We start from the raw sequence: 71,529 nt of genomic DNA, 5'->3' as shown, positions 1-71,529 counted from the left end.
AAGTGCTCAGGACTCCGCAGATGGGTTTCCTGCGGGTCGGGCTGCATCTATTCGAGGGGCGCCCGGCGTCCCTTCTATTCTCCTCGGGCTCAGGAGTGGAAAGGATGGTGTCTGTGTGGAGGCGCTGTGTTTCCCAGGTATGAGACGCGGATACATCTATGTGAGGATCACAAAGCCAACAGATTGGTGGCTACTGTGGCGAGGTCGACCAGATGGCCCGACACGTTGTTGGGGATATTTGTTAATATATGTGGTGTAATGTAGGTATTTAATGAGAAATCTTGAAATTAACTATAATGAAAATCATCATTATCATTGTTACTCAACAATAATGTAGTTATTACCTTTGTTTGCAGTTAACTTAAGAAACACTGTTTCAAGTTTATCCACAGAGTATCCAATTGAAGACAACCAGAGAAGGATGTTGAAATGAACTTTCTTAACACACTGGGAAGTTGGGGAACCTCTCCTTCAGGCCGCGAGGTCCTGCCCTGCAGCAGCCGACCTGGAAAACCAGACCCCAGCCCCTGCAGCAATGGGCTCCAGGATTCGGTGCGTGGTCAGTGACTGCCACCTTCCTTATTTTCCTTCCTTTCAATTTAGTACCAAATGGGGGAAACCAAATCTGTCATCTAAGCAGTCACCTGGGACGGCCCTCTTCCTGCCAGCCTGCCTCCGGCTTCCCCACATTACACGCTCTGAGCAGGACACGCTTTCCCTCTTTCCCACCAGAGCGCGTCCCCACTCCTCTGTGTGCCCAGAGTCTCAGCCTAGCGAGTGGTGGTGGCTGACTCCTTGCTCTGGAGACAAATTCTGAAGAAACAGTGAAGGATCGGGAAAATATCCTGGAGTAGGAAATGGCCACCCACTCCAGTATTCTTGCCTGGAAAATTCCATGAACAGAGGAGCATGGCTATCTGCAGGCCGTGGGGTCACAAAGAGTCAAACACGACTGAGCATGCACACACAGACACAGGCATCTTCGTTTATGTCTACAGAGCTTAGAGTGAGAACCACATAAAGCACTGAGGATAATATGTGGGTTTTGTTGTTTTTGAAAAAAAATTCAAATTAATCATTTTAAGTTGAGATATATATCATATACCAAAAAATTCTCCTTTGAGCACTATATTTTAGTGATTGGCTATTTGTATAGTTGTGTAGCCATCATCACTATCTGATCCAGAATATTTTATATTTTATCTCCCTACAAAGACACCTAGTGCTCCTTAGTCAGTTTTAATTCCACATTCCTCACTCTTTCATCCTTATGGAATTGCCTATTCTGTGTATTTCAAGCACATGGGTTTGTACAGCTGTGACCACTTAGATCCTTTTTCTTACACAGTGTCATGTTTTTGAAGCTTATTCATATTTTATTATGTGACCCAATTTTTTGTTTGGCTTCAGAATTTTCCAAATCTTTAACACATGCACACACAGACATGCTACAGTTTTTTTTTTTTTAATGTGGAAAATACACAGAGGTCCAATGTAGCCATTAGAACCATTTTATGCAGACAGTTCCATGCCATAAAGTACTGCCTTCCTGTAGGCACTCAACCTGCCCACCAACGCAGAGCGGCCAGCAAGCACAGAGGACGGCAGCCCAACTGTGCTGCCCATTGTCAGAACCCCCACAGCACCCACCCAGGCCAAGACTCAACAATATTTACAGCTCCCCATGGCCAAAGGAGAGCCCATCTGTGCCAGGGAAGGGGGCGGTGGCCAAGGGTGAGAGACAGGAAAGGAGAGACAAGCGGGAAAGTCCACAGCACCTGGTCTTTCCAGGTGGTCTTGCAACCAAGTACTAGCCAGGCTCAACCTTGCTTTAGCTTCTGAGCTCAGAAATTACCAGGGGCCTTCATGGTGGAATGGCCCTAGCTGATGGCAGCCCCAACCAGGCACCCCAATACCCTGTGCTGTGGGGCCCTGCGATGCCAGCCTCACCAGCCCCTGTCAGAGCCCTGGGGTGCCCAGCATCTGTGGGCAAACCAGCTCCTGACACATCCTTCAGCCCTCTGGAGGCCCAGCCATCAGGCTGTGACTTGGAGTTCCCAGGAGATGGTTATCACTCAGGGTATGTGGCCAGTGGCAATAGGGCCTGACCCTCTGGAAGTGAGTGGAGAAAAGCCCAGTGCTCTAATTCAGTGCTGTCCTGGCACCAACTGAGTGTCTCTCACTGACATCTTCACTGCTTCATCCAGATATTCCACGTACCACTCGTGTTCCGGCTGGGGTTCTAGGGGCAGCCTTCACAGGGCTGCAGCCTTTCCCAGTGACCAATCCCAAGTGCCGATGCCTCTGCCTCTGGGCCCTCACATAGGGAGTACCGCTGTCAATGCTCAGGGATAAAACAGCAGATCTAAGACGCTGAAGGCTTGTCCTAGGTCTGGCAAACAGCTCAGAACTGAGGTCTGGTGGCCTTAATGCTGTGACCTAAGACCACACCATCTGCCAGCAGACATGTCAATCTCCAGATAATCAGGATCGGATTGATTAAGTACAAAGAGGGACAAGTGTGTCATGTTGGGAGGAGGGAGGTGGAAACAGCACCCCTCTGCCTTTGTCTCCCTCCTTCCAGCTGCCCAGGGGCCCAGCCACCTCCTCAATATCCTGTGTTCACATATTGTTCTGTTTTGACTCAGACAACATGGAGGGTCCCTGCCCCTCAAGTAGTAATTTTCTCAATTTTGTGGGTACAGTCATGAAATATCTTCCAGTGTAAAAATAAAGAAAAGATAAATATCTCCCAGACCACTGGAGTTCCATATGAGGTGAGGGTGATATAAGGTCCCTTGAACTTCTGTTCTGGAAAGAGGGAGGGAGGAGGAAGAAAAAGCTAATCTTCAGTGAATGTAACCTTCACATGGACTCTGTGTAGTCATTTTATCTGTACAGCTATTCAGTCATCATGACATTTACTCAAGGTCTTTTCTCTTTCTCGCCTGATGTTCTCATGGAGCTCACAGGCTGAAGAGGTGCTCAAAGTGAGAGAGTCAGTTCCTAGGCAGGTTGATAAGAAGTCTGGGGAAGCCGAGGAGAGAGGGTCTGGAGTTCTCAAGGAGGAGGAAAGGACAAACATCTTTTTTTTCTCTACATTCCTTAGTCTTAGTCACTTAAAACATTTTTCTTTCTTTCTTTAGGCCCAGAACTAATGATTACACAACTCAGTTTAAACTCTGTGAAAGAAAGTGAAGTTGCTCGGTCATGCCTGACTCTTGCAACCCCATGGACTGTAGCCTACCAGGCTCCCTTGTCCATGGGATTTTCCAGGCAAGAGTACTGGAGAGCGTTGCCAGTTTCCTTCTCCAGGGGATCTTCCCAAGCCAGGGATCCAGCCCAGGTCTCCCACATTGTAGGAGATGCTTTCCCATCTGAGCCACTTAAACTCTGTACTAGGGATCATATAACAACAATGTATCCTGCTTGAGGACAGTTTCTCCTTCCTGAGAACCTTCCGATTAATCCTGATATCTTAGAATGTATATTATGAGAATGGGTCTGGTAGGATCTTTCTGTTAAATTCTAATCCTGTTATCCTAAAATGCTAATTGTGGGAGTGGGTCTGGTAAAACTTTCACAAACCTGAGACATTCTTTTGATTTACTGTAGTAACTAATTTAAAAAGTATACACCTCCCTTGCTAACACTAGCAAGGGGGGGCACTCCCCACCCCCTTCTGCTGTCCATGTCACAAGCTTTCTCTGACCTTTTCCCACTGTCATAAAACTCTGCTACACAAACAGCTCTTGAGTGATCAATCCTGGTCCCTGGTCCTGAAGCTAAATCTTCTTTGGAGATCCTGAATCCGACATCGTTCATAGTAAGCTCAATTGAATCTATAACAATCTCTTAAAAGCCAAATATAATCTTAAAATAAGCTATGCTGCTGCTAAGTCACTTCAGTCGTGTCCGACTCTGTGCGACCCCATAGACGGCAGCCCACCAGGCTCCCCTGTCCCTGGGATTCTCCAGACAAGAACACTGGAGTGGGTTGCCGTTTGAAAAATGAAAGTGAAGTCTCTCAGTCGTGTCCTACTCTTAGCGACCCCATGGACCACAGCCTACCAGACTCCTCCATCCATGGGATTTTCCAGGCAAGAGTACTGGAGTTGGGTGTCATTGCCTTCTCCAAATTAAGCTATACGCCCTATTAAAATAAAATAAAATTTTAAAATCTTAGTGCCTTTATTTAAAGATTTATGAATCAGGCAGCATCCAACTTAGCAGTTAGAAACTCTGAGGAGTCGCACAAAATAAAAGACTTTTATAGGCATAAGGGGTCGGGAACAAGGAAGTTGTACTGGGCAAAGAACCCCAGTGGTTACTGCGAGGTTACTTTCCAATAGAGGCTGGAAAGCTTTCTCAGGCAGATGACTTAACTAGTGATAATCAGAAGATTCCTGGCTGACTGGTTCAAGATTTCATTTCTGGAAGAGCCAAAACTGCATTTAAGTCTCTTTTGCTAGTATGGCTCCTAACTAAGCAACTCCTTTGGGGGCTGTTGTCTTGTTTTAAACAGTCCCCTGGGGGGCAGCAACAAGGCTTCCCACTGCTGGTTCCTTGCTAAGCGTTTAACTCAGATGACCATTACAGTCTACTCCTGTGGCAGGATCCCTAGAAGAAATGGAGTAGCCATCATAGTCAACAAAAGAGTCTGAAATGCAGTATTTGGATGCAATCTCAAAAATGACAGAATGATCTCTGTTCATTTCCAAGGCAAACCTCTCAATATCACAGTAATCCAGGTCTATGCCCCAACCAGTATTGCTGAAGAAGCTGAAGTTGAATGCTTCTATGAAGACCTATAAAACCTTCTAGAACTAACACCCAAAAAAAGATGTCCTTTTCATTATAGGGGACTGGAATGCAAAAGTAGAAGTCAAGAAACACCTGGAGTAGCAAGCAAATTTGGCCTTGGAATACGGAATGAAGCAGGGCAAAGGCTAATAGAGCTTTGCCAAGAGAATGCACTGGTCATAGCAAACACCCTCTTCCAACAACACAAGAGAAGACTCTACACTTGGACATCACCAGATGGTCAACACCAAAATCAGATTGATTATATTCTTTGCAGCCAAAGATGGAGAAGCTCTATACAGTCAGCAAAAACAAGACCAGGAGCTGACTGTGGCTCAGAATATGAACTCCTTATTGCCAAATTCAGACTTAAATTGAAGAAAATAGGGAAAATCACTAGACCATTCAGGTATGACCTAAATCAAATCCCTTGTGATTATACAATGGAAATGAAAAATAGATTTAAGGTACTAGATCTGATAGACAGGTGCCTGATGAACTATGGATGGAGATTCGTGACATTGTACAGGAGACAGGGATCAAGACTATCCCCATCGAAAAGAAATGCAAAAAACAAAATGGCTGTCTGGGAGGCCTTACAAATAGCTGTGAAAAGAAGAGAAGAGAAAAGCAAAGGAGGAAAGGAAAGATATAAGCATCTGAATGCAAAGTTCCAAAGAATAGCAAGGAGAGATAAGAAAGCCTTCCTCAGTGATCAATGCAAAGAAATATAGGAAAACAACAGAATGGGAAAGACTAGAGACCTCTTCAAGAAAATTAGAGATACCAAGGGGACATTTCATGCAAAGATGGGCTCGATAAAGGACAGAAATGGTATAGACCTAACAGAAGCAGAAGATATTAAGAGGTGGCAAGAATACACAGAAGAATTGCACAAAAAAGATCTTCATGACCAAGATAATCACAATGGTGTGATCACTCACCTGGAGCCAGACATCCTGGAATGTGAAGTCAAGTGGGCCTTAGAAAGCATCACTACGAACAAAGCGAGTGGAGGTGATGGAATTCCAGTTGAGCTATTCCAAATCCTGAAAGATGATGCTGTGAAAGTGCTGCACTCAATATGCCAGCAAATCTGAAAAACTCAGCAGTGGCCACAGGACTGGAAAAGGTCAGTTTTCATTCCAACCCAAAGAAAGGCAATGCCAAAGAATGCTCAAACTACCACACAATTGCACTCATCTCACACGCTAGTAAAGTAATGCTCAAAATTCCCCCAAGCCAAGCTTCAGCAATACGTGAACCATCAACTTCCAGATGTTCAAGCTGGTTTTAGAAAAGGCAGAGGAACCAGAGATCAAATTGCCAACATCCGCTGGATCATCAAAAAGCAAGAAAGTTCCAGAAAAACATCTATTTCTGCCTTGTTGACTATGCCAAAGCCTTTGACTGCATGGATCACAATAAACTGTGGAAAATTCTGAAAGAGATGGGAAAACAGACCACCTGACTGGCCCTTTGAGAAACCTATGTGCAGGTCAGGAAGCAACAGTTCGAACTGGACATGGAACAATGGACTGGTTCCAAGTAGGAAAAGGAGTACATCAAGGCTGTATATTGTCATCCTGCTTATTCAACTTCTATGCAGAGTACATCATGAGAAACACTGGGCTGGAAGAAGCACAAGCTGGAATCAAGATTGCTGTGAGAAATATCAGTAACCTCAGATATTCAGATGACACTGCCCTTATGGCAGAAAGTGAAGAGGAACTAAAGAGCCTCTTGATGAAAGTGAAAGAAGAGAGTGAAAAAGTTGGCTTAAAGCTCAACATTCAGAAAACTAAGATCATGGCATCCTGCCCCACTCAATGAATAGGTCTCCAGTAATCATTCTTTCCTCAAAAGTTGTTCCTGCCCAGCCTTGTTGAATTTCACCTGTGTGTGATCAGATGACAAAGACTCAACGGGCTCATTAGGCACTTGTAATCATTCTTTCTGTCTGAGTAGCTCTCTCTTTTAGATGCCCTGCCCCGCACTTATCACCTTCTGTGCCTCCCTGGCTCACCTGTGTTCTCAGATCAGGGCTTTGCTGGGCTGCATCTGTGTTCCCCTCCCTGTACCTGCAACATGGAAATTGCCTGAAGGCAGACAGCCGGGAGTCTTCAGATGGATTTGTGCATCCATCTTCACTCTAGGAACTTAGTCCTGCATGGCCTGCTGACCAGGATCTGAAAACAGTTGTTTCCAGTATTTTGTTCAGCTTTCTAATTACCAGTGCCAGGTGAGCAAGTTCAGATACTGTTCCACTTAAAGCTGGAAGAGGAGGTCACATTTTATTTTTACAGACACTCTTTGAATCAGTAATTCTAAATCAGGTAACCATATATGTTTGAAAGTAAATTTTGCTCTGTTTTCTCTGTTTTGCTCTTGCAAATGTAAAAACAAAACCAAATATCAAGAAACACACTAAAACAGGTTTTGTTTTCTGTTTTTCCTGGTTGAACTTTATGCCAACAAATCCCAGGTAAGGTCTTAGGAAGCTGCAGTAAGTCAAGGCACCAGCAAGATCACAGGATCTGCAATCAACAGGGATCTTAATGGTACCAGAGACCCTTTTTTTGCCATGCCTTAGGAGGTGGATGCAGTAGTTGAGGGGCTAGAGAGATCCTAGGACCTTAATGACATCAGTGAGCCAACTAAAATACAGGAGGCTGAGGCCAGGTACAGCACGTTTGGCCAATGTGAGCTGAAACATATTTAATTCTGAATTTCCAGAACCATCAGTCAGTCAGTCAGTCAGTTCAGTCCCTCAGTCGTGTCCAACTCTTTTCCACCCCATGAATCACAGCACACCAGGCCTCCCTGTCCATCACCAACTCCCGGAGTTCACTCAGACTCATGTCCATCGAGTCAGTGATGCCATCCAGCCATCTCATCCTCTGTCGTCCCCTTCTCCTCCTGCCCCCAATCCCTCCCAGCATCAGAGTCTTTTCCAATGAGTCAACTCTTCGCATGAGGTGGCCAAAGTACTGGAGTTTCAGCTTTAGCATCATTCCTTCCAAAGAAATCCCAGGGCTGATCTCCTTCAAAATGGACTGGTTGGATCTCCATGCAGTCCAAGGGACTCTCAAGAGTCTTCCAACACCACAGTTCAAAAGCATCAATTCTTCAGTGCTCAGCCTTCTTCACAGTCCAACTCTCACATCCATACATGACCACAGGAAAAACCATAGCCTTGACTAGAGAGTCCAGAACCATAACCTCAAACAAAATGTTCACCTTCTTCTGATATTCACATGGAAAGATTGCACAGAATCTTTTGCCCAGAAATTCTACTTCCATGGAAGAAAGTACCAGAAAGATTGCTTGGAGAAATTAAGAGATGTGTGGGTTTTAGGTGGAGAAAGAGGAAGTGAGTAAATGGCAAGTGTGGTTCAGAAACGGAAAGGGGTCTGTGCAAACCCAGCAGGCTCTCTTTGGTGGAAGGCAGGCCGTGCGCTCACTGCTCCTTCCCCCTTTTGCTGAGGTCACTTTTATCATGTTTTAGGTAGCTCCAATGAAAACTTCGAGTACAGGGGCTTCCCTGGTGGTCCAGTGGTTAAGAATCTACCTTGCAGGGCAGGGAACACCGGTTCAATCTCTGGTCCCCAGAAGATCCCACATGCCACAGAGAAATTAAGTCTGTACACCGCAAAGACTGAGCCCAGGCCTTCTAGAGCCCAGCGCTCCACAGCAAGAGGAGCCACCAAAGTGGGAAGCCCAGCCACCCAACTAGAGAACAGGCCCTGCTCGCTACAAGTAGAGAGAGCCTGCATGCAACAAAGAAGACCCAGTGCAGCCAAAAAGAAATAAAATTATATTTAAACAAAAACCCCTTCAAGTACAGTGACTCTCAATGGCTCCAGTAAATCCTGCTCGATGTTCTCAGCACACCAGCGTGTGGGGTCTACAGGACCCCCCTCCACCTGTGAAGGCCCAGCGTCTCCATCGACCACGTGTCTCCACCACTGTGCTGTGCCGTCTCCCCGCTCTCCTCTGCACAAAACTGCTTCTGATGGTGTCACTCTTTAGGCAGGGGAGTCATTCTTGTGAATCATCTAAGAATTAATATCTCACCTGCAATTTTATTTCTGTATTCCTTAAAAGGAGTTCCTTAAAATCCCAACTGTATTCCTTAAAAGAGTGTTTTAACACAATCTTGATTTGAACACCTATGTTTTTATTTATCAACTTTCATGTCTCCTTCATTGTGTCCTGTGCTCTGGGTCAGCCTCTCTTGGCCTCTGCTCTTGGCCTCTCAGGAAACAGCGTACAGGATATGTTAGTTGCACCCGCCCTCCCTCTCACTGGCTCTTTTCCGTCCTCCCTCATCTCCGTGACATCTGTAACTGTGTGCACATCACTATCACCCTGACACCCTCCCTCCCTTGGGAAGCCTGTTATCACCTTCCTGCTCCTTTCTCTGCTGCCCCGTGTGTGTCCCTGCCTGACACTCACAGCAGCCTCACAGCAGGCACTCTGCCTCACTCTTCTCTCCAGAGCTCCTGCTGGAATTTCTGGACACAACCTCCCAAGTATTAACCTCTGACTCGGACTTCTCCTTCCCTGGTGGGCCCTGTAGCATCTTCCCCTGAATGAAGACCACAGATAAAACCTAAATTCTCCTTCTTCCCCAGCTACCTTAGACTCCCCTGTGGATGTCTCCTTCTCATCCAGGCTCAGTGATTCAATATCATCCATGAACCATTTTTCTATACTCAACCATCTATCTGGCCGTATTGATACCATCTCCAGGGGAGTGGGTGGAGCAATGATGGGCAATGTTGAGATGGCAGGTAGAGTCCAGGCCAGGCAATTAGGGCGTGTGAATGAAGGACAGTGCTAAGAAGAGCAGATTATAGAGAAGTCACAAGGGCAGAAGAGGTTGGAGAATGTTTTTAAAAACAGATCAGGGAGAAATCTGGGAGAGAAGAGGTTGAGTCTTAAGGAAAGAGAAATGATCATTGCATAGCTCCTCGGGGGCGGGGAATCCAGCAACGTGCTACTTTACCAGCAACATCCTATCACATGCTGTATTTCAGTTAGAAGTACTTTAGGCTACAAATCCATTAGATTTGTGAAATTCCTATTGCATTAGAAATTGATACATTTTCCTGCAATGGAATAAATTAGGCTAAGGTTATGCATTACATTGTTTTTTGTGATGCCAAGATGTCATTTTATATTAGTGTTTTTCCAACGTGGACCAGTAAAGCGTATTATAGTACATCATCTATTCACTGGACTGATTTGTGGAAAATAGTGTCCCAAGAGAGAATATTCCCAAGATATTGTCAGCTGAATATAAGCAAGATACCATAGAACACTGTGCACAGTGTGCGACCATGTATGGTTTTAAATGTGGTTGTGCTCAGTCACTCAGTCACGTCCGACATTTTCTGACATTATGGACTGTAGCCCACCGGGCTCCTCTGCCCATGGCAATACTCCAGGCAGGGATACTAGAGTGGGTTGCCATTTCCTGCTCCAGAGGATCTTCCAGACCCAGGGATTGAATCTGAGTCCCTTATGTCTCCTGCATAGGGAGGTGGGTTCTTTACCATTAGCACCACATGTGGAGTGAAGAAGAAATAGATAGTCATAGTTGCTTGTGTATCCATAAAATGACATTCTGGGCCATCTCTCCTGATCCAGGGGCTAAGACTCTGCACTCTCATTGTAGGGGCTTGAGTTCAATCCCTTGTCAGGAAAGTAGAACCCACATGCCACAGCTAAGAGTTCCCATGGAAAAGGTCCTGCAGGCACAGCCAAATAAATACTTAGAAAAAAAAAAAAACAACAACAAAGAAACAAAAAAAAAACGTCTGGAAACTATTCCTGAGAAACAAAGCACGTGGCTGACTGTGGAAGCAGCAGGGCCTTGACAAGAAGGGAGGGGGTAGGAAGAACAATGGAATATGAAGTATTTTATATTTTTAGGTTCTTGAACCTTGTACATGTATTATAAGTTTCTCAGAAATGCCAAAACATTACAAAAAAATTTAAACCTCTAAAGAATAAAACTCACAGCATTATTTCTACAAACTGAATGAAAGTCAAGTTTGTTTTATCAGAAAGATTATCTGGCTTCTCTAAAACATCTTCTCAGGCTTTTCCCACGCTACCCACACAGTGGTCCATAGGGCACTGTCAGATTCTTGTTATAATGTGAAATGAATCTTTTACACTATTCTGGGTCCTTGATGTCCGGCAAATGAAGGATGACGTCATCACGTTCCTTACAGCAGGGGCCCTCTTAGGTGGCACCAACCTTTACTTCCCAATGGAGCAGTACATCTACAGAAGGAAAAGTGATGGCATCTACACTAGGAATCTGAAGAGAACCTGGGAGAAGCTTCTGTAGGCAGCTCATGCCATCGTTGCCACTGAAAACCCAGCTGCTGTCCCTGCTGCATCCTCCAGGAACCTTCGCCAGCGAGCTGAGCTGCAGTTCGCTGCCGCTTCGCTCCTGGAGCCTCCACTAACCAGACCCAGGCAGCTTCCAGGAGCCAAGACTCCTGGTAGTTACGAGGCCAGGGCTGACCGCCAGCCTCTCACACAGGCATGTATGTGAACTTCTTACCATCGGTCTGTGTGACACGGACTCTCCTCTGCACTCTGGAGACCACCCATTCCCGGCAACCAGGGAGCTCAGTCGGTGGGTCTGACTTGGCGGATGCTCACCCAGGAAGTTCTGCCCAGCGCACCGTTTCCTGTGAACACTTTTGAGAGGTCGTGCCTGATCTCTACGTCTGCAGATTCTGAAGAGATTAAAAGGGAAGAGCAGGTGGCAGCTGAGCAAGCTGTGACCAAGGAGGACTTCACCGTGAATAGGTCACTTCAGCAGCTGAGTGCAACGCTACTGGATCTGAGGTGCTGGCCTAGTCCACAGGTGGGCAGGTGAGCTCACTGCCTACTCCGCAGATCCCCCTGAAGGCTGGCCTGCAGCGCCCACTGCTCAGGCCACTGGACTGGTAGGCACAGCACTGGGTGCGCTTCAGCTGTTCTTTCACAGGCTCTTCTCTTCGGTGGGGGCTGTGCTGGGTCCTTGCTGCTGCACAGGTTTGCTCTGGTTGCGGTGAGTGGGGCGAAGTCTCTGGTTGTGGTGCCTGGCCTTCTCGTTGAAGCGGCTTCTCTTGCTATGGAGCATGGGCCCTAAGCCCCCAGGCTTCAGAGGTGGCAGAGCGTGGGCTCAGGAGCTGTGGCCCCCAGGCTGTGGAGCACAGGCTCTGTGGTTGTGGTGCACGGGCTTAGTTCCTCTGAAGGCACATGGGATCTTCCTGGACCAGGGATTTAACTCATGTCTCCTGCATTGGCAGGATTCTTTACCATGAGCCATTATGGAAACCCCACAAACTCTTAAAATGGAAATTGGTTGACAGAAAATAAGCAGTTTCTAAATAAATAAATTTGTCTGCTCATGAGGATGTTCTGTGACTTTTGCTGTTTTCCTTTCACATAAGACAAAAATTTCCTAATTCATAATTCATTATGTTCTTCCCTCAAACAACATTTGCAACTGCTAATTTTATTAGCTACACTTGATCCAATTTTTAAAACACTTTCTCCCACTTTCCCCTATGCCCTGTACATTCATTATCAATTGAGATAATATTTTATCATTGTTCAGTCACTCAGTCATGTCCAACTCTTTGTGATCCCATGGACTGCAGCACACCAGGCTTCCCTGTCCTTCACGATCTTCCAGAGATTATATTTATACTTCATATGGATAGGAGGATAATCAGTTGGCTTCATCCTTGAATTATTTCTCTGAATCTGACATATTAATATGCTAGTAAGATATACGACACTTGACTGACTTCAGCATAGTAAAAAATAATAGAATCAGGTGACCATATCTGAAGACTGATTATAAAAGCAGCAGCCATGTTGATGAGGAGCAGTGACATGGGGTTGTGGGGGGTACATTTTATGTGGTGAGAGAGAGGGGCGCTGACCTCAGGGATTGAAAGGGCTGCTTGAAAACAGAGTGGAACTCGGCTCAGTGGATGGACCTCCTGGGAGTCACTTCCCAGGGACACACAGGACAGAGTCCTGAGCATCCTGAGTGCCCACAAGGTGGTCTGAAGCGGTGGCCAGGGCACCCCTCTGCGTATCAGTGGAGATGGTAGCTGTATTGTGTGTCTGTACGAGTCTGTATAGGGTGACCCTGCATGCAGAAAAGAAAATTTGACTAAATGGCAGAAGGCCTCAGCTCTAATAGTAAGATCTTTTCTTATATCAATTTCTTTCTCCTCTCAGCTTCTCCGTCTGAAAGGAGTTACTCTTCATGAGACCCATTCTCTTTTAATTCCTTTCTTCAAAGCCTCAAATTTTGTAGCTTTTTTTCCAGTAAGTATATTTCCATGTTTATTCCTCAGACAAGACAAGCAAGAGTAAAATTGTCTTATTGGACTTTAAAGATAAACAAGTACTTTTAAAATCAGACTTTACAAACGTTCTAAATTCATTCATGTTCTCACTTTAGTATCTTCAATCCTAAGCCTGTAATGAGCGTTTTTACCTGATTCAGACACAGCTCTGGGGGGTGAATTTGTGGCGGGACTCCACAGACCCCTGGAATTTTGAACTCTCGACAGTTAGATCTCCCTTTACAGAAGTGTTAGCAGCCAATGGAGCAAGGCGCATATAGTGCCAGATTACAGGGCTGACAGCAGGGAAAAGACAGCTTATTGATGGTAGAAAAGATCTGCCTTCTGACAAGCAGCCGCCGCTCACAGTGAGGCAAACCGGAAGTGCCTGCAGGCCCAGAGACCCCTGCGGAGGGAGCGGGAAGCTTCAGCCACACCTGTTATCAGCGCAGCCCTCACAAAGGGGTCCTTCCTTGACCTGACTCGTGTTTCCTGTTTCTTTAACTCCCTGTGCTTCGGGGCTGCTCTGCTGAGTTGGACTCCCCTTTGCTTTTCCTAGATCTCCTTGGGGCCTTCTCACAGCGCCCGGCAGCAGGCAGGAAGCAGCGGCGCCATTGGGCAGGTCTGCTCCTGTAACTCCTCTGGCAGCCGTGCGGCTGGGACAGAGCGCTGAGCGTCCACTGTCCCTCTCATGGGACCAGAGGTCGGAATGGGGAAGAGGGAAGGGCTGCCTTTGCTTTCTTTCACTCCCGAGCCAGGAACTCTTAACCTGAGGGATTTGGAGAGCCCAGGGAGCCTGTGGCCTCCCAGAAGTGATGCATAAAATGCGTCTGTGCACCAGCTTTTGTTCAGATAAGAGTAAATGCCCTGGATTCACCCCTTTAGAATATTTTATCTTTGTTCCTAGTCTGTACAGATCCTGTGCTTTGAAGCACAACACCGCTGCAGTGATTTCATCACACTTCCACTGCTGCCGGTCCCTAGTAAACCCAGCTTTCAGAATCAAGAGAAGCTGGTGGCTAACAAGGCTTAAAAACATCCTTTGAAGTACCTAGAATCAAGAGCACTTGACTGTACTCTACTGGAACATTTTAAGGTCTAGTACTTTGCTTTTCGCTTGTGAGCAGCTAGGTCAAATTGTTTCCACACAAGAAAACCGAACTGAAGTCTATGTGTCTGACCAGGGTTACAGGACACAAACTACTTTAGGGCGGGTCCCAGGTCAGCCTGAGATTATGTCATTACCAGGAATCAAGGTAGCAAAGAGCATTTGTGACACAAACCCTAAAGTGTTTTATAACTGGATAATTTGGGTTGGGACGGTTCCCTGGAGAAGAGAATGGCAACTCACTCCAGTATTCTTGCCTGGAGAATTCCATGGGCAGAGGAGCCTGGCGGGCTACAGTCTAAGGGATCACAAAGAGTTGGACACCACTGAGTGACTTTCACTTTCTGTTTTCAGTTTGGATCTACAGAGAGGTAAAGTTTTTTCTGTGGATATTTGTAAATGCTTCCTGCAGATCCAGTTATATGGCTTTGTGTTCTTCTGGAATTGCTCCCATGACATTGATCTGGACTTCATACACTTACGTACCAAATTACTCTGTTTTCTGTGCAATGGTGGTAAAACAGTTAAAAAGCAAGTAAACAAGCCAAAGCCCGTGAACTGTTTCAAACAGGCTGAAAGCGCCACCTACTGTCCAATCTGCAGAGGTGCCCGAGGAATGTAGTCTGAGCCTTATGGACTGAGAGCCACAGAAACTAGGATATTAAGGTAAGTTAGACTCACATCTAACTATACTTTCTACTTATATGCTATTTATAACGATTTATGTAGTTATATTTATGCTCTCTCCTGAGCATTCTCAATCTTTGGTTACATAAGGTAAGATATTGAAAATCACTGAGCTGTGGCAGATGTAAGAACCAGTATCAGGCTTTCATATGCTTTCCACGGGTCCGGATCATCCCACACCAAAATGCCTTGAGAGTTCTGGAGCAAAAATGCTCTTTGCCACTTTTATTCCTAGGAACGACTGAGGCCCAGAGCTCCCTGAGTGGCCCCTCCTGAGGGGACTTGACTGTATTTATTTTACATGTTTAAGAGATGACAGCAAAAGAGAAAGCTCTAAAATGGCAAAAGCTTTCAGGTACACCAAAAGGGTGGTTTTTAATGTTGGTTTGAGTGTTTTGTTTTCAGTGGAACAATCCATAATAGAACGGGCCAAAGTGAGTTTAGAGAATACAGTGTACATTTTCTACCTCTGAGAGCTGCTAATTAAAACTTGTCTTTACTATGGGCCTGGCATCAATTCAGACGTGCCTTGGACAGGTGACTGACTTCCAGGCTGCCTTAAACCCAGCAAGCGTTCAGGGAATGACCCAGTGACTGGAGGGGACAGCAGCGTGCAGCCCGCGTTTCACTGTTTGTGCTGCTCGTGTGCTCTTTCTGTCTCTAGCCCTTCAGCAGATATTCACTCTCTATGCAGCTTATCATTTGTTTGACTCGGAAATACATTGATTCAGTTTTTATGATAAGCTGGTTCTGTACAATCATATGTAAACTGTTTATTTAAATGCAAACAATATACACTCTCGTTCAAATTCCTCCTGAGTTAAAAGTACACCCAAAAAGAAACTGGATAATTTAGAGTAAAAGTAGAATTTCTCTTTCATCCTTATCAAAGTATCTGTGGTTCACTTGTATATATTCCTCCAGCTTTTTAGAAAACATTTTCAAATATATATTTATTTACACACAGATAATATAGTTCATTTTTAGTTCAGTCAGACAAATAATGTGTGTTGTTTACAACTTGCTTTTGTCATGTAAAGGTATGACTTTGAGATGTCACCATTTCCTGTTTGGGGGGTTTCCAGTGGTTTTCAATAGGAATATAAAAATCTTTCTTTAAAACAACACGATTCTGCTATAAGCAAACTAGGTTCATCTAGCATGCACATTCAGGGAAATTCAGAAATGGCTTTAGTTGCCCTGCGCATCCCGCCATCAGGAAGGGAGGAAACCGCTAGCAAGGAAAGTCTCAGTAATGAACACCAGGCACCCCGTTAACCCAGCGCCAAAGGAGGAGGGCGGGGCGAGGACAGCTCACGGGCTGCAGGGAAGGTCTTGTGCTGCCTGTGTCTCCAGCCTGGCCGGTAGCAGCCCAGAGACTCCAGGAAAGGGAGATGGTAGGAGAACAGTGGAGGGCAGGAAACGGGCCTCCTGGCGGCAAAGCACACAGGTCGCAGCAAAGCCTGGGGAGGACTAGCGGGTCCGCGGGAGGAGCTGGTGGAGAGACACCAGGAGGAGTCTCCCTCCCGCTCACCCCGCCCCAGAAGGTGCCCAGGGGCCGGGTGCGGGGTCGCATCCGCTCCCCTCACTAAGACTGTGCTTCAGGCTGGTCTCGGGAACACACTTCTTGTTTCACTTGACTGATTCAATTATGCCTCCCTGTAATTTCAGGTTGGGTCTTCTCTGCCTGCCTTCCCCTCACTTTTCACTCTGGCCTCAGTCTTCATTTTTTTCTGGCAAACAAAATATGGTCAGCAGGCAGAGTTGACTGCATAAAAGGCAAAGGTCTGCCTCTGAGGAGTAATATATACTCATATTGCTATGCTAGTTTATTTATATTTATTAATTTAATTTACTATAACATCAGTCAGTTCAGTTTAGTTGCTCAGTCGTGTCCGACTCTTTGCGACCCCATGAATCGCAGCACACCAGGCCTCCCTGTCCATCACAAACTCCCGAAGTTCACTCAGACTCACGTCCATTGAGTCAGTGATGCCATCCAGCCATCTCATCCTCTGTCATCCCCTTCTCCTCCTGCCCCCAATCCCTCCCAGCATCAGAGTCTTTTCCAATGAGTCAACTCTTTGCATGAGGTGGCCAAAGTACTGGAGTTTCAGCTTTAGCATCATTCCCTCCCAAGAAATCCCAGGGCTGATCTCCTTCAGAATGGACTGGTTGGATCTCCTTGCAGTCCAAGGGACTCTCAAGAGTCTTCTCTAACACCACAGTTCAAAAGCATCAATTCTTCGGTGCTCAGCCTTCTTCACAGTCCAACTCTCACATCCATACATGACCACAGGAAAACCCATGGCCTTGACTAGACGGACCTTTGTTGGCAAAGTAATGTCTCTGCTTTTGAATATGCTATCTGGGTTGGTCATAACTTTCCTTCCAAGGAGTAAGCATCTTTTAATTTCATGGCTGCAGTCACCATCTGCAGTAATTTTGGAGCCCAAAAAAATAAAGTCTGACACTGTTTCCCCATCTATTTCCCATTAAGTGATGGGACCAGATGCCATGATCTTCCTTTTCTGAATGTTGAGCTTTAAGCCAACTTTTTCATTCTCCTCTTTAACCTTCATCAAGAGGCTTTTTAGTTCCTCTTCACTTTCTGCCATAAGGGTGGTGTCATCTGCATATCTGAGGTTATTGATATTTCTCCCGGCAATCTTGATTCCAGTTTGTGCTTCTTCCAGTTCAGCGTTTCTCATGATGTACTCTGCATATAAGTTAAATAAACAGGGTGACAATATACAGCCTTGATGAACTCCTTTTCCTATTTGGAACCAGTCTGTTGTCCCAAGTTCAGTTCTAACTGTTGCTTCCTGACCTGCATACAAATTTCTCAAGAGGCAGATCAGGTGGTCTGGTATTCCCATCTCTTTCAGAATTTTCCACAGTTTATTATGGTTCACACAGTCAAAGGCTTTGGCATAGTCAATAAAACAGAAATAGATGTTTTTATGGAACTCTCTTGCTTTTTCCATGATCCAGCGGATGTTGGCAATTTGATCTCTGGTTCCTCTGCCTTTTCTAAAACCAGCTTAAACATCAGGAAGTTCATGGTTCACACATTGCTGAAGCCTGGCTTGGAGAATTTTGAGCATGACTTTACTATTGTGTGAGATGAGTGCAATTGTGCGGTAGTTTGAGCATTCTTTGGCATTGCCTTTCTTTGGGATCGGAATGAAAAGTGACCTTTTCCAGTCCTGTGGCCACTGCTGAGTTTTTCAAATTTACTGGCATATTGAGTGCAGCACTTTCACAGCATCATGATAAATCTATGCATATATAATGTAAATAAATATAAAATGATATGTACTATTATTATTTTAATATAATATTTATATATCAATGATATATGTTAATATTAGTATATAAGCTGATTTAGTTCACAACACCCCTGGTGAGAAGACTAATGAAGACTAAAGAAGTCAGAAAAAAACAGAAATTTGAAGATCTTTGCACAAACTCTATGCTCACAATGTAAATGACGAGACGTGCATGAAGGTTCTTGGCCAGGGCTCCTCACAGGCTTCTCCAGGCCCCTGTTACGGTCAGCAGTGAGAGAGGGAGTGAGGGTCAGGGCAAAGCCCCCAGGCCAAGGCCTGGCTGACCCCCCTGCCAGTCTCCTTCCTTCTGTCACCATGCGTCACCTCCTCACTTACACTAGTGTAAATGAGTGTTATCACTTCTCCCACAGAATGAAGGGTGTGTGTTGCAGGAGAGCTGGAGCGAGCTCACTGGTGACACAAATCTTAAAACTATAGAGAGAGGGAGTTGGAGGGAGGGAGACAGATAAATAGACTTACGTGCCCTGGCTTTAGACTGTAGTGTGAAATTTATGACATTGAAACTGGTTAGCCTTTAGCTTGTATTTTTATCAGTGCCTGTATTAAACAATTGATCAGTCACCTAAATGTCATAGACTCTAAATCATAAACTAGGATTTTAAAATACTGTAGTTTTCTGTGTTACCAAAATGCACTTTTGAAGCCAACGTTCAAGTCATCCAGTGTCTTCTCTTTGTGTTTGGTCACACGTTCTCTTTTTTAACTTTATTTTGTATTTGGGGTGTAGCCCGTTTACAAACAGTGTTGTGACAGTTTCAAGTGACACCAAGGGGAACAGTTCACCCAAACACACACTTGCGTCCTTTCTCCCCCAAACTCCCCTCCCATCGAGGCTGCTACATAGCATTGACATCCATGTGCCACACAGGGAGTCCTTGTTGATTCCTAACCAAAGCGGACATTTGTTGCATCATCAGAGACTCTGTCAGAATGTTTCCCAGAGGTTAGTGAGGAGTTTGCTGGAAAACACTCAGCCCACCCCCTGTTGCCAGAGGAAGGGTGTTTATATACGGGTGTTAGTTTCAGGAGAATTTGGTGAACTGGACCAGCTCATACAGAGATGGAAACAACTTGTCACCATAACACTGTCACCATTCCCCAGTAGGTTCAGCCTCCCCTGAATGTGCCCCGAGTCCTGACCGCTGAGCAGGCCAAGCCCACTCTCAGCCCCCAGCACCTCCTCCCACAGGGCCCAGCCCACAGGAGTCGGAGGGACTGACCGCTCATCCCCTCCTCCCCCTACCCAATCCTCCCCCTACCCAAGGGCCTGCCCAAACCAGCTCCCTGCTCTGGTTGAAGGAGGAAGAAGGCCCAGCAGCAGCCCCAGAAGAAGTGCACAGGGGCCCCTCCATTCCCAGGAGTGCAGGCTCATTGTGCAGGGCCTAGGGGACACGGGGGTGGGAGGAGCCTCAGCGCTGGACACTGTGGGAGCTTGTCAGCTGAACAGACTCAGGGACTGTCTGTTGGCCATGGGATCTGAGGAACAGGAGAGATTTTCATGGACTGGGGCTAGCTGGGAGGGTTTGCCATGGTCTAAAGCACAGGCTGTGTCTCTCTGGGCTGAAAATGTTAACCGCTGAGCACTAGCTCCCACCAAAAGAGGGCATTGGTTAGAGGTGTCCTGAGATGTAAGAGCTTCTTAGGGAGACAAGAGGAGATACTAGGAGGATGTGAAATGCCTTGTAGAGCCTGAACCACATGCCCAGCCTTCTGACCCCAGTTTTGGGAGGTAGCAGTTTCTTATGCATGTCCCTGGTGGCTCAGATGGTAAAGAATACACCTGTAATGTAGGAGACTTGGGTTCGATCTCTGAGTCGAGAAGATCCCCTGGAGAAGGAAATGACAACCCACTCCAGTATTCTTACCTGGAAAATCCCATGGACAAAGGAGCCTGGTGGGCTGCAGTCGATGGGGTTGCAGGGACATGACTGAGAGACTAACACCCTTTCAGGTGAGGGCAGCTGGTTTGCTTGGACCTGATCAGGGAGGGGCACAGGTGAGTGTTGCTTCTGACGAGTGAAAGAGGCTTTGGGCCTAGAAAAGGAAACAGCAGTCTCAAACGCCCTTGCTGAGTCATCTAACTTTGGGGAAAACAAAACCAAACTTTAGGTCCTGCCCTGATGCTCCAGGCTGGTTGCATCCACCTGGGACTTATCACCCCTTGTCTAGAGGATTTATCACCCCCTGCCCAACTACAAATGCCATCTCAACTAAAGAATACCTAAAACATCCTGCCTGACTAACATTTCCCTTATCACTTCCACAAACCTCCCTTTAAATATGAAGCCTCCCTGATCCCTCTCAGGCTCAGCCTGGTCTCTAGGCCAACTGACGCCCCTTCTTGCCTGAAAAAAGGTTACCTACTTCTGTTGAGGTTGTCTCTCCTTTTTCTGCCTCAGCCCAATCTATACCTTACAACAAGCACTGTCCAAGAGAAAAGGGCAAACAGGTGCCCCCAGGGAGTCAAGACACAGGCTGCTTAGTCAGCAAGACAGCTGTGAGGGGTGCAGTGGGCACCCTGTGGGGCCTCTCCTGCTGTCCCCGGGTGCCCTGCAGTTCCAAGCTTTGGCCTGAAAGCGTCATAGAGAAGGACCCTTTGTATCCTACCTATTACGAGTTAACCACTAAAGGAATGTTGCCTATAAGCTTGTACATAAAGTCCCATCTCTGGGAGCCCTGCATCCCAGGTAATGAGCACCAAGCTAAAATAATAACTTTGTTTAACTCACAGGAAACTTCATGACCAGACTCACCTGTGAATCACGGCAGGGAGGCAGACATTAACACATCCCCTCTGGAGCCTGATGAGAATGAGGAAATATTTGACTTTCCTCCCCCACCACCTTTGAGAATTAATATAAAGGAAGCCTGAATTCTAACTCAGGCAAGATGTGTCCTGGGACAAGGGTCCTGGGCTTCTGAATAAAGTAACTATGTCTTGCCCCAAGAACTCATCTCTCAGTTTATTGGCCTGTCATGAGGTGAGCAGTACAAGCTTGGACTCGGTTACAGAAGAGCTGACAGTCTTGCTCTTTTGGGGGAAGATTTCCATTTTCATTCATTTAGTCATTCATCGTGTATTTAAGTCCTGCTCAGAGCCAGGCCCTGCCGAACTCACCCTTGGAGCTCAGACTCACCAGGTCCACGACACCTTTCTTGATCCCATGCTCTGCCCGCACCATTTTCTGCCTCAAACAGGACCTCTCAAGTCTTTAAGCACACTGCGGTGAGCTCTCCAGCTTGTGAGCCCTGTGAGGACCTCGAACAGATGCAGAACGGGGCTCAGAAAATGTGATGACGACCAATAATCAAATCAATGAGCTGGTCAAACACAAACCAGGCTTAGGTCACATTCACCAAAGGTCATCTTCTTCTCCCTCCTTCCAGAGACAGAGTTTCAGAGGGACCTTTACCAGGAGCCCAAGGATCTTCTCTGACACTAACCTCATCCAAAACATTAATAGTCTGGGTGGATTTTATTTTCAATTTTATTTCTTTTTACACTTGAAGTCACTTCGTGACTATTCCACTGAATGCTGAGTAACTTAATGATCACTTCTGTTGTGTCTGGGCCAAGAAAACCCAATACGCAGGTAGGACACTGAGGAGGAGAAAGTCAGGGGAAAGTGGGGGATGGGGGGTGAAACAGCAGAGGCAGGAGGCCCCCACCCCTGTCCTCACTGCCCCACCCCACCCCCTTTGTACTTAACCAACCTGACTGTGATTACCGGGGTCCAGATGTCTCCTTGCTAGATGTTCTGTCCTTTAGAGCCAGCTGTAGAGGTCACAGTACAAATCTAAGTTCTGGGGCCCCTGAGTGATCCAGGAGCAGTCACCTGTGCCTTCAGAGGGTCAGTTTCGGACCCACAGTGATGCTCTTCCAAAGTCGGGCATGAGTTGGTGGCCGGCCCTGCTCACCATGAGACGCTGCAGCTCTTGCTGTGCCCTGAAACCCCTCCCTGCAGCCTGGCTGTGTTCAGGGAACACCTGGACAAAACAGGCATGAGCGAGTAGGAGAGAGTGGGCACTTCAGGGGCAGAAGAGATGCAGAGAAACTTGATTTCACTCTGGCCACTTCCAACTGGTCCCAGCCTAATGCCACTTGTCATACACCCTGAGTGGACACGACCTCCTGGGAGCTCAGAGGACTCTCCTGAGAGCTGGGATGTGGAGCTCTGGAGGATGGGGCTGGGAAGCCCTCCACATGAGGCTGGGGCTCTGGGGTTCTGAAGCTGGCCCGGGGAGTGGAGCTGGGCCTGGCAGGTTTGCAGTGTAGACTGTCGGGTGTCTGGTTGAAGCTGCTGACATCCGTGGTCACAACTCCCTCAGCCATCTGACCATTTCTGATCCCAGCAGTTGAGACAGGAGCTCAGTGTGGGTGGCTCCTCTGCCCGCCTCTGCTCTCCTCTCTCCTGGTCTCTCTCCTTCTCCACCTCTGCGCCACCCCCACCCCCCCATGTAGTTCTCTTCTTAGGCCGCCATGGGGAGGCCCACGTGGAGTCTGGGTCGGGTGGGTGGTTCGGAGGGTCCCGAGAAGGGGTGTCGTGGCTGGGCTGGTTTCTCTATGCTCGCCGATGGCTCAGGGCCCATGAGGCAAAGAGGCTCCCTGTACAAAGACGGTTCCTAGTGAAGTAGACTGAGTGACAATGGTAATTTTATATGCTGTGAGTTTTTCACAATTAAAAAGAAAAGAACTCGGGTGTGTGTGTGTGTGTGTGTGTATTATAATGGCCTAGAAAGGAAAATTCTCAAGTCAAACAGAGGAATGAATCATGTGCTAAACAGAGATGAGTCTCAAAGACAGCACCACGTGTAAGAAACCAGCATACGTGGCCATAGTTGTACAAATCCATGTACTTTAGATATGCAGAATAGGCAAATCATTAGGGTCAAAAAGCACACAGACAATTGCCAAAAGCTGGGGGAAGGCGGAAGGGGAAGTGCCTGTTTGGTGGGTAGTGGCTTTCTCTGTGAGGAGATGAAGTGCTCTGACTTGGATAGCGGTGATAGCAGCACAGCTTTGCACACAGATGATGAATCACTGAGCTGCACATTTTACAGAGTAAATTTTATGATATGTGAATTAGATTCCAACTTAAACATTGTGATTGATAGAGGATTGTGTTTTTTTTTTTTTAAGAATTCACACAAGAAACACAACTTATCCTGAGTTTTGTTTGGTTCTTACCCTTCTAACGTCTGTAGGCAAACAAACATCTGGACAGGGATAAGGATTCAGGTTTCCTCCTTCAGGGACTGACTTCTCTGAGCTTCCCTTCATCACCAAACAACAAGGATCCTCAGCCTCCGCAGGAGCTGCTCTCCATGTTCCTACCATCCCCTCTCCTTCTCCTCCCTCTGCTCTGATGGGCTTCCTCCCTCCAGCTCTGCCTCCTGAGTTCAGTCTGGGCTCCTCTCACCAGTGCTCTTGCTGGGCTCCTGACCACCCTCTGACTGCAGCCTCTCCGCCCTCCTGTTTGCTTTCTCCCTGTGATAACTGATATGCTTTAACTGCAGTTCTGAACTTGTGCATTCTCTACTCACAGCACCTGAGTGGCTCCCACTTCCCAGGAAGGATAGTGGCATCCCAGGCCAGGCTCTAAATGCCTTTCACCCTCTCTCCCCTGCCCCCTTCCTCTGCCAGCCCTCACCCCCTGTGTCCACCCCACAGTCCACACCACCTTTGACATCCAGGAGTGAGATGAACGCTCTGCCTTCACATCTGTCTTTCTGGAGGAACCGGCTCTCTGTTGCACCTACCACTGGCCCCGGCTCTGGATTCCTGGCTGCTGAAGTGCATTCCTCCGAGGCCTTGGCTTGAAAACCATCTGCTCTGCTGATTTTCCTGACTCCCTCGGGCTGTGTTATAACTCCTTGTCTTTCTTCTGGTCCTGTGTGCCTTTTCTCGGTGAGCATGTGCCACATGGTGGGGCACTTCCGTCTTGTCTGATGCCCCTCTTAGGCCCAGGGCTTCCTGAGGACAGGAATCCAGGCCCCACGACTCTCCACGACTCTCTCAGGCCTGGAGGTGCTCACTGCTCACCTGCATGGTGACTGAAGGCTGTGGCTCCCCCGTTAGGCTTGCAGAGCCATCTGTGTCTCATCTCAGGCACTGTCCGTGCTGTGGGGGAGCAGCTTTCACTCCAAGAAAGCCCCCCGCCCTCTTGTTGCAGAGACAGGCTCTGGGAGGCACGGGCGTCAGGGGTTGCGGCTCCGGGCTCTACAGGAGCAATAGTCGTGGTGCACGGACTTAGCTGCTCCACAGCGTGTGGGATTTTTCTCGACCAAACCTATGTCTCTTGCATTGGCAGGCAGATTCTTTACCACTGAGTCAGCAGGGATGCCTGAGATTACACATTTCTGACTTCTGCCAATTTTGCTGAGGCCCAAGGACCGTTGAAGTATAAAGAAACACCCAAGAGCAGCCAGGCCGCTTGTCTTACACACGTGGAAGCCGACACCAGCGAAGCGCATAGATGGTGTCCCTCGGCGCGTGGCGCACCTCAGGCCGGGGCCCTCACTCCATGTCCAGGGTCTCTCCTGAGCCCACCGCTTCCTCCCCCAGGTCAGAGGAGAGCACCAGCACCCACGCCAGGCCTCTCAGGGTCTGTGAGCCCTGGGAGGCATGGCTGAGTGTCTGGGGGTCAGACAGAGCCTTTATCAGAGGGGCTGAGAGGGGCGGGAGCTCGGCAGGCTCCTCTCTTGTGGCCCAGCTGTGTCTTCTGCAGGCTCACTTTCTACTCCTCATGGTGACCAATAATTTATAGCTTCCCAAGGAGGGCCCTTCCATATTTTAACAAGTGTAGTGAAGGGTCCTTCCTGTCATTGTATATTTTATTTGCCACCAGAGCTTTGAACAAGCAGTGACACACTCCGTCAAGCCCTCATGTAATTGTAGACCCTTCTAAGAAGGGTTCAAGATAAAACTTAAAAAAAAAAAAAAGCTCCTAGGCAATTGAACCACTTGAGTTGTGACATAAAATCATTTCCTTTAATCTAGTTTATTCATTGTGGATAGCACTCCAAAATAATACTTTAAAAGTCACCATGGTCTTTTTGCCTTTATTTCTGAAGGTCTTTGCTGGTGGGCCCCATTTGTCTGAGGAGATCGGTATATGAACATGAAACAGCATCATTTCCAGTCTGATGAAAGTTGCCATTTTCCTCTTCTCTGCAAGGGAAACTCCACTTCGGCTCACCCCACAGCTATTTCACACTGTCAGGAATGGAGGCCAAAAAAGCCCCTGTGCTGTACTCATAAGTGTAACTGGATCCCTTAGAAACCAGCCAGCTAATCTCCACCCTCAGGAGCATTAATACCTTGCTACTCAAAGTGCAGCCAGAGGTCTGTAGGAATTGGCATTTCCTGGGAGCTTGTGAGAAATGCAGAGCCCCAGGCCTATCCCATCACTGTGTCCAAGGCCATAAGTATCCTTTACATCCCTGAGAGGAAGGGAGACTGCACATCCTGAGGCAAGCTCAGTGCTTCACCTTTCTCAGCAATTGTGAGAGCGCATATCGTCCTTCCACCATTTTCTTTTTTTTAACTGATGCATAGTTGACATATCCCTTCATATTCATTTTGGATGTGCAACATAATGACTCAATATTTGTATGTACTGTGAAATCATCACCATGATGAGTCCATCTCACGCCCATCATCTCACATTGTTACATCTTGTGTGTGTGTGATGAGGACTTTTTAGATCCCCTCTTTTAGCGACTTTCAAATATACAAAATAATTTTTTAAAATAGTATTATTAGCTACAGTTGCCATGCTACACATGATGATCCCATGAGTTATTTTTCTGTAAATGGAAGTTTGTACCTTTTGACAACCTTCACCTACTTCACACACCCCCACAGCCCACCTTCTGCAGCCACCAAGCTGACCCTGTATTGAGGACCTTGGTGCTTTGCTTTTTATTTTATTTATTTATTTTTTTAAGATGCCACATGTAAGTGAGCGCACCCTTTTTCTGTGCATCTGTAGGACTAGTGCAGGTCTTAGTAGGTCCTGGATCTGTTACCCTCTCAACATTCCATGTGGAATCTTGGGCTGCTGTGTGAGAATGATCATTCAGTGGATGGTAAACTCGGTAAGATGGGAATGTGGTCTCCTCCCACCGCCTGTCGTGGGGCAGATTCTCCCAGCCCTGGTGTGTGGCTCTGGGGCACTTCCACTCCACATCAGTAAAGTGTGTGGTCATTCAGTAATCACTCTGTTTCCAACAATCGTGATAATGGACATCACCTTTGATAAACGCTTCATTAATTAGAGCAACTGCTGTTTGGAAACACAAGTCCAGGCTTGAATCTCTCCCTTTGAAATATCAAACATCCAGCAGCAAAACTCTAAGGGGTGACTTGCTAAAAGAGGGTGCAGCGAGAGCAAAAATGTGGTACCGGATGAAGACTATGTAGAATTAGGGGACTTCTGGTTACAGACACTACAGGTTAGTAACACTTCAAGTAAAACTAGGAGCGAATAACTCTGACCACCGGTCATGTTTCTTCTCTAGTCTTTGCTTGTTCTCAGGAGAGGAAACACTTCGTTTCTATTTTTGCTACAACAACCTCATCCATGCGTCCCCAGCCTCCAGCAGGGAGTGAAGCTGTCCTGTCCCATACCCCTTTCCTGCTGCGCGCTGGCGCCCATCGAGTTTTGAGCAGCAGTTACTTGCTGGGCACAGTTCCTCGCTCATCAAGTCGTCAGTACCTACTGAGGCTCCCAGAGGGACAGAAGCCGCCTTTCCAGCCCCAGCCCTGGAGCTGGAGTCCAGTCCTGAGTGTCTGCCTTTCTGGCGGCTGATGACCAGCCGAGGCGGGCAGTGTTCTGTGCTCCGCGCACCCACAGAGGGTCGGGCTCAGACCTGCCCTTCAGGCTCACCGCCAACAGTGCGGGTGATGGTGGCGTTTCAAATCATCAATTGGCTTATTTTGGCCGGGGAAAGAACGCCTTCTGCAAAATATTTATAAAGAACATTTCTTCCGCCCAGGGCGGGAGATCTGGGTTCTTCCACACCAGAGACATGGATCAAAGAAGCGGCGCGCATGCAGTTGACCCCAAGTCGTAGTTTCGGGGCCGCCCCTGCGCTCCGCGGGCAGACGGCGAAGCCGCCTCGCTTGGTGTCCCCCGGCCCTCGGGCTGCAGACGGGGCGGCCGGCGGAGCCAGAAGCCCAGGCGGCCCCGTGTCCCCGTCCGACGGCGCCTCCAGCGGCTGCATCTCCCCAGCTGGGGCTGCCGTTCGGCCGGCCACTCCGGGAAGCCGCGCCCGCGGGGCAGGCGACGCGCACGGAGGGCCCGGGGCCGGGCGGGGTCTGGGGTCCCGTCCCCACAGGAGCTCCGGGCCCCTGGCCGCCGCTGGAACCCGGGAGCCGGGTGCGCCCCGAGAAGCCGGGAGGCGGCGAGGAGAGAGCGGGGCGGTCCCGGGCCCCGGAGACGGTTCCGATACCCCGTAGGCCGGAGATGTGAAGGAACCGGGGATCCCGCCGGCGGCACAGCGGCCCCTCCGCCGGGCTAAGGGCTTCCGACCGACCGGGCTCGGCCCCGCGGGGAGAAACTGCGCCCGCTCCCCGCACGCGGCCACCGGCGGGGCCGCGCATCCCTGCCCGCTCGCCGCCCCGGGACCGACCCTGGCCCTCCGGCCGCTGCGGGAACCCGGAGAGGAGGACCGGGAGAAGGGGCGCGCGCGGCACATCGGAGATCGGTCGCGGGGCCCAAGGCTCAGACTTGCGGGCGCCCGGGCCCCTCTCCAGAAGAGGACCCGAGCGGGAAGCTCCGGGGCTGGGGATCACCGACGGGGCGGGACGGAAGGAGTCTCCCGGGGCTCCGGGCTCAGCAGCGCTGCTCTTTCTCAAGTGCTTCTTGATCTCAGCGGTCCGAACCGCCCTCTGCAGTCCTGCCACGCTGCTGTTACCACGTTGTGCTTTTCTGTTGAATGGACGCTGTAGATCAGGACATCACGGGGGAACTAGGAGTTAGAGAGGGTAGGCACTTGCACAATAGGTGGTGAGAAGACTCGGCGTCTCAGGGACCCCCACACCCGCAGCCACATCCTGCCCACCCAGCTCCCACCCTAATGTCTGGGGCTGCTCCTGCCTGAACCCTGCAGAGGCCTAGCTGTCCCTTGGATTCTGTGCCTGTGTTCACCAGGACCTCTCCCGGCTCAGCCCTGTCTGTGCAGACCCCACCCACCCTCCCTGACCTCCTGCTTCAGGAAATGACCCTGAGAGGTGTCACCCAAATACAATCTGATCTTTGTTTCTCGCTGGTGAAAAATTAGGAAAGCATTCTTCTAGGCCTGTTATTGTGATCCACATTATGACCCAATTGTTGTATTATCTATATATCATATTTTCGTAGGTGATTATACTCTGAGCTGTTGTGAAGGTACTTTGCAACTGTTTAAAGTAATTTTCTCTCAAGTTGTGCAGAAAGAGTAGTGTGACCAATAGTTTCCCTCCCCCAAAAGACATCTGGGTCCTAATCCCCAGGACCTGTGACTGTTAACTCACATGGCAAAAGGGACTTGTGTGGGTGTGGTTAAAGAAAGGATCTACACCCGGAGGCCCTCGGGTTACTGGTGAGGGTGCAACGTAGTCCCAAGCGTCCTCAGAAGTCAGAGAGGGAGTCAGGAGGGTCACAGCTGGTGAAGGAGACATGAGGACATGAGCCACAGCGGGGCTGAAGTGGCTGCTGGGCCCACAAGCGAGCCGTGCAGCGACCCCTAGAAAGAACACCCCCAGATCCTCCAGAAGGAACACAGCCCCGCCGACACCTCCATGTCCGCACAGCGAGATCCACATTGGACTTCTCCAGACGGATGAGAAAGTGAACTTGTGCTCATTTGTTATACCAGCAGTAAGAAATGGATACAGGCAGGGAAATGTATCTTTTTAAAAGATACATGGGTCCCTACTGGTAGGAAGAATTTCTTTAACATTTAAAAGTGTTCTCTTTAAAAAATGTATCTTTTTAAAAGATACATGGCCCCCCTACTGGTAAGAAGAATTTCTTTGTATCAGGGAGTTAGAATGAGGAAAGGTAATTTGATAATATGTATCCTCTGAAAAGCAATTCAGAAGCCACTCTCCTGAGAAAGAGGGAAGGGAAGATGTGGGTAGATATGAAAGGCCCTCCCTGGGGGCAGAAAGGGACTGCGGGCAGAGGGGCCTCAGGGAAACAGCTGGGAGGGCTGGACTCAAGATCTTACTTAGATCTGGAGATGCTCTAGAGACAGCTGAGCTGAGAGAGGGTGATGCACAAGGGGCTCCTGGGACCTTGCACCTGCATCTTGACCACCAGGTGAGTGCTGTCCCTCAGAGATGGCCATCCAGAACCGGGGAAGGTGGGGGGGGGGGGTCCCACTGGAGGGAAAGAGTAACCAGGGGAAAAATGACCTTATATCACAACTTGCCCCATGGACACTTAGCTTTGCATCTTTCTCTTCTGAAACCTAGCTGAAAGTGACAGCAATATGTTACCAAATGCTGAGGTAAGAAGCCAGGCATTCTCAGTGCACAAGCCTGAAGTAAACTGTGCTTGTGTGAGTCGGGGGAACACGAGCTAGCTGTGAGTCACACAAACATCCACATCCTATCGCTACCCCTGTCTACTTGTGTGATTTTGGACAGGACACCTTATGTCTTTAATCACCTGTTTCTTTACTTCTAGAGTAGAAATGACAATCCTATTGCATCATAGAGCTGTGTGGAAAATTACATGAGATAAGACATGTACTGACACTTATATGAGGGTAGCTCAGTTCAGTTCAGTCACGCAGTCGTGTCCAACTCTCTGTGACCCTGTGGACACCAGGCCTCCCTGTCCATCACCAACTCCCGGAGCTTACTCATGTCCATCAAGCCGGTGATACCACCCAGCCACCCCATCCTCTGTCGTCCCCTTCTCCTGCTTTCAATCTTTTCCAGCATCAGAGTCTTTTCCAGTGAGTCAGTTCTTCACATCTGTGAGGGTAGCTAGCGATCCCCCCAGATCCCAGGGAATGACTCGTGATACTGAGCACAGGGGAATCATGCTTAGCAGCCTCTGGATTCTGGTCCTGCTTTGGATTCTTTCCATCCATCTGGCCTGTTTCTGCATTCCCTTTGGTTCAAAAGACCTTATTACTCTCAACTTTTAAAATCTACTTTTCACTGTACAAGTTTGGAGAAGTTGGTGAGAAGCAGCCCTTCTCTGTGTCCACTCTGAGCTCTTTGAGTTCAGGAAACAAGGTTCTGAGGCCTCTGACAAAACTCAGACTTTGGTACCTTTAGAAAACCAGCCAAGATTAGAGCAAGTGAGAGTGACCATGATTCAAATGCAGAGGCGTCCTGTCCCTAGGTCTCAGACCCACAGGAGGTCCACTTCCCATTCTATTCAGATCGCCTCAGCAATTGCTTTCATGTTTCTGACTTTATAGATTTCCTGAGCTTCCCTGGAGGCTCAGCTGTAATAAATCTGCCTGCAGTGCAGGAGATATGGGTTCCATCCCTGAGTCAGGAAGATCCCCTGGAGAAGGAAATGGCAACCCACTCCAGTATTCTTGCCTGGGAAATCCACGGACAGAGGAGCCTAGCAGGCTACAGTCCATGGGTTCACAAAGAGTCAGACACAACTTAGTGACGAAACCACCACCACATTATTATCAAAGTAATCTATCACAAATTTAATTTAATTTATCACAACTGAAATTGATCACATTTTAAATGTTCGTTGGACTTCCATGTTTCACCTTCCATGCAATGCCTGTTAACGTGTTTTTGACATCTACTTTAAAAAAATATTTATTGGTGAAAGATCTTTACACTTGTTGCACATGTCACTTCCCACTCCCTGGCTTTTGCTTTCCTCATTTTGTGATGTCTTCTGATGAGCAGCAGTTGTTACTTGTAACATGATCATATTTATCCATCTTTTGCTTACCCGTTTATTCGGCTTTTTAAAGAAGTTCTTCATCCCCCAGACATCATAATAGCATTCTGTTAGGTATGCTCCAAAAGGTTTCATGTTTTTTGTCTTTCACACTTAATGTTTAATTTATTAATACCTTCAATTTAAGTTTCAATTTACCTGCAGTTTATATTCATGTCTTGTCTCTGAAGAAAAACAGCTTCTTCTCCAGCAAAGCCTGTGGAGAGAAGACAGCACCCTACCCTCTCCCCACATCTCCCTTCACCCACAGCCCCATCCCTAGAGTCTGTCAGAGATGCAAGAAATAAGAGAGAGAGAGAGAGAGAGCAGGACGAGTGGAAGAGAAGGATGGCGCTGATGCCCTCCATGTGAGGTGTGGGATCTCTCCCCCCAGAGGGAGCATTTAAGTAAAGGCCTGAAGCCAGTGAAGGAATGAGATGTCTGTCGCTGGAAGAGAAGTGTGTTTCAGGGGAATCAGAGAGAAGGGAAATGCTCTATGACTGAGGGGGTGTGGGGATTTCAAAGAACAGCCCGGGGTGCCATGTGGTCCAGCACCTGAGAGGAGAAGGGGGGAATGAGGTTCATTTTCACAAACGTTCCCATTCTTCACATGAGCTGCCTCCACCTCCAGGTAAAAAAAGTCTCACTTTTAAAGACTCACCTGAACCTCCTCTGCCCTGTTGGACTGTCAGGGCCCCCAGACTCCTGGGCAGAGCGAGTGGACTGTCCACTGCCCTGTGATGGGGGTTACTTTCTGTATTACCAGCAGAGAATGAGCTTCTCAAAGGGAGATTTTGTTCTTTATCACTAGTGATAACAATGTCCAGTAAATATTGGATGAATTTACAAATGAATGATGAAGGAATGATGCTAACATTTTCTTCCATCTTCACCTTGGCCCATTAGAAACTGGGTATAGTAGGAACCCTGGGCTTCTGTTAAAAAGAATCCAATAATGGTCAGGTCAGTCTTTAACCTTGTAGGTAGGTCCTAGGAATGAGACTCAGGCCAAAGCGTCCCGCCCTCCCCTTACTGAGAGTTGGTGACCAGTCAGCATTTCTCTCTGTGTTCCGCCCAGTGGGTATCAAGGTCTGCAGGCTCCATGGGCCGATCTTCCACCTGGCTTGGCTCTCCTTGGCCATCCCAGATTCACAAGTGCCCACCTAGTACAGGGATCAAGAAGCTGATGTCATTACCTGCTGTGAGTCACAGCCCTGGACCCTGGCTGATTTGCATTTGCTTCTGGTGACAAGGGCTCCCGCCTGTCCCTGAATAGAGGGGCTGGCCATGCTGCCCTGGTCAGCTTCCCGCACAGACAGCCTCCTGTCATTTCACCTTGACTCTGCCTGTCCCTTTGCCTTATTGGGACGTCCTGCCTGTCACAGCCACTGCTGTTCCTCACCCTGAATGAGGAAGTAGGTAAGTTCTTATGACCCTGAGAATCCCCGGGTGGTGAGTTATGTGGCCAGCCCTGGCCTTAGCACCCCAGGATGATCAGCGACCTAGCCCGCACTGAATGCAGTTGATTCATTCTGCCTGAGAGAGAGGAGGAGAGGGTGGACTTGGGGTGGGTCCTGAAGGTATTTACTGAGTCAGAGATGCTGAGATCAGGCCTGGCTTTTCTGATGGGGAGTCTAAATCATCACTGAAAGATGGCAACCTTCCCCAGTAGTCTGGGGCCTCAGGAAGCCCAGCCACCCTGCGGGCCCTCTGCTGCCCCTGAATGAGCCCGCAGACAGCTGCTCCGGGGTCCATGGGCTGTTCTCCTCTTCGGGTTTTCTGGTGGTTTTGGTTCATTGCTCCCTGCACATCTCCTTGGACTATTCAGCACAAGTGATGTGTGCCTGTTCCCTGAGATGCTGAACACACTGGGAACTCCTCCTTTTCTGTGACCTGGAGTTTTGTAAGCATCCTAAATATCTAACAGAATCAGGTAGAAAATGTCAGAAGAAGAATGAAAATAAAGAGAAATGAAATGTCATTCTTTTTTTTTTTTTTTTCTGGACTCAGTCTTCTAAAAATTCAGCTAATTAATTACTTCCTTTGGCTGCACCGGGCCATCACTGCCACACACCACTTTCTGTACTTGTGGCCTTCGTGCTGCAGAGGCTGCTCCTCACTGTGGTGCTTGGGCTTCTCACTGTGGCGGCTTCTCCTGTTGTGAAGCACCTGCTTCAGGGTGTGCATGCTTCAGTACTCGGGGTGCACAGGCTTGGTTACTCTGTGGCATGTGGGATCTTCCCAGACCAGAGATCAAACCTGTGTCCCCTCCACTGCACCTCCAGGGAAGTCCCTGGACTCAATCTTTTTGAAAGAACTGAATTTAGTTTCAGAAGGGAAGTATAGAAGTGGCAAACGAGGCTGATGGTGGTTGGGGAATCTTTCAATAACTATGCTAAAGGACATCCTAGGATGGCTAGAAAGAGCACCCATGGTAAAACAAACAAAAAAAGAAACCAGACCCAGAATTAGAGCTGCTGGGGGAGAAGATGGGGCTGTGCTGGGCCTCTGGAGACCCTCTTCTCTTTCACATCAGCTGCTGTCCACAGACATCTTTAGGATAATAACCCAGAGGGGAGGGAGGCTTGGCAGAAGATTAGTTGGGGAGAGAACCTAAGTTCTCAGCACATTAGCAACTGCTTCTCTTTCTCCTGTGGCCATTAGATCATCTGAGGTATTTATTTCGAGGGCGAACTTATAGCTGAGGCCTGGCTCTCTTATGAAGACAAGAGAGTAGGTGGGACTTGTACTCAGAGGAAGCACACCTTTCTGGGAAAATGGGAAACCTGGAGATGAGCAGGGTGAAATGAAACAAATGATTATATTTCTTATCTTTTTAGAAGATGGAGACCATCAACTAATGTCAGAATATGCTTTGAGTGGGCACATAAATTTGTTCAGTGAAGAATGTAATTAGTTTATTTTTTCTTCCTTAAAGACAGATACTTTCCTAAACAAAAATTATGAAATGATGACTGTTTCTGCCAATAATAGTAGGGCAGACATCCATGTAGTATTTCACCCTGTCTCTGAAGATGTCAACTAGATTTCACCCCAAATTAAACTTCCTCTGCATTTGATGAGTGTGTCTGCCCTGTGGGACTGTGACACCCACCAGGGGACTCATGATGTACGTGCTCCTGCTTCTTTCCTGTGGGGGGTTTAAGAGCTTATCTGTGTGACCAGAGTGCCTGACCTTCCACCAAGACATGACCCCTTAGATTGTTTCACCCACCACTGAAAAGATTCAGAGTCGCTTGGCCACATATCTGAGGCCATAGATGATGGAACTAAGCTTAAGGCTCCAAAGCTGCCTGATTCCCACATAGCATGGGGGGTGGGGAGGGGACTCAAGATGACTGAAGGCACTTGCATCCAGGGGGTCAGTTGAGGGCACAGCAGGAAGGACAGGGAACTCTAAACCACTTCGGTGGGTACTGGAGAACACCTGATGCATTTGATCAAGAATAAGTTATTGAAATGTTTGAAAGTGGTGTTTGTTCTGTGGAGTCAAGATTCCCCAAGTGATCATTGTGAGGGTTTCCTGGGATTTGATGTAAATCATAGGAATTGAATATTAATTTAAAAACTCTGAATAAGTAAGTCTTATCAGAGAATAACAGCTCATGACTTTCATTTTTTTTCTGTGTAAAATGGAAATATTACTACATAGTTTATGCGGGGAGTAGCCCATACTATTTTTGGAGAAGGCAGTGGCACCCCACTCCAGTGTTCTTGCCTGGAGAATCCCAGGGACGGGGGAGCCTAGTGGGCTGCCATCTATGGGGTCGCGCAGAGTCGGACACGACTGAAGCGATTTAGCAGCCATAGCAGCAGCCCCTAGTGTTTTACCTTTGACCCCAGAGAGAGGAGGGTTCCCTATTTCTCTGCATGCCCGTGGTTTGGTGAGAGGAGTCACCCCCAGGTGAATGGCTGGGGACTCGTGCCTGGAGTATCTAGCAGGGCTTTAGAGGCTTGGCTCTCATGACTTCTTTCCATCTCCTCAGCTTTATCTGGTCAGTTTCAACCATCCTGCATGAGGATGCAGAGGAGTTCAGTGGTGGCTGAGTTCTTGACCTTGAAACAATGAGAGGGACTTGCTCTCATTCCAGGTTTGATCTGTGTCTTGCCAAATTGTCCGGTTTCTCCTTTCAGCTTGGATCTTCTAACACCACCCAGGAAATACTAATGCCAGTAACATCCACCACTCTGTTAGGCATTGGCAGCTCAGGGACTGATATGGAAACACCCTCTTTCTATCATTCACACCCAATGTTACAGCATCCGCAAAGGTTGTGACTTTAGAGGAGAGATGGGAGAGGTTTCTATTAAAAGAAAAAGAAGAAGAAGAAGAAGAAACTACAACCCTCAGGCTCACTAGAGAAAAATCCCCTGACTTACCATGTGAATGGCTACAATGGCCTCAGGTATGCAGTGAGCATAGAGGATAGTGATGAGTGTGAAACAAGTCTCCAAACCAGGAGAACAGGCTTGTCATCAGGTGAGCCCAGTGTGACAGAAGCTGGGCAGAGGTGGTGATGGGCAAGAAGGAGTAATGAGGGATTATTTACTTTCCCTAATTTTAAAAAATATTAAGCTTTTATAGACTATATTTGAACATTTTGGTAGCTACAAAACAGATAAAATTTTCTCACTACCTTTTCCACAATAATTCAGTTTCTCTCTGTGTTCTTAATCTTTGTTCAAATTTGAAAATTGAATGCAATGTGTGTTGATTCTTATTTCTTAGCGGTGACTCTGCATTGAGGAGAGAGGGTAGAGTGGACCGAATAAAGTGCAGGGCGCTGGACAGCAAACTGCAGACTAGGGCGCCCCAAGCCCGCACTCCCCACGGTGAAGTCAGCAAAGCAACCAGGGTCTGCCAGTGCAGAGGGCCCGAGAAGCAGCAACAACGATTTCTTTTCTGCTCCCACCATTGCCAGCCCTAGCAGGAGTCCAGATTAGCTACTGGGTTATGTGTGTGCCCCATGTTTGTACGTGGGTATGTATGCGTGGGTGTGTGTGCGCATGTGTGTGTGTACTTTGTATTTCTTCCTGCCACATAAGTGAGCCTGGATGCTTCAAGTAAGCAATGCCCATGCCATGCAAACAGCATAGTGAAAAGGGTAGTGTCTTTGGGAGTTGAGTGTGCACACAGAGTTTGTATAATGGGTCCAGGTGCAAACTTCCGGTTGTTCCCGTGGTTCATACCTGTTTTGTGAGGGGAATGGTCTTCCCTTGGGATATCAGCTCAAAGCTTATGGAGAGAAGGACTGCACAGGTGTATGTTAGAGCCAGCAGCTCTGGGCATGGATGATTGGGCAAACCAAGTGAATTGCTCGAGGCTCCTGATGTGAAGGAAGAGACTGTGGACATAGGGACCCCAGGCCTGCAGAGTCAGAGTTCTGATTGCCTGCAGGGGCTGTGGGTGTTAGTGGAGCAGAGACGTGGAGGGGCTGAGATGCCAGCTGCCTGTCCCAAGACTATAGTAGGAGGGAGCAGAGAAGCACGTAGTGTGGCCCATCTTTGTTTCTGGCACGTCTTTCTGTCCAGACTCCAAGCTACAGGGCAGACTTGATTCTTGCTCTTTAAAACCGCTTTAGCTATTCTAACTCTTTATTTTTCCACTTCATTTTTTAAAAAGGTATATATATATATACCACTGGAAGTGCTAAAACTTTCTGTTATCATTTGGCAGTTGGCCATCAACATCTTTCCAAGTCAATACCTATGGATCTAACTCATTTAAATAACAGCAATAAACCAAAAAGGAAATTGACAATCTTGTGTTATGTGAATGCACTGAAAATTTACTTAACTGGTCCCTTGCCGTGTTTTCTACATTCTGTTATTATGTAATCCTGATACCAACGTTCTTAATATACATGTAGTCACACAAACGTTCTCACACCCATTTCTTGTCACCTGCCTTTGCTTGGTAAAGACTAAAAGTCCAATTACATAGTCAAGTTTTCAGTCGTTACCTTTATGGCTTCTGAGTCTTGTATTTTTATACTTGAGTAACATCTCAACTCTGAAATTACAGAATAAAACGTATTCCGTGCTTTTGTTCTTTCTGTTTTACTTTCACGGTTCCAGCTCACAGTTCACACAGCCCAGCCCCCTGCAGAATCTCCCTTGCTCAGGTTGGCCTGCGGCCCTGCAGTCTCGCGGGGAGGGCCTCTCCGCCGCGGCCTCCCGCTCTCCGCCCGCCCTCGTCTGCCGCCTGGGCCGCTCCGCGACGCCGCGTCGCGCTGTCCCGAGCGGGGAGCCCCCTCCGAGCAGAGGCCCCGGGCGAGCTCGGGCCTTAGGGCGGTCGGTGCCGCTGCGGCCTGCCGGCGACAGCGCCTCGTCCCGAGGACGCCCGTACCGGTTGTCGGGCGCCCCTGGCGGCAGCTTTCAGAGCGTTCCTTTCCTTCGGCGACCTACAAAAGGGCTGCGATTCAGCCAGCAAATGCGGCAAAGAGCTCCAGAGGCCGGCATCACAAGCGGTAATAAACCCGGTGCTGCGGAGACCTGGGCACGCCTGCTTCTGCTGAAGATTGGATCCGCAGGGTTTCGGGTGGCGCCGCGCTCTGAGGGTGAGGTGGCTGCTCGCTCGGGTCGACCAGCATCTCCCCGAGCCCCTCCATCGTTGGGGCCTCGGAGCGGGCAGGAAGAGGGTCTTCAGCGCAAGAGCGCCTGTGTCTCAACGACCAGGCTCCTGGATCACCGTTTCCGCAGTACCCTCGCTCTAGGCTACGGGGCTTGGCCAGCCCGCCAGAGTCCGTGCACGTAGAGCTCGTTGCCGTGCGCGCCGGGGCCCCGTCTCCGGGCCTGGACGCGCCCTGCTCCCGCTTGACTCGAACGTGCAGGCTTGCGTGGTGAGAACGGGCCGTGTCTCTAGGAGCCGGAGGGCGGTCGGGACGTTTCCTCTGCCCGTGGTCAGCGCTTGGGCTATAGCTCGCGAATGAGAGTGACCGTGCCCCGAGCGGTGTCCTGAGGCCACATTGTCCAGTTTTCCGGTTTCGGCTGGGAGTGGTCGTGTGTCTCAGTCGGCGGACGGCGCTGGGTTCCCGCCAGCCGTCCCTGGATCCCGGCCTTCCTCCTCTGGAGTGGGGACGGGCCGAACGCGCGGGACAAGGTGGCGCTGGACGGAGCGCCCGGCCATCCCCGCGGCACCACAGTCCCCGTGCCCGGGGCCTCATGACCTGGAGTTCAGGTCCGCACAAGGGCCGGAAGCGGGGTAGCTGCTCCACGACAGCCACTGTCGTTTCTCCAAGCTCTGTGATCGTCCGCAGGCTGGGCTGCGTCTTCGTGGGGATCGCCTGTGGTCCCTTCTGTTCCCCTTGCGGCCTCGGCGGCTGTGTGGACCCCCCACACACGTGTCCCCTCACCGAGGGTCACATCAGGGAACGTGGCAGGCGAGCAAAGAGGTCGCCCAATGCGCGGCTCCAGTCCTGCCTGGGCACGGCGGTCAGAAGCGCCAAATGTTTGAGACACAGAAAGCGTCCGGGGCCGTCCCGTGAGGGTCTTGGGGAAACGCGAGCCTGGCGCATCTTTAGTCTCAAAAGAGCCTCTTAACACGCGTGAAAGGGAGGACGCGGGAGCGAGAAATGACCTGCGGCGTACTCGGAGGGAACGAGTGCGGAGTGGTGATGCTGTGCCTTCTCCCCACTGCGATCCGGATTTGTCCCGGTGGCGTTCATGCTGTTCGGTTGTAGCTGGGCCGCCGACAGGTCGACCAGATGGCCAGACAACTTTGGTACTTTAAAATTTCCTATAGTGTGTTTTAGTAGAGAGAAGATAATGCCAACCCACTTCAATACTCTTGCCTAGAAAATCCCATGGGCGAAGGAGACTGGTAGGCTGCAGTTCAGGGTTCTCTAAGAGTCGGACACGACTGACTGCACTTTCACTTTTCATTTTCATGCGTTGGAGAAGGAAATGGCAACCCATTCCAGTGTTCTTGCCTGGAGAATCCCGGGGACGGGGGAGCCTGGTGGGCTGCCATCTATGGGGTCGCACAGAGTCGGACACAACTGAAGCGACTTAGGAGCAGCAGCAGCAGGAGGTTTTAGTAGATGGAAGTACTGAAATCTGTAATAATGGAAATTACTATTATCGTTGTTACTCGACGTTACTGTAATTATTACCGTTGTCTGTAATTATAAAGTTTATCCACAAACCAGCTGCTCAGTTGAAGATGACCAAAGAGGAGTTTCAGTATGTCTAAATATTTGTTTCAAAGCAGAGGGAACTCTACAACCCACGAGGCCATACCCCGCAGCAACCATTCTGGTAATCCACACCCCCAAACTCTGCTGCAATAGGCCTCAAGGCCCGGTCTGGGTCAGTGACTGTTTCCTTCTGTATCCTTTCCAGTTAGAAACAAATCAGTGGGAACAGGTTCCTCTAAGCAATCCCATGAGTGCCCCTCGTCCCATGAGCCTCCTTCCAGCTTTCTTACATGACAAGCTCTGAGCAGGACCTGCCTTCCTGTTTTGCTACCGCTCCTATGCGTACTCCTAGTCTCAGCCTAATGCAAGTGGTGCTGGCTGACCCCTTGCAATGCAAATAGTAGCTGCTAAATTTACCTACTGATCTGTATTTTAAAATCTTCATAGACATGGTAATAGAAGCATAATATTGAGTCAGGAACATGTGTGACATTGTTAACGATCTCCTTACTATTTAGACATTACATATAGGGATCCTTATAACTTTTCCATTCCAAAACTAAAGCTATTCAAGGAGGGAGAGAGGCTCAAGAAGCAAGTGATATACATATATATAAATAATTACGGCTAATTTGCATGGTTGTATGGCAGAAACCAACATAAAATGGTAAAACAATTTTCCACCAATTAAAAAAAATTTTGAGAAAGAACACTAAAGCTATTCGAATGCCTTTTGTATGCAAAGACATATTTCCACATTACTTTTTTCACTTTTTTAGTAGAATTCTAAAATTGGAATGACAAGAGGTTTATTGACATCTTTAAAAATTGCTTCCTAGAAACATATCCATTTATGTATGTGTGTACTGTGCACTAGCCTTCATTTAATTGCCATACTTTGAAAAAAATTAATGTGGAAGGAATTGTTTTATTTTTTGCTTGTGAGACCAATATTTTATGTTTTTGTGTTTTTGTTCATTATGGAATCTCGCCTGTATGTCCTCAGATTGATATTCGATAAAGACTCAAAGGAATCATTAAGCAGTGGTGAAACTTTTTCTCTGAGTAGCTCCCTCCTTTTTGATGCTCTGCCACACAGATTATAGCCTCCCTGGCCTCCCAGCTCACCAGTGTTCTCAATTCAGATTTTTGCCAGAATGTTTACGGTTCCTCTGCCTGCAGCTGCAGCGTGAAAACCCCCTGAAGGCAGAGAGCTGCGGAGTCATCAGGTTGATGTGTGTGCTTCGAGGAACCTAGTCCTGGAACCCTAACACTGCCTGCTGTTCAGGGTCTGAGAACCGTTTCCTATTTTGTTCAGCTTTCTAATTCCCAGTGGTAGGTGAAGAAGTCTAGACGCTGTTCCTCTTATCATTGCAGGAAGCGGAACCCTTTCCAGGGCCCTAGAGTGGGCTCACACGTGTTGACAAGGCAAGAGACTTGATTGGAAGGGGCACCCAGGAGGACAGCAGCAGGGTGAGGAAGCCCAGGGGACTTCTCTGCCATGTGACCTGCAGTCTCAGGTTTTATGGTGATGGGGTTGGTTTCCGGGTTGTCTCTGGCCAAGCATTCTGACTCAGGGTTCATTTCATGTATTTTGCTCAGCTTTCTAATTGCCAGTTAATACTGGTGAGAGAGTCCAGACACTCTTTGTATTTATTTGGAAGCAGAAATCACATTTTATTTTAAGAGAAAATTATACTTTTGCATCAATAATTTAAAATCACCTAACCACACATGCTTGAAGGTGTCTTTCGTTTCATATTCTTTGTTTTGCTCATGAACATGTTAAAATAAAATGAACTATCAGGAGACACACTTAGATGGTTTTTCCCACCCCCTAGAAGAACTTTATGCCAATAAATCCTGGGTAAGGTCTTAGAGTCTCTGAGTTTGAATCCTTCAGGTACTATCAAGTCACTGTGGCAATTTTTGCTCTGTTTTCATAAGACCTGTTAGTGTAATAAGTCACACTAAATTTTCCCACGGCTTATATTGTGGAGAATTATTTTTTCTCCCAAATCCCAGTGTCCATCTTCTTTTTCAGCCACTAGCAGTTCATTCTGCTCTAAAGTGTGCAGTTCACTGTCTCTGGATTGGCTTGAGGTGACCACCTGTGTGACACTTGGCAGCTCCCATCTCATTTCTAATCCATGAATTTGAATTAAAGGGACTTTAAGGCTCTTACATTCGTTACTCAATAAATACTTATCAACTGAGAATTGTAATCACTGGAGGCACATTAATAAGTGAACAGATAGGGACCCTGACTTCATGTGACTTTCTGGAGTATGCGGACTCTTATAAATAAAATTTTTAATTGGGGAAAATGTTTTGATTAGCATTATAAAGAAAAAACTGAGCTTTCCAGGTGACACAGTGGTAAAGAATCCACCTGCCAAGCAGGAGACATGCGTTCAATCTCTGGGTCAGGAAAATCCCCTGGAAAAGAAAATGGCAACCCACTCCAGTATTCCTGCCTGGGAAATCCCAGGGATAGAGGACCCTGGCAGGCTGCAGTCCCTGGGGTCGCAAGAGCCAGACATGACTTAGTGACTAAAAACAACACTTGATGGAAAACATCAGGGTCACGAGGGATGGTAAAGGGGAAACACCAGCATTAGACAGGCTGGTCCAAGAATGCCCATCCGAGAGGTTAATATCTGAGCTGCCATCCAGATGAGCAGAAAACAGCAGCCACTTTAAGCTCTAGGACAACGGCATTCTAGGAGAGGGAAGAGCAGGGACAAGGGCCCTGAGATGGGCACCAACTTGGAGGGTGGAAACACATGGGGGCTGAGTTGACATGAGTGAGTGCAAACGTGGTGAAGGGAAGGAGAGGCTGGGGGAGGAGGGGCGGGGAGAAGAGGGGCGGAGTCAGTGCTAGCTCAGTGCTGCCAGTCCCTGATCCCAGGATTTGATCCTGCTCTGAACACTTCTCACATAAATACAGAACACTGATGCCCCGTCCCCACACAGATGGATGACACAGGTCCCTGGCAGTCAGACAGAGTGCATGCAGTAAGTCAAGGCACCAGCAAGATCATAGGATCTGAGATCAGCAGGAACCATGATGGTACCAGAGAGCCTATTTTAAACTCAGGAGACTGAAGAGCAATTTTTGTAGTCTTGGCCAGTAGTTTTGGCCAGTATGAACCAAAATGAATTTATTTCTACAGTTTGCAGAACTGTTGCCTCAAAAAAAAAAAAAAGTTGGGATTTTCATAAAGTTTATGTAGAAAAGATACATAGAACCCATGCCTAGAAGTCCTACTTCCAAGGGAGAAAGCCACCGGGAAAACTGCTTGGAAAGGTTAAGGAATGTGACTTTTAATTATAAAAGAGAAAGACACTAAAATACAAGAAAAGTTCTGAGACAAAAAGGGTTAAACCAAACCTGGCAGGCTTTGTCCAGGTGAAAAGGTGGCTACCCAGCACACAGCACACTTCCTCACGTTGCTGGGATTATTCCTACCATGCTTTCCCATGACTGTAGCCTGCCAGGCTTCTCTGTGCATGGAATTCTCCAGGCAAGAATACTGGAGTGGGTTGCCATTTTCTTCTCCAGGGGATCTTCCTGACCCAAGGATCAAACCCGTGCCTCTGGCATTGCAGGCAGATTCTTTACGACCCGAACCACCAGGGAAGCCATTGCACTTTACATGGTGCCAATTTAAAATTCAGTTTAAGTAATTTTTTTCAGGTTAAGTGTTCCAAATAGCTCCCCCTTGATGTTATCTGCACACTGGCACATGTAGTCTGCAGGAACCCCCTCTTTGCTGAAGACCTGCAGTCACCACCCTTCTCCACACGTGTCTCCTATTACATCTGCCCACTGGTGTCATGGGCTCTCTGCCCGACGCTGCACAGAACTGTTGCCGGCAGGAGGGAGGGATGTCTTTTTAGGCAGGGAGTCATTCTGTCAGCCATCACCTAAACGTCATCGTCCTCCCATCTGAGATTGTATTTCTATGTTCCTTAAAAGAGCATTTTAACAAAATCTCAATTTGAACATGAGTGGGTTTTACCTGCCAAATTTTATCTGTCTTTCATTGTATACTGTGGTCTGATTTTGCCCTTAGTCTCTCATGAAACAACTTGCCAGGACTTATGAATGACTTCTGATCCCTTTTCCATTTACCGCCACCCTTCTGTGGCACATGCTTCTGTGACACGTCCTTATTGCCATGACGCTCCCTTCCTTTTGGAATGCCTGCTGCTGCCTTCCTGCCTCTCTGCTGCATCCTTGCCCGTGTGTGTCTCTCCCTGGCACTCACAGCAGGTTCACAGCAGACTCACTCACATGCTGTTCCCTTTGGAGTCCCCGCCTCCCATTTTAGCTGTGATATTTGGGGACAAATTCCCAACTATGTATCTCCAACCGAGACTCCTGCTCCCATGTCTGGGCTCTGTAGAATCTTCACCTGAATAATTACCATGGATAAAACCTAATATACTTTCCTTCTCTGCAGTTATACCCCTTACGGACCCTCCCTCTCTCCTGGGCACCAGGCTCCCTGGTTCAGATCATCCATGACCCATTTCTCTACACTCAAGGAGTTATCTGGCCACGTTGGCTCCAGCTCTAATGGAGTGAGTTGAGCAGTGATGGACCCAGAGAAGAGTGGAGACAACAGGTACGTACCTGGTGAGGTTGTAAATGCACCGAGAATAAAGGGCAGTGCTGATGATAGAACAGACTGTAGAGGGTTTCTGAAGGTTAGAAAACGTTGGAAAGCAGTTTTAAACACAGGTGGGGGAGTGGTGTGATAGAGAAGTTGCAGTTTAAAGAGAAAGGCTCATTGCTGGCTCAGAAGGATCTTACTGGTAGCATCTTATCAAATGCTCTTTCTGTTACAAATATTCCAGGTTACAAATCCTTTGGAAATATATCCTACACATTTGCTAGCAGCAGAATAGCACAGGTCACAGTTCTCCATTGCAGCCTTGTTCGTAATATAAACAGAGTGCTGCATATCAGTGTTCATCCCACTGTGGATGGGCAAAGTGTATTAAATAGTACATCATCCATTCAGTGCACAGCTCTGCAGGAAATTATGTCCTGATAGAGGACAATTTCCAAGGCATTGTCAAATAAATAAAAGCAACATGTACAAAACACCATGCTTAATATACCACTATGTATGTTTTGAATTAGGGCATGAAAGAGAAATATATTTTCATGTTTGCTTATAAGGAACTCTAGAAGGATCTGTAAGAAACAAAATACTACCTGTGGAGGCAGATGGCCCTGGACACACAGGCTAAATGACGGGAGGCACAGATTAAGGCAAAGTGTATTTTCAGTATCTTGAATCATGTGCCTGTATTATAACCTCTTTGGAATTTTCAGTAAATTGAATTTTTAAAAACCTCCAAAGAATAAAATGCATTTTACTCTTTTTATTTTACTATATTATTTTACTGTTTTTACCAACTGAATGACTTTCTGGTTATTTTACCATGGTTGTTGTTGGCTTCTCTAAAATGTCTATTCATGAGTTTTTTCTGGTGGTTTTGACATTTTTATTTTAACTGTGGTAAGAAACAAAAAGATTTTTCTCAACACCCTAGGTAGTTCGTCCTTTTCTTTTTTCCTCCTTTTGGATACTTTATATACTTTGTGAGTTTTGGCATCATTTTCATAACTTTTATTTGCAAGAAAGAGGATAAAGCTATGCTAGTTTGCTAGGGTTGCCGAATAGAATATCACAGACTGAGACTGAAATAACAGAATTTCTCCAGACTATCCCATCTCACAGTGCTCAGCTGCTCAGAGCTCTCCCTTACTGTTCTGTTTTGTCTTATCAGCAGTTACGTTTCCTCTTTGTTACTGATTTGAGTTGTCTTTTTTCTTAGTCAATATAGCTAAAGATTTGTTACTTTTGTTGACCTATTTGAAGTAACTTTTGTTTAAAATTGATTTCTTTGGTTTTCCTCTTCTGAATATTTATTTGAGAGCTAATCTTTACTATTTTCACTCCTTCTTCCAGCTTTGAGTTTGGTTTCTCTCCCTTTTCTGCCTAGGGTAAAGATAGGTTGCTTATTGAGCTTTCTTTCTAATGTATGCATTCACAGCTTTACATTTCATTGTTGGTGATGTTTTTGCAGAATCCCATACGTGCTGGTATGTTCTGTTTATAGTTTGATTTGTCTCCAGGTATTTTCTAAGTTCCTTTTTTAAATTATTTTTTAGCTTACTGGTTATTTAAGAGTGTGTTTAATCTTCACATACTTGTGGATTTTCCCACTTTTCCTTCTACTATTGATTTTTCGTTTCATTGCTTTGTGACAGGAAAAAGTTCCTTTGTATGATTTGAGTCTATTTAGAGTTGACTTATTTTCTGGCCTAACATATGGTCAATTTTGGAGAATGTTCCCCGTGCACTTGTGAAAAGTATGAAATCTATCTCTGCCCAGGTCACAGGTGCCCTAGCTGCACGGTTCTTAGGGGTCACCTCTCACTGTCAGGCGTGACTGTTGGGTCGGTCGGCCATTTTCATGCATTAGTCACATGGGGAGATCACTGGGACAAAAGGGAGGCCTTTCTGTCAGCCGCTGACTCTCAGTACCCCATTCTATGGCAGATAGTCTAAGACTGAGCTCTGGTACATCGCGAGCGCCTCTCTCAGACTCACCCCTTGGCTACATTCTCAGAAACTGGAAATTTTAGCCCTGCAAAAGGCCTGGCCCAAATACAAACTCAGTTCAGTTCAGTCACTCAGTCGTGTCTGACTCTTTGTGACCCCATGGACTGCAGCACGCCAGGCCTCTCTGTCCATCACTGACTCCCGGAACTTGCTCAAATTCATGACCATTGAGTTGGTGATGCCATCCAACCATCTCATCCTCTGTCATCCCCTTCTCCTCCTGCCCTCAATCTCTCCCAGCATCAGGGGCTTTTCAAATGAGTCAGCTCTTCACATCAGGTGGCCAAAATATTGGAGTTTCAGCTTCAACATCAGTCCTTCCAATGAACACCAAGGACTGATCTCCTTTAGGATGGACTGGTTGGATCTCCTTGCAGGCCAAGGGACTCTCAAGAATCTTCTCCAACACCACAGTTCAAAAGCATCAATTCTTTTGTGCTAAGCTCTCTGTATAGTCCAACTCTCACATCCATACATGACTACTGGAAAAACCATAGCTTTAACTAGAAGGACTTTTGTTGGCAAAGTACTGTCTCTGCTTTTTATTTTTATTTTTTTTTTGAGATTAAACAGGCAAGTTTTATTATCAAATGTAACAATTCTACAAAAATTCAGTAGTATTGTAGTATTACTGCCTATCTTAAAGTCTTTCAGAGCTCTGGGCAAACAGCATCTTAAGGCAGCCAAGTATAAAGAACTATTTTTATGATCTTAAGTGCCAGTTATCCCCAATTTTCACACAACATGGTTTTTCTTATTTTTCCTACTGCAGTTAAATGGACATTACTGGTCAGTGAAGAGGGACTGTTTGGCTTTCCATTTAAGGTATTAATCAAAATAATGCAAAGTAAATAAAAATAGCAGCCACATAAATCTGTATGGCATTGCATTCAAGCTAAGGACATTAAGAGGAACTTAAAGGAACATGTGCACTTGGTTAATCAAATTCGGTTTTTCTCTTTGGAGTTACACGAGGCAGCAGTACTACGTAGCTAGTGTCTAATATTGCACTTCTGGAGCATAAACACAGCTAAGCCACAGTGCCACACACCGACAGCAGCACCTGTTCTCATCACATCAGTGTTCACCTCTCAGTCTAGCATGCTGACTATAACCCTAGGCTTTTTAAAAGTTTTAATTATTCGACAGTTAAGGCATTAGAGAAAAAGGATTAAGGCTATCTTATTATATACAAGCATTCACTTCAGTTAGTATATTGCTTTCTAGAATACATTGTTCAAATATTCTCATTTGTGATATTAAAAACTATGGAATTTCTTATTAAAGTCCGAAGCATCAATAACGGGGAAAGTACAGTATAAAATAATATATACGAAGCCACAGTATTCAGTTACAGTTCAAACTAGAAATTAATAACTACACATAGCTGCTTCATTTTTGGTTTTATATTTTGGCCCCTAGTTCATTTTTATTTACAACTGATACCCACTGAGAAAAAAAATGCAACTTTTAAACTATGTATGTTTTGTGATGGGTGTGCCATTTCTTCTCACTTTTCCAAGGTGTTTTAAAAATAGTTTTTGGTGGCTTTTAACTGTAAGACATTGTGATGGCCAAGAGCCATTTCTTGCTGTAAGTCTGGGACTTACATACTCCAACACCTTATTCTTACTTCAGAAGAGCACATGATTGTGCAGAAGATGGGAAGAAGAGTGGGAACACACAAAAATGGAGCTTCCATAAAAGAGTTCCTGGTGGAAATGGTAGATGTCAGTGGAGTATTTTTTCCCCCAAGACTTAAAACTTAGGAAACACCTATGATGCCATATTAGCTGGTAGTAGTGGAGACACCCGATTTCAAATTCACATTTTAAATGCCTGTTTGCAGTGAGCAAGGAGCCAAGCATGCTGCTTGCAATGAGAATTTGGCTTCACTGGCTCAAATTTTTCATTCCACCAAAAGATAGGGCATTCGCCCACCGTCCAATGATGTTTGCTGAAAATACTGCAGCCTGAGTGTAGACAAACTTCTCCTGAAGTTGCTGGAAGTTGTCTTATGTCTGAAGGTTTCAGGATTCCCATACATCTTTCAAACACTGGTAACCTTGGAAGAAGTTAAGAATTTCCTTAACTCCAGTATTGTAGGCCAGGCCCTGCATTCTGACCACCGTGCCAGGCTGTGGAGGGACACCGCTAAGATTAGCAGCTGTAGGGAAGTAGCCAAGACTATTGGGCGAACCTGGGGGGCTGGGGTAGTACGCCGTGTAGTTCATGAAGAGCTGGGTGCCCTCGGGGTAGTACGCCGTGGAGGGCTGCAGCACTCGTGGGTTCAGGAGCACTGAGGGCTGGTAAATGGCAGCTTCAGTAGGAATAACTGCTGCGGGAGCTGGAAATGTGTAGGAGGGAGGGGACAGGCATGGTAACTTACATGGCGGTGGGGATAAGCCATTTCGATTTAAAGTGCCCCCCATTAACACAAAGTTCATCTCCTCAGCTGAACACTGAAAGACTTCAACATATCTGTCCTTCATGGTTTTTTTTATGACACTTCTGTGCAGCCATAAATGCTCTGTCCGCAGACTTCATCTGGATAAAGGCATCTCCTGACGGGCGGCCCTGATGGTTCAATACCATGTGGACCCCATGAGTTCGGATATCGGTGGAAAACTCCCCCAGGAAGTCAAGGATATCCTCAATTGTGGCTACATAGGGAAGACCTCGAAGGCGTATACAGTCTCTAATGTTTGTAGGGGGCACAAACTGCTGAGGTAGTACTGGAATAATGGGAGGGGTTGGAAGTGGAATGAGAGGAGCCGAGGAGAATCGATTCAGCACCTGCTGAACTTCAGCTGCTGTGCTCCTGAAGAGTTCGATGTATCTTTTACCCAACAAGTCTTTATGCTTCCTCAGTGCGTTCTGTGCGTATTCCTCGCAAGCAAAGAGGACAAAAGCATCCCCTGTGGGCCTACCATCCGGGTAGGTAACAAAGAGGATGCCTTCCTTCCCCCCAGTGATGGGGCAATGCTGTCCAAAGAAGGCCACCACTTCATCAGCCGTGGCGGTGAAGGGGAGCCCCCGCATGCGGACAATGACTTGGTTTCCCTTGGAGAGAAACTGGGCCACCTCATTGGCTGTACCACCAGCAATTTTAAGAAAATCTTCACCTGTTGCTTTGTAAACCTCGATGTACCGGCTCCCATGTGGTGCTTGTGTCTCTGCAGAGCTAGGTCTCTGTGCTCCTCGCTCACAAACCTAACCAGGGCTTCTCCGTTCCTCCGACCCTGGGCATTCAGACAAAGTGCTGCACCGCCCTTGGCAATATGGAGTCCTTTGAAGAATCTTGCAATATCTTGATCCGAAGACTGCCATGGTAAACCTCGTGCCCTGACTACTGTGTTGTCATCAATAAGTTCCATCTTGCTGCAAGTGCCACTTTCAAATTTGTAATTTACTCTCTCTGGATCTGAAAACCTGTGATTATAAGGGTCTGAAATCATTGCTAAGATTATATTTCCCATATCTTCAACTTGAGATGCTCCATACCGGGAGGCTGAACTATTCTTCTCAAAATTTAAACACTCTATCATTGCTGCAACATCCAGTTTATCAATATCAGGTGAACCAGGGCAACACTTCTTGAATTCTTTTCGAAGATCAAAAAAGGAATAGAAGCATTCAGGCAATAATACATTCTTCTTAGAAGCCTCAGGATGCAGAATTTGCCTGACATGAAGCTGCCCGTCGGTACAGAGACAGAAGGAGGTTCCTACCCCAATATTCAGTTCATTGCTCACTGACTGGTTAAACTGTCGGAGCGCTTGGTCCAGCTGCGGCGCCGAGGACAGGCTCTCGGCGTCGAGCTTCGTTTCTTCTTTGCAGTCCTCCGTCAGGTCCAAGTGATCCGGTCTAACTAGTACTTCGTGCAACTGTCCCACCTTCTTGTTGGCCAGATCCACGACTTTCCATAAGAGCAGGATAAGCTCCTTCTCGTCCGAGCCCAGCTTGGCCCCGGTGGCCCCAGCCGTGATTCCGAAGAGCACCACCAAGTAATCCGGAGACGCCGTCATGACGATGGGTGGGGAGGGGGAGAAGGGGGGTCGGGAGGCGGCGAGGTGGGGCGGCCGTGAGAACGAGGGGAAAACCTGTGCTAAAACCTCTCCGAAGGAAAAAAAAAAAGAAAGAGCGCCCACCCACCCCCCCTCCTCCTCCTCGCCGCCGCCGGTGCAAAAGGCGGTAACCAACCACCCCAGCCCTCACCTGGCCCGAGCTCCACGCCCTGGGCAGGAAGGGGGGTGGGACTGTCTCTGCTTTTTAATATGCTGTCTAGATTGGTCATACTTTCCTTCCAAGGAGTAAGCATCTTTTAATTTCGTGGCTGCAATCACCATCTGCAGTGATTTGGGAACCCCCCAAAATAAGGTCAGCCACTGTTTCCAATGTTTCCCCATCTATTTGTTGAGCTATTTCAAATCCTGAAAGATGATGCTGTGAAAGTGCTGCACCAATATGTCAGCAAATTTGGAAAACTCAGCAGTGGCCACAGGACTGGAAAAGGTCAGTTCTCATTCCAATCCCTAAGAAAGGCAATGCCAAAGAATGTTCAAACTACCACACAATTGTACACATCTCACACACTAGTAAAGCAATGTTCAAAATTCTCCAAGCCACGCTTCAGCAATATGTGAACCTTGAACTTCCAGATATTTGAGGTGATTTTAGAAAAGGCAGAGGAACCAGAGATCAAATTGCCAACATCTTCTGGATCATCAAAAAAGCAAGAGAGTTCCAGAAAAAACATCTATTTCTGCTTTATTGACTATGCCAAAGCCTTTGACGGTGTGGATCACAACAAACTGTGGAAAATTCTGAAAGAGATGGGAATACCAGACCACCTGACCTGCCTCTTGAGAAACCTGTAGGAAGCAACAGTTAAAACTGGACATGGAACAACAGACTGGTTGCAAATAGGAAAAGGAGTACATCAAGGCTGTATATTGTCACCCTGCTTATTTAATTTATATGCAGAGTACATCATGAGAAATGCTGGGCTGGAAGAAGCACAAGCTGGAATCAAGATTGCCAGGAGAAATATCAATAACCTCGGATATTCAGATGACACCACCCTTATGGCAGAAAGTGAAGAGGAACTAAAGAGCCTCTTGATGAAAGTGAAAGAGGAGAGTGAAAAAGTTGGCTTAAAGCTCAACATTCAGAAAACTAAGATCATGGCATCCAGTCCCACTCAATGCATAGGTCTCCACTAATAATTCTTTCCTCAAAAGTTGTTCCTGCCCAACCTTGTGGAATTTCACCTGTGTGTGATCAGATGACAGAGACTCAGTGGGCTCATTAGGCACTTGGGATCATTCTTTCTGTCTGAGTAGCTCTCTCTTTTCGATGCCCTGCCCTGCACATATCATCTTCTGCACCTCCCTGGCTCACCTGTGTTCTCACATCAAGGCTTTGCTGGTCTGCATCTGGGTTCCCCTCCCTGTACCTGCAGCATGGAAATTGCCTGAAGGCAGACAGCCAGGAGTCTTCAGATGGGTTTGTGTATCCATCTTCACTCTAGGAAGCAGTTGTTTCCAGTATTTTGTTCAGCTTTCTAATTACCAGTGCCAGGTGAGGAAGTTCAGATACTGTTCCTCTTAAAGCTGGAAGTGGAAGTCACATTTTACTTTTACAGACACTCTTTGAATCAGTAATTCTAAATCAGTTAACCATATATGTTTGAAAGTACCTTTTGCTTCATTTTCTCTGTTTTGCTCTTGCAAATGTAAAAACAAAACCAAATATCAAGAGACACACTAAAACAGGTTTTGTTTTCTATTTTTCCTGGTTGAACTTTATGCCAACAAATCTTAGGTAAGGACTTAGGAAGCTGCAGTAAGTCAAGGCACCAGCAAGATCACAGGATCTGCAATCAACAGGGACCTTAATGGTACCAGAGAGCCTTTTCTTGCCATGCCATAGGAGGTGGATGCAGTAGTTGAGGGGCTGGAGGGGTCCCAGGACCTTAATGACACCAGTGAGCCAACTAAAACACAGGAGGCTGAGGCCAGGTACAGCACGTTTGGCCAATGTGAGCTGAAACATATTTAATTCTGAATTTCCAGAACCATAACCTCAAACAAAATGTTCACCTTCTTCTGATATTCACATGGAAAGATTGCACAGAATCTTTTGCCCAGAAATTCTACTTCCATGGAAGAAAGCCACCAGGGAGACTGCTTGGAGAATTTAAGAGATGTGTGCTTTGTAGGTGGAGAAAGAGGCAAGTGTGGTTCAGAAACGGAAAGGGGTCTGTGCAAACCCAGCAGGCTCTCTTTGGTGGAAGGCAGGCCGTGCGCTCACTGCTCCTTCCCCCTTTTGCTGAGATCACTTTTATCATGTTTTAGGTTTCTCCAATGAAAACTTCGAGTACAGGGGCTTCCCTGGTGGTCCAGTGGTTAAGAATCTACCTTGCGGTGCAGGGGACACCGGTTCGATCTCTGGTCCCAGATCACCCCACATGCCACAGAGAAATTAAGTCTGTACACCGCAAAGACTGAGCCCAGGCATCCTAGAGCCCAGCGCTCCACAGCAAGAGGAGCCACCAAAGCGGGAAGCCCAGCCACCCAACTAGAGCACAGGCCCTGCTCGCTGCAAGTGGAGAGAGCCTGCTTGCAGCAAAGAAGACCCGGGGCAGCCAAAAAGAAATAAAATTATATTTAAACAAAAACCCCTTCAAGTACAGTGACTCTCAATGGCTCAAGTCACTCCTGCTCGATGTTCTCAGCACACCAGCGTGTGGGGTCTACAGGAACCCCCTCCCCCCGTGAAGGCCCAGGGTCTCCATCGACCACGTGTCTCCACCACTGTGCTGTGCCGTCTCCCCGCTCACCTCTGCACAGAATTGCTTCTGATGGTGTCACTCTTTAGGCAGGGGAGTCATTCTTGTGAATCATCTAAGAATTAATATCATCTCACCTGCAATTTTATTTCTGTATTCCTTAAAAGCAGTTCCTTAAAACCCCAACTGTATTCCTTAAAAGAGTGTTTTAACACAATCTTGATTTGAACACCTATGTTTTTATTTATCAACTTTGATGTCTCCTTCATTGTGTCCTGTGCTCTGGCTCAGCCTCTCTCTCGGCCTCTGCTCTTGGCCTCTCAGGAAACAGCGTACAGGATGTGTTAGTTGCACCCGCCCTCCCTCTCACTGGCTCTTTTCCATCCTCCCTCATCTCCGTGATACGTGTAACTCTGTGCACATCACTATCACCATGACACCCTCCCTCCCTTGGGAAGCCTGTTATCACCTTCCTGCTCCTTTCTCTGCTGCCCCGTGTGTGTCCCTGCCCAACACTCACAGCAGCTTCACAGCAGGCGCTCTCCCTCACTCTTCTCTCCAGAGCTCCTGCTGGAATTTCTGGACACCACCTCCCAAGTATTTACCTCTGACTCTGACTTCGTCTTCCCTGGTGGGCCCTGTAGCATCTTCCCCTGAATGAAGAACACAGATAAAACCTAAATTCTCCTTCTTCCCCAGCTACCTTAGACTCCCCTGTGGATGTCTCCTTCTCATCCAGGCTCAGTGATTCAATATCATCCATGAACCACTTTTCTATACTCAACCATCTATCTGGCCATATTGATACCATCTCTAGGGGAGTGGGTGGAGCAATGATGGGCAATGTTGAGATGGCAGGTAGAGACCAGACCAGGCAATGAGGGCGTGAGAATGAAGGACAGTGCTAAGAAGAGGAGCAGATTGTAGAGAAGTCACAAGGGCAGAAGAGGTTGGAGAATGTTTTTGAAAAAAGATCAGGGAGAAATCTGGGAGAGGAGAGGTCGAGTCTTAAGGAAAGAGAAATTATCATTGCATAGCTCCTCAGTGCGGTGGGGTAACGGGGTGAGGAATCCAGCAACGTGCTAGTTTACCAGCAACATCCTATCAGATGCTGTATTTCAGTTAGAAGTACTTTAGGCTACAAATCCGTTAGATTTGTGAAATTCCTATTGCATTAGAAATTGATACATTTTCCTGCAATGGAATAAATTAGGCTAAGGTTATGTATTACATTGTTTTTTGTGATGCCAAGATGTCATTTTATATTAGTGTTTTTCCAACGTGGACCAGTAAAGCGTATTATAGTACATCATCTATTCACTGGACTGATTTGTGGAAAATAGTGTCCCAAGAGAGAATATTCCCAAGATATTGTCAGCTGAATATAAGCAAGATACCATAGAACATTGTGCACAGTGTGCAACCATGTATGGTTTTATATGTGGTTGTGCTCAGTCACTCAGTCACGTCCCACACTTTGTGACACTATGGACTGTAGCCCACCGGGCTCCTCTACCCATCGCGATTCTCCAGGCAGGGATACCAGAGTGGGTTGCCATTTCCTGCTCCAGAGGATCTTCCAGACCCAGGGATTCAATCTGAGTCCCTTATGTCTCCTGCATAGGGAGGTGGGTTCTTTACCATTAGCACCACATGTGGAGTGAAGAAGAAATAGATATTCATAGTTGCTTGTGTATCCATAAAATGACATTCTGGGCCTTCTCTCTTGATCCAGGGGCTAAGACTCTGCACTCTCATTGTAGGGGCCTGAGTTCAATCCCTTGTCAGGAAACTAGAACCCACATGCCACAGATAAGAGTTCCCATCGAAAAGGTCCCACAGGCACAGCCAAATAAATACTTAGGAAAAAACAAATAAGCCTCCAGAAGCTATTCCTGAGAAACAAAACACGTGGCTGACTGTGGAAGCAGCAGGGCCTTGACAAGAAGGGAGGGGGTAGGAAGAACAATGTAATATGAAATATTTTTAGGTTCTTGAACCTTGTACATGTATTATAAGTTTCTCAGAAATGCCAAGACACTACGAAAAAATTTTAAACCTCTAAACAATAAAACTCACAGCGTTATTTCTACAAACTGAATGAAAGTCAAGTTTGTTTTATCAGATTATCTGGCTTCTCTAACATATCTTCTCAGGCTTTTCCCATGCTACCCAGACAGTGGTCCATATGGCACTGTCTGGATTTTTGTCATAACTTGAAGTGAATCTTTTACACTATCCTCAGTCCTTGATGTCCGGCAAATGAAGGACGACGTCATCACGTTCCTTGCAGCAGGGGCCCTCTTAGGTAGCACCAACCTTTACTTCCCAATGGAGCAGTACATCTACAGAAGGAAAAGTGGCGGCGTCTACACTAGGAATCCGAAGAGAACCTGGGAGAAGCTTCTGTAGGCAGCTCATGCCATCGTTGCCACTGAAAACCCAGCTGCTGTCCCTGCTGCGTCCTCCAGGAACCCTCGCCAGCGAGCTGAGCTGCAGTTTGCTGCCACCGCTCCTCTGGTCAGCCGCTTCGCTCCTGGAGCCTCCACTAACCAGACCCAGGCAGCTTCCAGGAGCCAAGACTCCTGGTGGTTACGAGCCCAGGGCTGACCGCTAGCCTCTCCCAGAGGCATGTATGTGAACTTCTTACCATCGGTCTGTGTGACACGGACTCTCCTCTGCACTCTGGAGACGACCCATTCCTGGCAACCAGGGAGCTCAGTCGGTGGGTCTGACTCGGCGGATGCTCACTCGGGAAGTTCTGCCCGTGCGCGGCACCGTTTCCTGTGAACACTCTTGGGAGGTCATGCCTGATCTCTACATCTGCAGATTCTGAAGAGATTAAAAGGGAAGAGCAGGTGCCAGCTGAGCAAGCTGTGACTAAGGAGGACTTCACCGTGAATGGGTCACTTCAGCAGCTGAGTGCAACGCTACTGGATCTGAGGTGCTGGCCTAGTCCACAGGGGGGCAGGGGAGCTTGCTGCCCACTCCACAGTTCCCCCTGAAGGTTGGCCTGCAGCGCCCACTGCTCAGGCCACTGGATGGGTAGGCACAGCACTGCGTGGGCTTCAGCTGTTCTTTCACAGGCTCTTTTCTTGGGTGGGGGCTGTGCTGGGTCCTTGCTGCTGCACAGGTTTGCTCTGGTTGCGGTGAGCGGGGAGCACTCTGGTTGTGGTGCCTGGCCTTCTCGTTGCAGTGGCTTCTCTTGTTATGGAGCGTGGGCCCCAGGGCCCCCAGGCTTCAGTGGTGGCAGAGCGTGGGCTCAGTGGCTGTGGCCCCCAGGCTGTGGAGCACAGGCTCGATGGTTGTGGTGCATGGTCTTAGTTCCTCTGAGGCACGTGGGATCTTCCTGGACCAGGGATTGAACTCATGTCTCCTGCATTGGCAGGATTCTTTACCATGAGCCATTATGGAAACCCCACAAGCTCTTAAAATGGAAATTGGTTAACAGAAAATAAGCAGTTTCTAAATAAATAAATATATCTACTCATGAGAATGTTCTGTGACTTTTGCTTTTTTCCTTTCACATAAGAGGAAAATTTCCTAATTCATAATTCATTATGTTCTTCCCTCAAACAGCATTTGCAACTGCTAATTTTATTAGCTAAGCTTGATCCAGTTTTCAAAATACTTTTCTCCCACTTTCCCCTATGCACTGTACATTCTTTATCAATTGAGATAATATTTTATCATTGTTCAGTCACTTAGTCATGTCCAACTCTTTGCGACCCCATGGACTGCAGTACACCAGGCCCTCCTGTCCTTCACCAACTCTGAGAGATTATATTTATATACTTCATATGGATAGGAGGATAATCAGTTGATTTCATCCTTGAATTATTTCTCTGAATCTGACACATTAATATGCTAGTAAGATATACGACACTTGACTGATTTCAACATAATAAAAAATAACAGAATCAGGTGACCATATCTGAAGACTGATTATAAAAGCAGCAGCCATGTTTATGAGGAGCAGTGACACATGGGGGGACATTTTATGTGGTGAGAGAGGGGCGCTGGCCTCAGGGATTTAAAGGGCTGCTTGAAAACAGACGAACTCGTCTCAGTGGATGGACCTCCTGGGAGTCACTTCACAGGGACACACAGGACAGAGTCCTGAGCATCCTGAGCATCCTGAGTGCCCACAAGGCGGTCTGAAGCGGTGGCCAGGGCACCCCTCTGCATATCAGTGGAGATGGTAGCTGTATTGTGTGTCTGTATAGTCTGTATAAGGTGACCCTGCATGCAGAAAAGCAAATTTGACTAAATGGCAGATGGCCTCAGCTCTAATAGTAAGATCTTTTCTTAAATCAATTTCTTTCTCCTCTTGGCTTCTCCATCTGAAAGGAGTTACTCTTCATGACCCACTCTCTTTTAATTCCCTTCTTAAAAGCCTCAAATTTTGTAGCTTTTTTTAAGTAAGTATTTTCCATGTTTATTCCTCAGACAAGATAAGCATGAGTAAAATTTTCTTATTGGACTTTAAAGATAAACAAATACTTTTAAAATCAGATGTTCCAAAATTCTACATTCATTCATGTTCTCACTTTAGTATCTTCAATCCTAAGCCTGTAATGAGTATTTTTACCTGACTCACCTGGAGAAATATCAGTAACATTAGATACGCAGATGACACCACCCTTATGGCAGAAAGTGAAGAGGAACTAAAAAGCCTCTTGATGAAAGTGAAAGTGGAGAGTGAAAAAGTTGGCTTAAAGCTCAACATTCAGAAAATGAAGATCATGGCATCTGGTCCCATCACTTCATGGGAAATAGATGGGGAAACAGTGGAAACAGTGTCAGACTTTATTTTGGGGGGCTCCAAAATGACTGCAGATGGTGACTGCAGCCATGAAATTAAAAGAGGCTTACTCCTTGGAAGGAAAGTTATAACCAACCTAGATAGCATGTTGAAAAGCAGAGACATTACTTTGCCAACAAAGGTCCGTGTAGTCAAGGCTACGGTTTTTCCAGTGGTCATGTATGGATGTGAGAGTTGGACTGTGAAGAAGGCTGAAGGCCGAAGAATTGATGCTTTTGAACTGTGGTGTTGGAGAAGACTCTTGAGAGTCCCTTGGACTGCAAGGAGATCCAAGCAGTCCATTCTGAAGAAGATCAGTCCTGGGTGTTCTTTGGAAGTTTCAGCTAAAGCTGAAACTCCAGTACTTTGGCCACCTCATGCGAAGAGTTGACTCATTGGAAAAGACTCTGATGCTGGGAGGGATTGGGGGCAGGAGGAGAAGGGGACGACAGAGGATGAGATGGCTGGATGGCATCACTGACTCGATGGACGTGAGTCTGAGTGATCTCTGGGAGTTGGTGATGGACAGGGAGGCCTGTCGTGCGGCAATTCATGGGATCGCAAAGAGTCGGACACGACTGAGCGACTGAACTGAACTGAACCTGATTCAAACTGAACCTGATTCTTTATCAACTGAGATAATATTTTATCATTGTTCAGTCACTCAGTCATGTCCAACTCTTTGTGACCCCATGGACTGCAGTACACCAGGCCCTCCTGTCCTTCACCAACTCCGAGAGATTATATTTATATACTTCATATGGATAGGAGGATAATCAGTTGACATAACTCTGGGGGGTGAATTGGTGGCGGGACTCCACAGACCCCTGGAATTTTGAACTCTCAACAGTTAGATCTCCTTTTACGGAAGTGTTAGCAGCCAATGGAGCAAGGTGTATATAGTGCCAGATTACAGGGCTGACAGCAGGGAAAAGACATTTTATTGATGGTAGAAAAGATCTGCCTTCTGACAAGCAGCCGCCTCTCACAGTGAGGCAAACCGGAAGTGCCTGCAGAGGCAGAGCCGCGTGTGCAGGGAGAGTGATGCTTCAGCCACATCCGTTATCAGCACAGCCATCAGAAAGGGGTCGTTCCTTGACCTGACTCCTGCTTCCTGTTTCTTTAACTCCCTGTGCTTCGGGGCTGCTCTGCTGAGTTGGACTCCCCTTTGCTTTTCCTAGATCTCCTTGGGGCCTTCTCACAACGCCCGGCAGCAGGCAGCAAGCAGCGGCACCATTGGGCAGGTCTGCTCCTGTAACTCCTCTGGCAGCCGTGCGGCTGGGACACCGCGCTGAGCGTCCACGGTCCCTTTCATGGGACCAGAGGTCAGAATGTGATGGGACCAGAGGTCGGAATGTGATGGGACCAGAGGTCGGAATGGGGAAGATGGAAGGGCTGCCTTTGCTTTCTTTCACTCCCAGGCCAGGCGCTCTTAACCTGAGGTATTTGGAGAGCCCAGGGAGCCTGTGGCCTCCCTGAAAGTGAAAGTGAAAGTGAAGTCTCTCAGTCGTGTCTGACTCTCTGCAACCCCGTGGGCTGTAGCCCACCAGGCTCCTCCGTCCATGGGATTCTCCAGGCAAGAATACTGGAGTGGGTTGCCATTTCCTTCTCCAAGGGATCTTCCTGACCCAGGGATTGAACCCAGGTCTCCCGCATTGCAGGCAGACACTTTAACCTCTGAGCCACCAGGGAAGCCCAAGTGATGCATAAAATGCATCTGTGAACAAACTTTTGTTCAGATAAGAGTAAATGCCCCGGATTCACCCCTTCAGAATATTTTATCTTTGTTCCTAGTCTGTACAGATCCTGTGCTTTGAACCACAACACCGCTGCAGTGATTTCATCACACTTTCCCTGCTGCCAGTCCCTAGTAAACCCAGCTTTCAGAATCAAGAGAAGCTGATGGCTGACAAGGCTTAAAAACATCCTTTGAAGTTCCTAGAATCAAGAGCACCTGACTGTACTCTACTGGAACATTTTAAGGTACAGTAGTTTGCTTTTCGCTTGTGAGCAGCTAGGTCAAATTATTTCCAAACAAGAAAACCAAACTAAAGTCTATGTGCCTGACCAGGGTTACAGGACACAAACTACTTTAGGGCGGGTCCCAGGTCGACCTGAGATTCTGTCATTACCAGGAATCAAAGTAGCAAAGAGCATCTGTGACACAAACCCTAAAGCGTTTTATTACTGGATAATTTGGGTTGGGACGGTTCCCTAGAGAAGAGAATGGCAACTCACTCCAGTCTTCTTGCCTGGAGAATTCCATGGGCAGAGGAGCCTGGCGGGCTACAGTCTAAGGGATCCCAAAGAGTCGGACAGGACTGAGTGACTTTCACTTTCTTTTTTCAGTTTGGATCTATGGAGAGGAAAAGTTTTTTCTGTGGATATTTGTAAATGCTTCCTGCAGATCGAGTTATATGGCTTTGTGTTCTTCTGAAATTGCTCCCATGACATTGATCGGGATTTCATACACTTAAGTACCAAATTACTCTGTTTTCTGTGCAATGGTGGTAAAACAACCTAAAAGCAAGTAAACAAGCCAAAGCCCGTGAATTGTGCTTCAAACAGGCTGAAAGTGCCACCTACTGTCCAATCTGTAGAGGTGCCCGAGGAATGTAGTCTGAGCATTATGGACTGAGAGCCACAGGAACTAGGATAATAAGGTAAGTTAGACTCACATCAGAGAAGGCAATGGCACCCCACTCCAGTACTATTGCCTGGAAAATCCCATGGATGGAGGAGCCTGGAAGGCTGCAGTCCATGGGGTCACTAAGAGTTGGACACGACTGAGCGACTTCACTTTCACTTTTCACTTTCATGCATTGGAGAAGGAAATGGCAACGCACTCCAGTGTTCTTGCCTGGAGAATCCCAGGGACGGGGGAGCCTGGTGGGCTGTCGTCTATGGGGTCACATAGAGTCAGACACGACGGAAGCGACTTAGTAGTAGTAGTAGTAGACTCACATCTAACTATACTTTCTACTTATATGCTATTTATAAGGAGTTATGTAGTTATATTTACGCTCTCTCCTGAGCATTCTCAATCTTTGGTTATGGAAAGTAAGATATTGAAAATCACTGAACCGTGGCAGACATAAGAAACAGTATCAGGCTATCATGTGCTTTCCACGGGTCCCGATTATCCCACACCAAAATGCCTTGAGAGTTCTGGGGCAAAACTGCTCTTTGCCACTTTTATTCCTAGGAACGACTGAGGCCCAGAGCTCCCTGAGTGGCCCCTCCTGAGGGGACTTGACTGTATTTATTTTACATGTTTAAGAGATGACAGCAAAAGAGAAAGCTCTAAAATGGCAAAAGCTTTCAGGTACACCAAAAGGGTGGTTTTTAATGTTGGTTTGAGTGTTTTGTTTTTAGTGGAACAATCCATTATAGAACAGGCCAAAATAAGTTTAGAGAATACAGTGTGCATTTTCTACCTCTGAGAGATACTATTTAAAACATGTTTTTACTAGGGGCCTGGCATCAATTCAGACTTGCCTTGGACAGGTGACTGACTTCCAGGCTGCCTTAAACCCAGCAAGCGTTCAGGGAATGGCCCAGTGACTGGAGGGGACAGCAGCGTGCAGCCAGCATTTCACTGTTTGTGCTGCTCGTGTGCTCTTTCTGTCTCTAGCCCTTCAGCAGATATTCACTCTTTTCTACGCAGCTTATCATTTGCTTGACTCTGAAATACATTGGTTCGGTTTTTATGATAAGCTGGTTCTGTACAATCATATATAAAGTGTTTATTTAAGTACAAAGAATATACACTCTTGTTCAAGTTCCTCCTGAGTTAAAAGTACACACACACACAAAAACTGGATAATTTAGAGTATAAGTAGAATTTCTTTCATCCTTATCAAAGTATCTGTGGTTCATTTGTATATATTCCTCCAGTTTTTTAAAAAAATTTTTTTCAAATATATATTTATTTACACACAGATAATATAGGTTCATTTTTAGTTCAGTTAGACAAATAATGTGTGTGTTGTTTTACAACTTGCTTTTGTCATGTAATAGTATGACTTTGAGGTGTCACCATTTCCTGTTTGGGGGTTTTCCAGTGGTTTTCAATAGGAACATAAAAATCTTTCTTTAGAACAACATGATTCTGCTATAAGCAAACTAGGTTCATCTAGCATCCACATTCAGGGAAATTCAGAAATGGCTTTAGTTGCCCTGCGCATCCCACCATCAGGAAGGGAGGAAACTGCGAGCAAGGAAAGTCTCAGTAATGAACACCAGGCACCCCGTTAACCCAGCTGTAACGGAGGAGGGCGGGGCGAGGACAGCTCACGGGCTGCAGGGAAGGTCTTGGGATGCCTGTGTCTCCAGCCTGGCCGGTAGCAGCCCAGAGATTCCAGGAAAGAGAGATGGTAGGAGAACAGTGGAGGGCAGGAAACGGGCCTCCTGGCGGCAAAGCACACAGGTCGCAGCAAAGCCTGGGGAGGACGAGCGGGTCCGTGGAGGAGCCAGCGGAGAGACACCCGGAGGAGGCTCCCTCCCGCTCACCCCACCCCAGAAGGTGCCCATGGGCCGGGTGCGGGGTCCAATCCGCTCCCCTCACTAAGACTGTACACTTCAGCCTGGTCTCGGGAACACACTTCTTGTTTCACTTGAGTGATTAAATATGCCTCCCCTGTAATTTCAGGTTGGGTCTTCTCTGCCTGCCTTCCCCTCACTTTTCACTCTGGCCTCAGTCTTCATTTCTTTCTGGCAAACAAAATATGATCAGAAGGCAGAGCTGACTGCATAAAAGGCAAAGGTCTGCCTCTGAGGAGTAATATATACTCATATTGTTATGTTAGTTTATTTGTATTTATTAATTTAATTTATTATAACATCAGTCAGTTCAGTTCAGTTCACTTCAGTCGCTCAGTCATGTCAGACTCTTTGCGACCCCATGAATTGCAGCACGCCAGGCCTCCCAGTCCATCACCAACTCCTGGAGTTCACTCAGACTCATGTCTATCGAGTCAGTGATGCCATCCAGCCATCTTATCCTCTGTTGTCCCATTCTCCTCCTGCCCCCAATCCCTCCCAGCATCAGAGTCTTTTCCAATGAGTCAACTCTTCGCATGAGGTGGCCAAAGTACTGGAGTTTCAGCTTTAGCATCATTCCTTCCAAAGAAATCCCAGGGCTGATCTCCTCTATAATGGATCCTCTTGCAGTCCAAGGGACTCTCAAGAGTCTTCTCCAACACCACCAAGTTCAAAAGCATCAATTCTTCGGCGCTCAGCCTTCTTCACAGTCCAACTCTCACATCCATACATGACCACAGGAAGAACCATAGCCTTGACTAGACGAACCTTTGTTGGCAAAGTAATGTCTCTGCTTTTCAATGTGCTATCTAGGTTGGTCATAACTTTTCTTCCAAGGAGTAAGCGTCTTTTAATTTCATGGCTGCAGTCACCATCTGCAGTAATTTTGGAGCCCCAAAAAGTAAAGTCTGATACTGTTTCCCCATCTATATCCCATGAAGTGATGGGACCAGATGCCATGATCTTTGTTTTCTGAATGTTGAGCTTTAAGCCAACTTTTTCACTCTCCTCTTTCACCTTCACCAAGAGGCTTTTTAGTTCCTCTTCACTTTCTGCCATAAGGGTGGTGTCATCTGCATATCTGAGGTTATTGATATTTCTCCCTGCATTCTGGAAGGCAATGACAAAGAATGCTCAAACTACTGCACAATTGCACTCATCTCACACGCTAGTAACTGCTGCTGCCGCTGAGTCACTTCAGTCGTGTCCTACTCTGTGTGACCCCATAGACGGCAACCCACCAGGCTCCCCCATCCCTGGATTCTCCAGGCAAGAACACTGGAGTGGGTTGCCATTTCCTTCTCCAATGCATGAAAGTGAAAAGTGAAAGTGAAGTCTCTCAGTCATGTCTGACTCTTAGTGACTCCATGGACTGCAGCCTACCAGGCTCTCCATTCATGAGATTTTCCAGGCAAGAGTATTAGAGTGGGGTGCCATCGCCTTCTCTGACACGATAGTAAAGTAATGCTCAAAATTCTCCAAGCCAGGCTTCAGCAATATGTGAACCGTGAACTTCCAGATGTTCAAGCTGGCTTTAGAAAAGGCAGAGGAATCAGAGACCAAATTGCCAATATCCACTGGATCATCAAAAAAGCAAGAGAGTTCCAGAAAAACATCTATTTCTGCTTTATTGACTATGCCAAATCTTTTGACTGTATGGATCATAATAAACTGTGGAAAATTCTGAAAGAGATGGGAATACCAGACCACCTGACCTGCCTCTTGAGAAATTTGTATGCAGGTCAGGAAGCAACAGTTAGAACTGGACATGGAACAACAGACTGGTTCCAAATAGGAAAAGGAGTACATCAAGGCTGTATATCATCACTCTGCTCATTTATTTAACTTATTATAACATAATACTACATAAATATATGCATCGCCAAGTCACTTCAGTTTTGTCTAACTCTGTGCGACCCCATAGACGGCAACCCACCAGGCTCCCCCGTCCCTGGGATTCTCCAGGCAAGAACACTGGAGTGGGTTGCCATTTCCTCCTCCAATGCATGAAAGTGGAAAGTGAAAGTGAAGTTGCTCAGTCGTGTCCGACTCTAGTGACCCCATGTATCGCAGCCTACCAGGCTCCTCCATCCATGGGATTTTCCAGGCAAAAGTACTGGAGTGGGGTGCCATTGCCTTCTCCAAAAAATATGCATATATAATGTAAATAAATATAAAATGTTATGTACTATTATTATTTTAATATAATATTTATATATCAATGACATATGTTAATATTAATAATATATAGGCTGATTTAGTTAATGACACCCCTGGTGAGAAGACTAATGTAGACTAAAGAAGTCAGAAAAACACAGAAATTTTAAGATCTTTGCAAAAACTCCATGCTCATGATGTAAATGGCGAGACGTGCATGAAGGTTCTTGGCCAGGGCTCCTCACAGGCTTCTCCAGGCCCCTGTTATGGTCAGCAGCGAGAGAGGGACTGAGGGTCCAGGCAAAGCCCCCAGGCCGAGGCCGGGCTGAGCCCCCCACCAGTCTCCTTCCTTCTGTCACCATGCATCACCTTCTCACTTACACTAGTGTAAACGAGTGTTATCACTTCTCCCATAGAATGAAGGGTGTATGTTGCAGGAGAGCTGGAGTGAGCTCACTGGTGACACAAATCTTAAAACTATAGGGAGAGGTAGTTTGAGGGAGAAGACAGATAAGTAGACTTATGTGCCCTGGCTTTAGACTGTAGGGTGAAATTTATGATATTAAAACTGGTTAGCCTTTAGCTTGTATTTTTATCAGTGCGTGTATTAAACAATTGATGAGTCACCTAAATATCATAGGTTCTAAATCATAAACTAGGACTTTAAAATACTGTAGTTTTCTGTATTGACAAAATGCGCTTTTGAAGCCAATGTTCAGATCATCCAGTGTCTTCTTTTGGTGAGTGTTTGGTCACATGTTGTTCTCTTTTTTTTTTTTTTTGTATTTTTTTACTTTGTATTTGGGGTATAGCCGGTTAACAAACAGTGTTGTGACAGTTTCAAGTGACACCAAGGGGAACAGTTCACCCACACACACACATGCGTCCTTTCTCCCCCAAACTCCCCTCCCTTCGAGGCTGCTCCCTAGCATTGACATCCATGTGTCAAACAGGGAGTCCTTGTTGATTCCTAACCAAAGCGGACATTTGTTGCATCATCAGAGACTCTGTCAGAATCTTTCCCAGAGGTTAGTGAGGAGTTTCCTGGAAAACACTCAGTCCACCCCCTGTTGCCAGAGGAAGAGTGTTTATATATGGGTGTTAGTTTTGGGAGAATTTGGTGAACTGGACCAGCTCGTACAGAGATGGAAACAGCTTGTCACCATCAACACTGTCACCATTCCCCAGTAGGTTCAGCCTCCCCCGAATGCGCCCTGAGTCCTGATCCCTGAGCAGGCCAAGCCCGCGCTCAGCCCCCAGCACCTCCTCCCGCAGGGCTGCGGCCCGCAGAAGAGGGAGGGACTGACCGCTCGTCCCCTCCTCCCCCTACTCATAGGCCTGCATGAGCCAGCTCCCTGCTCTGGTTGAAGGAGGAAGAAGGCCCAGCAGCAGCCCCAGAAGAAGACCACAGAGGACCCTCCATTCCCAGGAGTGCAGCCTCATCGTACAGGGCCGAGGAGACACGGGGGCAGGAGTAGCCTCAGTGCTGGACACTGTGGGAGCTTGTCTGCTGAACAGACTCAGGGACTGCCTGTTGGCCATGGGATCTGAGGAACAAGAGAGATTTGGATGGACTGGGGCTAGCTGGGAGGGTTTGCCATGGTCTAAAGCACAGGCTGTGTCTCTCTGGGCTGAAAATGTTAACCACTGAGCACTAGCTCCCACCAAAAGAGGGTATTGGTTAGAGGTGTCCTGAGATGTAAGAGCTTCTTAGGGAGACAAGAGGAGATACTAGGAGGATGTGAAATGCCTTGTAGAGCCTGAACCATGCGCCCAGCCTTCTGACCCCAGTTTTGGAAGGTAGCAGTTTCTTATGCATGTTCCTGGTTGCTCAGATGGTAAAGAATACACCTGTAATGTAGGAGACCTGGGATCCATCTCTGAGTTGAGAAGATCCCCTGGAGAAGGAAAAGACAACCCACTCCAGTATTCTTACCTGGAAAATCCCATGGACAAAGGAGCCTGGTGGGCTACTGTCCATGGAGTCTCAGGGACATGATTGAGAGACTAATACCCTTTCAGGTGAGGGCAGCTGGTTTGCTTGGGCCTGATAAGGGAGGGGCACAGGTGAGTGTTGCTTCTGACCAGTGAAAGAGTCTTTGGGTCTAGAAAAGGAAACAGCAGTCTCAGAGGCCCTTGCTGAGTCATCTAACTTCAGGGAAAACAAAACCAAACTTTAGGTCCCGCCCTGATGCTCCAGGCTGGTTGCATCCACCTGGGACTTATCACCCCTTGTCCAGAGGATTTATCACCCACTGCCCAACTACACACGCCATCTGAACTAAAGAATACCCAAAACATCCTGCCTGACTAACGTTTCCCTTATCGCTTCCACAAACCTCCCTTTAAATATGAAGCCTCCCTGATCCCTCTCAGGCTCAGCCTGGTCCTTAGGCTGACTGCCAACCCTCCTTGCCTGAATAAAGGTAAACTACTTCCATTGAGGTCATCTCTCCTTTTCTGCCTCAGCCCAATCTATACCTTACAACCAGCACTGTCCGAGAGAAGAGGGCAAACAGGTGCCCCCAGGGAGTCAAGACACAGGCTGCTTAGTTAGCAAGACAACTGTGAGGGGTGGAGTGGGCACCACGCGGGGCCTCTCCTGCTGTCCCCGGGTACCCTGCAGTTCCAAGCTTTGGCCTGAAAGGGTCATAGAGAAGGACCCTTTGTATTCTACCTATTACGAGTTAACCACTAAAGGAATGTTGCCTATAAGCTTGTACATAAAGTCCCATCTCTGGGAGCCCTGCATCCCAGGTAATGAGCACCAAGCCAAAATAATAACTTTGTTTAGCTCACAGGAAATTTCCTGACCAGGGTCACCTATGAATCACAACAGGGAGGCAGACATTAATACATCCCCTCTGGAGCCTGATCAGAATGAGGAAATATTTGACTTTCCTCCCCCACCACCTTTGAGAATTAAGATAAAAGAAGCCTGAATTCTAACTCAGGCAAGATGGGTCCTGGGACAAGAGTCCTCGGTTTCTGAATAAAGTCACTGTTCTTTGCCCCAAGAACTCATCTCTCAATTTATTGGCCTGTCGTGAGGTGAGCAGGACAAGCTTGGACTGAGTTACAGAAGAGCTGACAGTCTTGCTCTTTTGGGGGAAGATTTCCATTTTTATTCATTTCATCATTCATCATGTATTTGAGTCCTGCTCAGAGCCAGGCCCTGCCGAACTCACCCTTGGAGACCCAGCTCAGACCTCACTGGGTCCACGATGCCTTCCTTGATCCCATGCTCTGCCCGCACCATTTTCTGCCTCACCCAGGACCCCTCAAGTCTTTACGCACACTGCGATGAGCTCTCCAGCTTGTGAGCCCTGTGAAGACCTCAAACAGATGCAGAATGGGGCTCAGCAAATGTGATGATGACCAATAATCAAATCAATGAGCTGGTCAAACACAAACCAGGCTTAGGTCACATTCACCAAAGGTCATCTTTTCTCCCTCCTTCCAGAGCCAGAGTTTCAGGGGGACCTTTACCAGGAGCCCAAGGATCTTCTCTGACACTAACCTCATCCAAAACGTTAACAGTCTGGGTGAATTTTATTTTCAATTTTATTTCTTTTTACACTTGAAGTCACTTCGTGACTATTCCACTGAACACTGAGTAACTTAATGATCACTTCTGTTGTGTCTGGCCAAGAAAGCCCAATACGGGGGTAGGATGCTGCAGAGGAGAAGGTCAGGGGAGGGGGGGATGTGAAACAGCAGAGGCAGGTGGCGCCCACCCCGTCCTCACTGCCCCACCCCGGGGGTAGGATGCTGAGGAGGAGAAGGTCAGGAGAGTTGGGGGAGGGGGACAGCAGAGGCAGGCGGCCCCCACCCTGTCCTCACTGCCCCACCCTTTGTACTTAACCAACCTGACTGTGATTACCGGGGTCCAGATGTCTCCTTGCTACATGTTCTGTCCTTTAGAGCTGGCTATAGAGGTCACAAGAAAAACCTAAGTTCTGGGGCCCCTGAGTGATCCAGGAGCAGTCACCTGTGCCTTCAGAGGGTCAGTTTCTGGCCCACAGTGATGCTTTCCCAGAGTCGGGCATGAGTTGGTGGCCGGCCCTGCTCACCATGAGACGCTGCAGCTCTTGCTGTGCCCTGAAAACCTCCCTGCAGCCTGGCTGTGTTCAGGGAACACCTGGACAAAACAGGCATGAGCGAGTAGGAGAGAGTGGGCACTTCAGGGGCAGAAGAGATACAGAGAAACTGGATTTCATTCTGGCCACTTCCAACTGGTCCCAGCCCAATGCCACTTGTCATACACCCTGAGTGGACACGATCTCCTGGGAGCTCAGAAGACTCTCCTGAGAGCTGGGATGTGGCGCTGTGGAAGATGGGGCTGGGATAGCCCCCACATGAGGCTGGGGCTCTGGGGCTCTGAAGCTGGCCCGGGGAGTGGCGCTGGGCCTGGCAGGTTTGCACTGTGGACTGTCAGGTGTCTGGCTAAAGCTGCTGGCGTCTGTGGTCACACCTCCCTCACCCACCTGACCGTTTCTGATCCCAGCAGTTGAGCAGGGCTGATCTGGTAGGCACGCGACTGAGTCAGCATGGCCAGCTCCTCTGCCCGCTTCTGCTTTCCTCTCTCCTGGTCTCTCTCCTTCACCACCTCTGCCCCCGCCATGTAGTTCTCTTCTTACACTGCTGTGGGGAGGCCCGCATGGAGTCCTGGTCCTGTGGGTGGCACAGAGGGTCCCGAGAAGGGGTGTCGTGGCTGGGCTAGTTGTTCTGTGCTCACCGGTGGCTCAGGGTCAGTGAGGCAAAGAGGCTCCCTGCACAAAGACGGTTCCTAGTGACGTGGGCTGAGTGACAATGGTAATTTTATATTCTGTGAGTTTTTCACAATTAAAAAGAAAAGAATTCCTGTGTGTGTGTGTGTATTATAATGACCTAGAAAGGAAAATTCTGAAGTCAAATAGAGCAATGAATCATGTGCTAAACATAGATGAGTCTCAAAGACATAGCACCAAGTGTAAGAAACCAGCATACGTGGCCACAGTTGTACAAATCCACGTACTTTAAATATGCAGAATAGGCAAATCATTAGGGTCACAAAACACACAGACAATTGCCAAAAGCTGGGGGAAGGTGGAAGGGGAAGTGCCTGTTTGGTGGGTAGTAGCTTTCTCTGTGAGGAGATGAAGTGCTCTGATTTAGATAGCGGTGATAGCGGCACAGCTTTCCACACAGATGATGAATCATTTGGAGAAGGAAATGGCAATCCATTCCAGTGAGTTGTACATTTTACAGAGTAAATAAAGGATTGTGTTTTTTTTTTTTTTTTAAAGAATTCAAACAAAAAATACATCTTATCCTGAGTTTTGTTTGGTTCTCACCCTTCTAACGTCTGTAGGCAAACATCTGGACAGGGATGAGGATTCAGGTTTCCTCCTTCAGGGACTGACTTCTCTGAGCTTCCCTTCATCACCAAACAATGAGGATCCTCAGCCTCTGCAGGAGCTGCTCTCCATGTTCCTACCTCCCCTCTCCTTCTCCTCCCCCTGCTCTGACAGGCTTCCTCCCTCCAGCTCCGCCTCCTGAGTTCAGTCTGGGCTCCTCTCACCAGGGCTCTTGCTGGGCTCCTGACCCCCCTCTGACTGCAGCCTCTCCGCCCTCCTGTTTGCTTTCTCCCTGTGATACCTGATGTGCTTTAACTGCAGTTCTGAACATGTGCGTTCTCTACTCACAGCATCTGAGTGGCTCCCACTTCCCAGGAAGGATAGTGGCATCCCAGGCCAAGCTCTAAATGCCTTTCACTCTCTCTTCCCTGCCCCCTGCCTCTGCCAGCCCTCACCCCCTGCCTCCACCCCACAGTCCACACCCCCTTTGACATCATGCAGGAGTTGAGATGAACGCTCTGCCTTCACATCTGCCTTTATGGGGAAATGTGCTCTCTGTTGCACCTACCACTGGCCCCTGGTTCTGGATTCCTGGCTGCTGAACTGCATTCCTCCGAGACCTTGGCTTGAAAACCATCTGCTCTGCTGATTTTCCTGACTCCCTCGGGCTGTGTCGTAACTCCTTGTCTTTCTTCTGGTCCTGTGTGCCTTTTCTCGGTGAGCATGTGCCACATGGTGGGGCACTTCCGTCTTGTCTGATGCCCCTCTTAGGCCCAGGGCTTCCTGAGGACAGGAATCCAGGCCCCACGACTCTCCACGACTCTCTCAGGCCCGGAGGTGCTCACTGCTCACCTGCACGGTGACTGAAGGCTGTGGCTCCCCCATCAGGCTTGCAGGGCCATCTGGGTCTCATCTCAGGCACTGTCCGTGCTGTGGGGGAGCAGCTTTCACTCCAAGAAAGCCCCCAGCGCTCTTGTTGCAGAGACAGGCTCTGAGAGGCACGGGCGTCAGGGGTTGTGGCTCCGGGGTCTACAGGAGCAATGGTCGTGGTGTGCAGACTTAGCTGCTCCACGGTGTGTGGGATCTTTCTGGATCGAACCTGTGTCTCTTGCATTGGCAGGCAGATTCTTTACCACTGAGTCAGCAGGGATGCCTGAGATTACACATTTCTGATTTCTGCCAATATTGCTGAGGCCCAAGGACCGTTGAAGAATCAAGAAACACCCAAGAGCAGCCGGGCGGCTCGTCTTACACACGTGGAAGCCGACACCAGCAGAACACATAGATGGTGTCCCTCGGCGGGTGCCGCACCTCGGTCCGGGGCCCTCACTCCATGCCCAGGGTCTCTCCTGAGCCAACTGCTTCCTCCCCCAGGTCAGAGGAGAGCACCGGGACCCACGCCAGGCCTCTCAGGGTCTCTGAGCCCTGGGAAGCATGTCTGAGGGTCTGGGGGTCAGACAAAGCCTTCATCAGAGGGGCTGAGAGGCACAGGAGCTCGGCTGGCTCCTCTCCTGTGGCCCAGCGGCGTCTTCTGCAGGCTCACTTTCTACTCCTCACGGTGACCAAGAATGTATAGCTTCCCAAGGAGGTCCCTTCCATATTGTAACAAGTGTAGTAAAGGGTCCTTCCTGTCATTGTATATTTTATTTGCCACCAGAGCTTTGAACAAGCAGTGACACACTCCGTCAAGCCCTCATGTAATTGTAGACACTTCCAAGGAGGGTTAAAGGTAAAACTTTAAAAAAAAAAAAAAAAAAAGCTCTTAGGCAATTGAACCATTTGAGCTGTGACATAAAATCATTTCCTTTAATCTACTTTATTCATTGTGGATAGCACTTCAAAATA

The 71,529-nt window shown here is 47.5% G+C and overlaps 1 long non-coding RNA gene and 3 pseudogenes across 2 annotated transcripts; 3 read left to right on the top strand and 1 right to left on the bottom strand.

Annotated features, from left to right (window-relative positions):
- Window positions 1–10,996: 10,996 nt before the first annotated feature.
- On the top strand, window positions 10,997–11,710 carry LOC139180140 (small ribosomal subunit protein uS2-like; annotated as a pseudogene).
- Window positions 11,711–37,174: 25,464 nt separating this feature from the next.
- Window positions 37,175–67,996, top strand: LOC109558168 (uncharacterized). Of its 2 annotated transcripts, XR_011566000.1 has the most exons (7): window positions 37,175–40,691; window positions 40,780–40,875; window positions 43,872–44,036; window positions 58,828–58,971; window positions 59,441–59,629; window positions 59,996–60,309; window positions 63,676–67,996. It is a non-coding gene; the product is annotated as an uncharacterized lncRNA (long non-coding RNA). The 2 variants fall into 2 exon arrangements; XR_011565999.1 differs by having other exon boundaries at window positions 37,179–40,691; window positions 59,996–67,996.
- Window positions 46,615–50,204, bottom strand: LOC139182325 (epithelial splicing regulatory protein 1 pseudogene; annotated as a pseudogene).
- LOC109557829 (small ribosomal subunit protein uS2-like) lies at window positions 53,679–56,332 on the top strand (annotated as a pseudogene).
- Window positions 67,997–71,529: the final 3,533 nt, after the last annotated feature.

This window comes from Bos indicus, chromosome 3 (assembly GCF_029378745.1).
Source record: "Bos indicus isolate NIAB-ARS_2022 breed Sahiwal x Tharparkar chromosome 3, NIAB-ARS_B.indTharparkar_mat_pri_1.0, whole genome shotgun sequence".
NCBI classification, from domain to species: domain Eukaryota; kingdom Metazoa; phylum Chordata; class Mammalia; order Artiodactyla; family Bovidae; genus Bos; species Bos indicus.
The sequence above is the reverse complement of the archived record's forward strand: the minus strand, read 5'-3'. Positions and strand labels throughout refer to the sequence as shown.